We start from the raw sequence: 70,750 nt of genomic DNA, 5'->3' as shown, positions 1-70,750 counted from the left end.
AAAAGCGTATTTTTCCTCTCCTTCAGCCGAGAATACGTTTCCCTCTCTGGAAAACGTATTTTCAGAAAAGACGCGTTCTGTTTAAACTACCAGGGACCTGTTTGTAGAAGTATTTTTATAGACTAGTCCCTGAGCTTTAAACGTCCGTATCTTTTTACCCGTAACTGCGAATAAGGTGATTCCAATGCTCAATTTCTCTGTTTGTCGAGCCCTTTTCGATGGGAGAATTTTCTTCATGTTTGAACATTCTGAAAATGACCATTCTGCCCTTGCCCGTAAACAGCCCCCTCCGAGAGAGAACTGTTTCCGGGAACTCTTTCCGCGAGCGCTCCGCATTTTTTTCCGGAGTATTCCTCGACCCCCAGGCAAGCCAACCTCTTATCATGAGCCCCGAACTTGCGTGTTGACTTTGCTTGCACCTTGTGTGTGTGTAGTTGCAGTTGTTTCATATCGTTTTCGTCTGCAGCTATTCCATTATGCCTGTCATGCATGCTTGTGTTTTCACGATATCGTTTGCCATGCTAATTAGAATGTTGTTATTGATAATGGCATGTCACTACTCTACTTTATTTGCATGTCATCGTTATAAAATGTTATGAGGATTGTAATGCACCGTTGATATGCTATTACTTGGTATTGTCCTGTTCTTTATGCTATAGTTGTGCACTTGAGAAGTTCAATATTTTGTTCATGCATTTGTATGTTGCATGCTCATTGTTGCATTCATGTTCATGATGATGGAGAAGGAATTAAAATGACTTAATAATAACAAACCTCCTTCGTCATCGATGGGATCGAGTCATAGTGCCACCAAATCGAACTTTTTCAGTGCAGCCACATTTGCCTTTATGGGAAGGCCTTAATGCGATCTATTGTCGTGCCTCTCGCTGGTGCCTCCAACTAGGGAAGGTTATGGGCATGCTTACCCTGATCAGGTAGGCGGACATAACCTTGTGTGCCCGTTGTTAAAAATTTTGGTACCGGTCCCCGTGAGGGACATTTTGGCCACGACGGTGGTCGTTGTGTCTTTGGTAGACACGGGGCCACCCAGGACTAGCCCAGTTGGGAGTGGGTCGGAGTGGCCGGGAGAGTGTCATGGCAGTAGGTCGGTTTCATCGGAATGTTGTTGGTCCACCCGAATGGGATGACGAGGCCATGGGTTCTATGGTGTGGGTACAGTGTGCTACCTCTGCAGAGTGTATTCAATCTATCGATAGCCGCGTCCTCGGTCATGGGCATAAGTTCGTAGTAGGTCCCACTATCAGGTCTTGGTCGAAATGGAGGATAAACCTTAAATAACTAAGTTGATAATGAAATTGTGTAACAAATAATGTGAAGACTTGGACTATGAGATAGTCATGAGAAGTCACGACGATGTTTTGATATGATCACGAGACGAGGTCTCGGTGAGTGTTGGAGACCAAGTGTTGGTCATGGTTGTGATCGCCGGAAAGATCATCGTTCGGTTGCGAGGCAACCCGTTGGTAAGAGAGTCCGAGGGACTCGGTGCACAAGTTTGGTTGCATTGCATGAGTAATATGTTGCATTTAAAAACCAAGGCAGAACAGAAGATGGTTGCATAAAGTTAACATGCTATGTCTGCATTGGATATATATTCGGTAGTTTATTTTCAGTATAGTTTCATGATGCCATGCCATGCTTTGATTGACATGTTAAATTATGCCATGATTGAGATGATATGCTATGTTTTGCCATTGTCATGTTAGAGGCAAGTTTTGATATGCCATGATTACTGCGATGTTAGTAGATGCTATGATATTGTTCATGCTTAGTTGATCTTTATCATGCCATGTTTAGTAATTGATATGAGATAGGCTGTTGCATGCGCTCGGTTCTTGCTTTGTCTTCTGCTTGTTTGGATGCTATGCATTTGGTTGTCTTGCAAGTACATTCAATGTACTGACCTGGCGTGTCATGCAAGTTTTGTAGGTCGTACCCGAATTGTTCGTTTGATCCGTCGTGCTAGGCCGTAACCTTGCCAGTCATGTGAGTTGTGGAGCCCAGCCAGAGTTGTTATACTGCCAAACCAAGACTTCCACCGCCATTTAAATAGACTTCTGCTGCCATTTAAATAGCCTTAGGGCTATGCCAGATAATCGTATTCATCAATGATGTAATTTTATATACATGTATTTGATGAATATTCTTGTACCTGGAATGCTGTATTATGGACCTATCGTGCGTCAGGTGTTATCCTGGGCTGACGTGCGAAGGCCCCCTGCTCCATGCGGATCGGGGTGCCACAGGACATGTTATCAGAGCAGCCAGGCTGGCATAGGTTATCCTAGTATTAGATCACCGCTACCCTTAACCCGTAATGGCCCTAAGGGATTTGACCCATCCCTGGCATCCGGCATGGCCACTGTTAATCAACAGGTGGCGCAGTCGGGACCGACACGTCCTCACCCCGCTGTCCCCGCCTAGTTATCCATGGAACGAATAGCATCCATATCCTTTCTGGTCGGCCGCACCGCTTGCCCTTCACCATTAAGGGAAAGGGGCCACACCATGTGGGCATGTCCCGCATAGCTGCCTATAAAAGCCCCCTTTCCGCTTGCCGTATCGCTCACCCCCTCAGTCAGCCATGTCCCTGCATAGAAGCCTAGCTAGTAGCACTCCAGCCATGACTGGAACCTTCAAAGCTCCCAAGTTTTACACCCGCACCTGTGCCGTCAACCACACCGGCTTTCCAACCCTTTTTACTGAGATGCTCACCATAGCCTTTGGCTGTAAGGCTAGCCCCGATTACCTGGTGTTCCAATCGGCACCCGTCCCTCACCTTCATCGCTTTGATGCAAGAGTGCACATCAGCCTAGGTCCCGCAGCAGATGGCCAGCCATTGGTTTTTCAGGGGAGAGCTATGCCTACCTCTGATTTAGCCATTCAGGCTGCTGCTATGGAGGCTATGCTTCACCTCCGAACCAGGTACCCGCATATGGCAACGAGGCGGGATTTCTGCTTTTACCCCATTGTGACAAAAGTAGGAATGCAGCCTTCTCCCGCTATCCAGGGAGATGACCCCGCAATCACTCGCCTGGTGCAGTATATCACCGCCCAGGGGATGATGATTTCCAAGATACTTGCCGAGTTTAGAACCTTGGACAATGATGCGGTGAGAGTCGTCAAGGAAGCTTACCGTGAGGCTCGTAAATTCGCATCTCAAGTCATTTGCCCAACGCCATCCGAAGCAGTGCTACCCTCTCAGCCTGTGTTGTGGCCTAGACCCAACATCGTCACCCTCGACAAGGCTCTTTTACGGATCCACCAGAAGCATTTGCTTGGATCAATTTCAGCCACACCCCCAGCAGCCGAACCCCAACCCATAGTGCTGTCGGACGATGAAGATGGAGATTGGCTCAGTCTTCGTCCTCCCGGAGAGCCCCAGCAAGGCAAGTCCTCTGCATGACCTCAGTCACGCAATAAGATGATCAGTCTGTCGGTTCATCCTCGATATGAGGATAGAACTATGTATCCCAGAATAAGTTGTTTCGTTTAGCATGTAGCGCGTTCGTGCTTTGTTGTATGCTTGTACCGTTGTGATCCGTATGCTGTGTTCTATGTATGTTTTTGTGCTTTTGTTTCTGTGTTGTTTTTGCTTGTCTCTCTGTCAAGCAGAAATGTTTGACAGGGTTGACACTGTGTTGCTAACAAGATTTTAATTAGTAGATCACATACACTAAATAACATTGACTCTTCCTAAGTCTATAATAAAATGCGCGCTGGTGTAGGTATATATATGCCAGGATTATATATATACCCACTAGCATTAAAACACCTTAGAATGATTTGCCTGCTGTGTTTTTCATTGCATGCCTCTGTCTATTGGCTATTTTAGATTTTACTGCATGCTGCACGCATACCCGGTTCACCCACGAGTACATTCAGGCAGTACTCGGGGAAATGCAAAGTCACATGTCCCTATCTATCTGTGCATACACTGTGTGCCGGATTTCCAACTCTAGAAACCTCGCAGAGGCATTTCCGCTTGGAAATTCCTCGTCTCCAATTCTTTTTCCCGATTTCATTTCCGGAGGAACACTGCCAACTTTATTTCCTTGATCCAGTACATCTACCCCGATACAAGTTTCAACTCGATTCTACCTCGACACCTACATTTCGCGGAGCTATCCACGAAATTTTCCTCGTACTCCGTGTGATTTTTGAGCTGGCGCAGCCACCTCACCTGCATCCGGGCCCCATCACCACCATCACCTCTGCCTTGCGTGCCGCAGGTAGATCGCCACCACCGCTCCACCGCAGCACGCGATTACTCCGCCGGCGCAAAGCGACGGAGAATCAAGCGTGGCGGAGGACCACCCAGTGCGCCATCTTATCCCGCATCTCGAGCCACCACACCGAGCCGCGCGTTGTTCCGAGCTCGCTCATTCCTGATGAGTATCAGCAGGAGGAGTGACGAACCGATCAGTGTGCCCAGCACCGCTGCGAGGAACAACCGTAGCGCCACCAGGAACACCACCTCGCCGAAGGAGCTCGGCTCGATCTCGCCCAAACCAAAGAGGTAGTAGAGCGGCATTGTGTTTGTGCGTTGGAGGAGAGCCGTGCTGCCGGTTTTATAGCCCAATCCCGGTGTATGGTGAGCGAGGTCTAGGAGAACCGCTCGTCGCTCGATCACCGGTGTCCAGGAGGTGAATCCGCGAGCAGTGCCGACAAGGTGCTGGCCCGCAACGTGAGTGCTCGCTGCACCGGCGCCGTGCATGCCGCGCACTATGGCTCTAAGGTCCTCATCGCCCTAGGAGCTAGATGCACGCTGCGCCAAGCCGCACGCGAAGCAGCAGAAGCAGCAAGCCGGAGGTAGAAGAAGGAGGCTGCCAGTGGGCCTTGGACCCACGTGTCAGCAGGTGAAACCATTGTTCATTGGGTGCATCTAGCAATATTTTTCGGGAGTTTGATCTCGAGTGCCTCTAGCGGTGGATATAACCAGGTTTGCCTTATCTCTCTTTGGGTGTACCAATTATCGGTGCCCCCATCTCGGTTGGATTTAACCAAAGGGTTAAAAAACTTAACCCCGAGGTTTTTCCCCGGAGTGGTTATCGTTTCAGTTGTGCTGTAACCCTAGGAATCTCGAGGACGAGATTCTTTTTAAGGGGGGGAAGAGTTGTAACAGCCCCAAAATTGGGTTATCAATTTTTGTGTTGTTATTCTCTCCTGGCACTCATTTTCAAAATTTTCTCCTAAGCTTGCTGGATGACTCTAAGAAATTTTGTCATTTCCAACCTTTCAAAACCTTGCTCATGTCTTTGTCAGTGGGAAAGACCTCCTTTGCATCATCTCAAACCCAAATTCCAAATTTTTGGAGTTTGGATATGCCCTTTGTGCTTACAAAGGAGCCATCCTTTTTCCTTGATCTATTGATCTTCCCAATTGTTCCCAGAGATCATCCTATCTTTCTGAACCTTGGATATGCAAAAATATTGCTAAGTCCCATGCAATATTTTTGAATTGTGATTTATTCTTTTTCTTGCCTTTCTAAGGAATAAAATCCAAAGGCATAGCTAGCCATCTCCTAAATTCATGAGAATGGTGGAGTTGATACTTATGCCTAATCCAAGCTCTGGCAAGTATATTGGCCATAATTAAATAAGAAAAGTTGCCTTTTCCTATTTAATGCCAATATTGCATTTCTGCCATTTTCCAAAGGAACTACTATTTTTATAGCAGAGAAAATTCCCACATAGATTGTGGAGCTTGTCCTTGCTATATAATCACTAGTTCCATCCTAATCTCATGTTCCTCAGTTCAAAATTTGGCACATGATCCAATGCAAGTTTCTGCCTTCTCTGAAATTTTGTAAAGGAAGTGCTTTATTCCTAATTCCAATGGAGCTGCAATTTGGCAGGGTGATTAACATGGATAAATAACCCATGGATGTCAAATATGAGCTCAATCCATTCATCCTAGCTCCCTGTGCAATTTTTCAAAGTTTCTGACCAGAATACTTTTGTGAAGGAAGTACCTTCATAGGGTTTCCAAATGGGATGAAACGTTTCCATCCTATCAAGTATATCAAATCATTAGCCTCCACCCAAATTCAGTTCATTTCATTGAACTATGTGAGCACAGGAGCAATTCTTGTTTTCTGTCCAAATTTTCAATTTGTGAAGCAAGTGTATTTTATCTTGCTCCATTATGGCTGATAATTTTCCAAGGCCTTTTTATATTTATATGACCCATCTCCACAAGATTTTGGCCCATTTAATCTAGCCATTTGCCATGAGGATTTTTCTGAAGTTTCTGGGCAAAACTGATAGCTGTGAAGGAAGTACCATTTTGGCAAGACCATTTGGTATGATATTTTTGCAGCACCTACCTATGATCAAATCATCAAGCTTTGCCAAGTTTTAGCTCAATCCACCACTTCTAGTGAGTGCTCCTTCATGATTTAGTTTCTGGGTCAGATTTAGCAGTTGTACAGCAACTATGCTAAATACTTGACCAAATGACCTCATAATCTCCAGGACCGTAGTCCTTGCTACCCTAAGCCTCACAAACATCAATTTTACCTTTTACCCTCTCTGGTTTAATCTCTGGAGTGTGGCGAAGTTTGCAACAGCAAACTTGTGGAGCTTGGTTTACTCAGCTCAATTTGTCTCTGCCCGTTTATTTACCGTAGTAACACTCAAGTTACGAAGTACTACGCGGTAGACATGAGCTGGCATCAGTAAAATATCCAGAGCGCGACATGTCCGTGGTGATCACGAGTGTAACCAGCCCAAAATGGTGGTCTAGGCACTATTCGCGTCGGCATCGCTTCTCCGACCGTCTCTGGCCTCGCCATTAATGTCCTACAGCTCCCCCTCGAAGTCTTCTTCCCCCTGGACCCCTGGCCCCCTTTGTTTTCTTCTCTGGCGAGCCATGCCAACGACCGAAACAGTGCGCTCCTATGCGTCGTCTCCTTCCGCAAGTGTTGCTCGATTCCGTGAGCCTTTGGCGCTCGTCCTCACCCTCCTCGTCGCCTTCCCGTGCGCCCCCGTGACTGCTGCGGCCGGCAGAGCCGTGGCCGGACTCGCTCGGCGGTGACCGGCTCGGTGCTCCCCTCCTCGGCTATATATAGCCCGTCCGCGACCCTCCCCGAGCAAGCCAGCTCTCTCAAACCCCTCCCCCCTCCCTCCAGAGCACTCCAGTGCCCGAGCCCGACCAAATCCCTTGCCGGAGCGCTCAGATTTCCGGCGAGCCCGCCACTCTGCTCCGCCGCCCTATACCACACCCGAGCTTCCCCGAGCCCCGTGCGCATCATGGATGGATGCGCCTCATCCCGGCGACCCTCCCTAGCTCGCCGCCCTTCCGTTTCCCCCACCGGAGCCCCGTGTCCACCCGAGCCCGAAGCCCCTCTCCGCCGCGTGCCTCGCTGCTTCCGCTACAGCGCTCGTCGACGGCAGAGGCTACCACCCCAAGATGCGCCTCTTCATGCTGAGCATCTGGGTAGGTCGGCCGTCGCGAACGGTGGTCGGAATCGCCGGCGATCGCCGTCAGGGCGGATGCCTCCCTCGGCCTCGCTCGATCTCGAGCGGGAGGAGGAAGAAGCCAGGCCAGGCGGGCCCCTTCCTGCGTGACCCCACCTCTCGGCGAGAGAAGGGCGTGGCCCAGTCTGCCATGTCGGATAAGTGGACGCGCCCGACCCCGAAGTCGTTTTCCCCACGCAAAAGCGTATTTCGGGAAAGTGCGCTTTCAATCTCAGAAAGCGTATTTTTCCTCTCCTTCGGCCGAGAATACGTTTCCCTCTCTGGAAAACGTATTTTCAGAAAAGACGCGTTCTGTTTAAACTACCAGGGACCTGTTTGTAGAAGTATTTTTATAGACTAGTCCCTGAGCTTTAAACGTCCGTATCTTTTTACCCGTAACTGCGAATAAGGTGATTCCAACGCTCAATTTCTCTGTTCGTCGAGCCCTTTTCGATGGGAGAATTTTCTTGATGTTTGAACATTCTGAAAATGACCATTCTGCCCTTGCCCGTAAACAGCCCCCTCCGAGAGAGAACTGTTTCCGGCAACTCTTTCCACGAGCGCTCCACATTTTTTTCCGGAGTATTCCTCGACCCCCAGGCAAGCCAACCTCTTATCATGAGCCCCGAACTTGCCTGTTGACTTTGCTTTCACCTTGTGTGTGTGTAGTTGCAGTTGTTTCATATCATTTTCGTCTGTAGTTATTCCATTATGCCTGTCATGCATGCTTGTGTTTTCACGATATCGTTTGCCATGCTAATTAGAATGTTGTTATTGATAATGCCATGTCACTACTCTACTTTATTTGCATGTCATCGTTATAAAATGTTACGAGGATTGTAATGCACCGTTGATATGCTATTACTTGGTATTGTCCTGTTCTTTATGCTATAGTTGTGCACTTGAGAAGTTCAGTATTTTGTTCATGCATTTGTATGCTGCATGCTCATTGTTGCATTCATGTTCATGATGATGGAGAAGGAATTAAAATGACTTAATAATAACAAACCTCCTCCGTCATCGATGGGATCGAGTCATAGTGCCACCAAATCGAACTTTTTCAGTGCAGCCACATTTGCCTTTATGGGAAGGCCTTAATGCGATCTATTGTCGTGCCTCTCGCCGGTGCCTCCAACTAGGGAAGGTTATGGGCATGCTTACCTTGATCAGGTAGGCGGACATAACCTTGTGTGCCCGTTGTTAAAAAATTTGGTACCGGCCCCCGTGAGGGACGTTTTGGCCACGACGGTGGTCGTTGTGTCTTTGGTAGACACGGGGCCACCCAGGACTAGCCCAGTTGGGAGTGGTTCGGAGTGGCCGGGAGAGTGTCATGACAGTAGGTCGGTTTCGTCGGAATGCCGTTGGTCCACCCGAATGGGATGACGAGGCCATGGGTTCCGTGGTATGGGTACAGTGTGCTACCTCTGCAGAGTGTATTCAATCTATCGATAGCCGCGTCCTCGGTCATGGGCATAAGTTCGTAGTAGGTCCCACTATCAGGTCTTGGTCGAAATGGAGGATAAACCTTAAATAACTAAGTTGATAATGAAATTGTGTAACAAATAATGTGAAGACTTGGACTATGAGATAGTCGTGAGAAGTCACGACGATGTTTTGATATGATCACGAGACGAGGTCTCGGTGAGTGTTGGAGACCAAGTGTTGGTCATGGTTGTGATCGCCGGAAAGATCACCGTTCGGTTGCGAGGCAACCCGTTGGTAAGAGAGTCCGAGGGACTCGGTGCACAAGTTTGGTTGCATTGCATGAGTAATATGTTGCATTTAAAAACCAAGGCAGAACAGAAGATGGTTGTATAAAGTTAACATGCTATGTCTGCATTGGATATATATTCGGTAGTTTATTTTCAGCATAGTTTCATGATGCCATGCCATGCTTTGATTGACATGTTAAATTATGCCATGATTGAGATGATATGCTATGTTTTGCCATTGTCATGTTAGAGGCAGGTTTTGATATGCCATGATTACTGCCATGTTAGTAGATGCTATGATATTGTTCATGCTTGGTTGATCTTTATCATGCCATGTTTAGTAATTGATATGAGATAGGCTGTTGCATGCGCTCGGTTCTTGCTTTGTCTTTTGCTTGTTTGGATGCTATGTATTTGGTTGTCTTGCAAGTACATTCAATGTACTGACCTGGCGTGTCATGCCAGTTTTGTAGGTCGTACCCGAATTGTTCGTTTGATCCGTCGTGCTAGGCCGTAACCTTGCCAGTCCTGTGAGTTGTGGAGCCTAGCCAGAGTTGTTATGCTGCCAAACCAAGACTTCTGCCGCCATTTAAATAGACTTCCGCTGCCATTTAAATAGCCTTAGGGCTATGCCAGATAATTGTATTCATCAATGATGTAATTTTATATACATGTATTTGATGAATATTCTTGTACCTGGAATGCTGTATTATGGACCTCTCGTGCGTCAGGTGTTATCCTGGGCTGACGTGCGAAGGCCCCCTGCTACATGCGGATCGGGCTGCCACACCAAGTTGGTTCTTCGAGAAAGCAAGCACCGAGGATCGCGATACGCGAACCAAATCTTGAACCACCAAGGGAAGCTTAAGTGCAGCCTGGTGAATGGCCGTCGGATGAATTTACGGTTCATGCGGGTTTCAAGGATGAGTTCTACGCATACGTACAAAATGCCGGCCTTGAGGATTCTTGTCAGACAAGTGCCTACAATATTATTATCTCACCAATTCCTTTGTGCGGAGGTTTGAGTTTTCATCTAAGCATAATACTCATACTGTCTTGTTTGATCTTTATGATGAATCTTATACCATGGACCTAGAAGATTTCTGTGATGCATGCAAAATTCCACAAATCTGAATATAATGATTTCCTTGCTAGCATCACCATTGGAGAAACTAGAAATATCACACAAGCCACCATAGGGAGCATTCACTTTCCTGCTGTTCATTATTTTGCTCTCTTTATAGGAAGATGCATTAATGATAAACATGATCATAGCCACCTTTGCGTTCCAGATCTTAGTGTCCTCAAGTGTGCGGTGTTAGGTGATAAGCGATATAACTTGGGGGCTATTATTGTGAGAAGGTTACATTTTAATGCTAAAGATGGAGATTTATTTGGTGGGATTTATGCAACTCGTTTAGCTAATTATTTGGGTGTACACATAAGAGGGTATGATATTGAGTTGCCTCCTGCTTTTCTGGATTATGAGGCTATGGTACGCTACCAGTTTCTTAAGAGGAACGAATAGTTCCTCCAGTACCGACTAATCTTTGATAGACGGCGCACCATCCATGTTACTCTTCCTGCTCCCGCCTTCTTTAACTTTCAGGTAAATGGGAGATATTTTATAACTAGAGAGGAGGCAGACGAGTATGAGAGAACAGCGGAGGCTGCTCGCCTCCATGCTGTAGCCCTTCAGGCAGTAGCTGCTGCATCTCAGTACAACCCCGACTACAACTTTGGATATCCGCCAGGCCAGCCGTGGCCTTAGACCAACTTAGGCCAAAAGCCTAAGCTTGGGGAAGTACGTATTTCTCACCGACATTACATTCATGTTCACACATTCATTTTAGTTGTCGGTGTTTATACTTTTTCATTGTAATATCCATGTTAGTTTATTTCTTTTTCCTGCTTTCTTCTTGTGTGTTCAAAAAACCTTAAGAAAAAAAATTAGTTGTAGTTTATTTCCTTCCTATGCATGCTTAGGAGTAATATTAATAGAAAACCCAAAAAGATTTCTCGTTCTTCTTTTGCTTGTTGGGAGCTTTCCCGTGTAAATAGTTTTCCTCGTTCTTGTTTTTCTTTCTTCAAAAAACAAAAACTCCAAAAATATTTCAGTGTGTTTCTTTGAAATTCTTTTCTTTTCTTCGGGGGTCGAGAGGAGAAGACCACGATGAAAATGTTGAGTGGCTCTCATATGCATTATTGTTGATCTAACAAAGAGCGTATATTACCTTGTCTTCTCTTTTGATATAAATGTTTGCATATTCCAGCTTAGTCCAATGCACCTGCACTATTATTATTATCCACACCATTCGGTCGTGCAAGTGAAAGGCAATAATGACGATATCTGATGAAATGATTGAGATGAGGAAAAGCTGGTATGAACTCGACCTATCTTGTTTTTGTAAATATGATTAGTTCATCGTTCCTAATTCAACCTATTATGAATGAAACATGTTCACAATGACAATTAGAGATTATAGTTACTCATGCCATGCTTAATTAGTTAGGAGCTTATAATGGTTTACCTTGCGTGCCAACATGAAAATTAAAATGATTGTGATGTAGTATGATAGGATGGTATCCTCCTTTGAATGGTTCAAGTGGCTTGACTTGGCACATGTTCACGCATGTAGTTGAATCAAAATCAACATAGCCTCCACGATATTTATGTTCATGGTGATTTATATCCTACTCATGCTTGCATTCAATGTTGGCTAATCTCAGTGCATGTTTATGACTATTGTCGCTCTCTAGTTGGTCGCTTCCCAGTCTCTTTCTAGCCTTCACTTGTACTAAGCGGGAATACTGCTTGTGCATCCACTTCCATAAACCCCAAAGTTGTTCCATATGAGTCCATCATACCTTCCTATATGCGGTATTTACCTGCAGTTCCAAGTAAATTTGCAAGTGCCAAACTCTAAACCTTCAAATGATAATCTGTTTTGTATGCTCGAATCGCTCATGTACCAACTAGGGCTGTCCATATCTTCCATGCTAGGTGGGTTATTCTCACGATGAGTGGACTCCGCTCATCATTCACGAGAAAATGGCTGGTTACAGGGATGCCCAGTCCCATGCTCAAATCAAATCAAAATAATTGCAAACAAAACTCCTCCAGGACTGTTGTTAGTTGGACGGTACCCATTGTTTCGGACCAGCCGTGGAGTGTGCTTGTTGGTGGTGGGGGAGTATAAACTTTACCATTTTGTTTGGGAACCGCCTATAATGTATGTAGCATGGAAGATACCGAGATCTCTTGGTTGTTATGTTGACAATGAGAGCATGCCGCTCAAAATATTATTTATCTCTGTTTTAAAAAACTCGAGCTCTGGCACCTCTGCAAATCCCTGCTTCCCTCTGCGAAGGGCCTATCTATTTACTTTTATTGTTGAGTCATCATCCTCTTATAAAAAGCACCAGTTAGAGAGCACCACTGTCATTTGCATGCATTGTTATTAATTTATATTGAGTATGACTATAACTGGATCTCTTTTACCATGAATTACAATGTCTAGTCAGTCCTTGATCTTCACGGGTGCTCTGCATTTATGTTTTGAGGTCTCAGAAAGGGATAGCGAGATACCATCTTGCTATATCATATCATGATTTTTTTGAAAAAGTGTTGTCATCCGAGATTTATTATTATTGCTCGCTAGTTGATTATGCCATTGATATGAGTAAATGTGAGACCTAAAAGTTATTGTGGATATGGTTAGTTCATAATCTTTGCTGAAAACTTGAATGTTGGCTTTACATATTTGCAACAAGAAGATCAAACAGAGTTTGTAAAAGTTTTTCTTTATCACTTTCAGTTTGTCAACTGAATTGCTTGAGGACAAGCAATGGGTTAAGCTAGGGGGAGTTGATACATCTTCATCGTATCTACTTTTCCAAACTCTTTTGCCATTGTTTTGGACTCTAACTTGCATGATTTGAATGGAACTAACCCGGACTGACGCTGTTTTCAGCAGAATTGCCATGGTGTTATTTTTGTGCAGAAATAAAAGTTCTCGGAATGACCTGAAACTTCACGGAGATGATTTTTGGAATTAATAAAAAATATTGGCGAAAGAATCAAGTGAAGGGGGCCCACACCCTGGCCACAAGGGTTGGGGCGCGCCCTCCGTCCTTGTGGCCCCTGGACCTCCACTGGCCTCAACTCCAACTCCATATATTCACGTTCGGGGAGAAAAAACAGAGAGAAGGATTCATCGCGTTTTACGATACGGAGCCGCCGCCGAGCCCTGTTCTTCCTCGGGAGGGCAGATCTGGAGTCCATTCGGAGCTCCGGAGAGGGGAATCCATCGACATCGTCATCATCAACCATCCTCCATCACTAATTTCATGATGCTCACCACCATGCGTGAGTAATCCCATCATAGGCTTGCTGGACCGTGATGGGTTGGATGAGATTTGCCATGTAATCGAGTTAGTTTTGTTAGGGTTTGATCTCTAGTATCCACTATGTTCTAAGATTGATGTTGCTATGACTTTGCTATGCTTAATGCTTGCCACTAGGGCCCGAGTGCCATGATTTCGGATCTGAACCTATTATGTTTTCATGAATATATTTGTGTTCTTGATCCTACCTTGCAAGTTATAGTCACCTACTACGTGTTATGATCCGGCAACCCCGGAGTGACAATAGTCGGGACACTTTTCGGTGATGACCATAGTTTGAGGAGTTCATGTATTCACTAAGTGCTAATGCTTTGGTCCGGTACTCTATTAAATGGAAGCCTTAATATCCCTTAGTTTCCATTAGGACCCAGCTGCCACGGCAGGGTAGGACAAAAGATGTCATGCAAGTTCTTTTCCATAAGCACGTATGACTATATTCGGAATACATGCCTACATTATATTGATGAATTGGAGCTAGTTCTGTGTCACCCTATGTTATAACTGTTACATGATGAATGCCATCTGACATAATTATCCATCATTGATCCATTTCCTACGAGCTCATTTCATATTGATCATTGCTTCGTTACTTTTCCGTTGTCACTGTTAAGATTGCTACAAAACTGCTACTATTACTTTTGCCACCGTTACCGTTACTTCCATACTACTTTGCTACTAAATATTTTGTTGCAGGTATTAAGTCTTTCAGGTGTGGTTGAATTGACAAGTCAGCTGCTAATACTTGAGAATATTCTTTGGCTCCCTTTATGTCGAATCAATAAATTTGGGTTGAATACTCTACCCTCGAAACTGTTGCGATCCCCTATATTTGTGGGTTATCATGGATTAGCGCCTGCGGGAGGAGGAGGACGCTCACTGGCGTCATTGGTTTTCAGGAGCCAAATTGCGTGACAGTCACCCCAAGGTGGAGTGAAAGCAAAGTTCTTGGCGAATTGACGATGAACTTGTTGATATTTGAACCATTTAGTTACCCAGTAGCGGTGAATCTTTTGAAGACATCCGCGCTTATGTCCAGTAGACTCTCCGAGAACAGTTTTACATTGATCATTTGACATAAGTTCCATGGAATTTTCATACGGCTTGCGACCGCCTCTCTTCTTTTTCGGAGGATTTCCTTCAACATCTTTCTCGGATGGCTCTTTGGATCTCTTTCGCTTGGAAGTTGAGGGGCCTACTATTGGGCCATGCACATTTTGGTGCCTTAGACTCATCTGCCATGCCCATAGCTGTGCCTTCGCCTCTGTCATTCTGACCAACATGCTTAGTAGAACCTTCGACAGAATCCGTAGCCCTGTGAATATAGATAGACGCGAGGGAATAGGGATATGGTTACAAGTGTGCACAGACAAATGGTTTGAAGTAAAATCATTTTCCTGGGAGATTAAATTTAGGCTTTGAATTAAATTTTGGTCGAGGGAAATATCATAGATTTCATGCTATCGTATCCGAGAACAAATCCACTAATACGAAAACTATCTATTTCATCCTACAGAGACAAACCACAAACCCTAAATCTGAAATGAGATGCAAGGAAAAACTACAAACCACATCCAAATCTTCACCCTAAAGATTGTGGATATGTACAATACGGTAAAACCCGGAGAAATTACCGCGGACGACTTTGAACGAGGATAGATGGAGATCAAATCCGAGGTTGCATGTACCCTAACTCGGTGACGAGCAGCGACTACAATGACGCAGTGAAGGGGATTAACCGCGAAGGCTTCGATGACTCCGGCGACTCCTTTCCGTCAGTGAAACATCGAAGGTGGTCGGCGTTGTTGAGATCGAGGTGGACCTACAGTGGTGGGGGTTTAGGTGGAAGGAACTGGGAAGATTTGGGGATGACAGTGCATATATATGCAGGAGAAAGAACCGTTTCCATTTGGGTCAGATTTGTCGATTCTCAATCGTTGACTTTTAGGATTCAACGGTTTGGACAAGGTGGCAGTTGTATGAGAGCACGTGGCAACCACAAAGAGACGTGGTCCAAACTTGAGCGGGAAACCGAAATTTCGAACGACTTTCACCAAAAGTGATTAAGTTTCGAAGCGAGTTCTTTTTCGTAGCCAACAATGCCAGAAAATGGATCACTAGATTGGATAAGATGAGAGGTAGGGTTTGAAACATTTCACAAAATACCCGAAAAGAGAACTATGAGTGAAATGCGTGACAGAAACCAATCCGCGAAGAAATCAAAGGAAGAAACACACAACAAATAAATATCATACAAATTTAAAAATCAAATAAAATGGTGGTAGCATGACCCACTGTATAAAAACTATGTGACCCGGGGCATCGCGCAATTTGTGGTGCCACCCTCTAGTCAAGTTCTTCATTAATGTATTCACTCACAGAAAGAAATTTCCACTCAAAATTTCCAAACTCCAAACTCTTCAAGTGTTGTGCACAAATTCCTTCTAAGATGTGGAAGTGTTGGTACTGGTGTCGCGTTCTATCTACTGCACGTTTGCGAAATCCATGATATTTAGCTCACACCCTAACACACAAAATCTTTTCTCATCAAGAGGCTTGGTGAAGGTATCAGTGAGATTCTTCTCGGTCTTGACATGATTGGTAACAATATCCTCTCGAAGAACTTGGTCCTGAAGAAAATGATGCCTGATATTAGTATGCTTGGTGCAAGAGTACTACACTGGATTGTGTGCAATTTTAATGACACTCTCATTATCATATAGCAAATGAGTTTTCTTGACCTGAATGCCATAATCCTTTAGGGCCGGCTTCATCCACAATTACCGAGAACAACATGCACCAACAACAATATATTTAGCCCCAACCGCAAAGTGATACACAGTTCTGCTTTCTCAAAGACCAACAACCAAAAAAATCTACCGAGGAAACGAGGTGTCCCCAATGTAGATTTCCTGTCAACACGGTCACCCGCATAATCTGAGTCCGAATATCCAGCGAGATGAAACTGCACCCCCTTAGGATACCATAAACCTAAAGTGGGAGTGTGAACCAAATATCTTATAATACACACGAGAGGGTGCAATTCTTTCGATGCATCTCCAAAACGTGCACACATACAAACACTCAACATAATATCAGGTCTGGAGGCACATAGGTAAAGCAAAGAACCAATCATTGAACGATAAGTTTTTTGATCGATCTGTACCATACACATCTGCTCCAGATGTCCATCTGTACCATACAAAAATTATATGGTGTAAATCCTCTTTTGAATACAAATCCAATATTATACTTTTGTAGCATATAAATTATATGGTGTAAATAAAGTTTGACCCAAAATATTAGGGGACCTAATAAATTTGGACGGAGATAGTAGAAATTCGAGCATTTTGGTGCGAATTGTTTCGCTAAGTTTTTGAATTTACACTGTTCATGCGCGGGAGCAGATGCCCATTCCACATGGGTGCAGAAACACTGTCCTCACTTACTTTTTGCTACATTAACATTTTCTTATATATTATACTATGTAGTAGTTGCCAGACCTGCCACATGGGTACACTTCATTCTTCACGACTTCACCCACTTGCCAATACACACTGAATGCATTACCATAGAGATGTATCAGGTCGGCCAAAATAAAGAGAGAGAGAGAGAGAGAGAGATATGTGTATCCGGTCGGTTGACTTCCACCATCAAATTCCAAAGAGACCACTGTACTGCACTGTGATCTATCGATGCACTTGCTTGGACGTTGATGCGAAGAAAGTCAACCGGCAGCAACGGCTACCCATGCTCTCTGATTGAGCCCATTTTGTTTGACGAGTTCCCTCTACCGGTCGTCTTCACAAGAGTTAATTGCACAGAAGTACCACAATTCGGGCATCACATGCAGATTGGTACCACGATTGCTAATCTTTGCATGTCAGTACCATGATTGCTTCAGGTTTTTTCAAATAAGGCTAAAACGCGTATTTATACGTATTGACGCTCGATCCGACAGCTCGGGCCCACCCGTCAGGTGCCATGCTGGCCAATCGGCGCGTGCCCGCGCGCTGACTAGGACGAGCCGGTTCGAACCCGGTCCGGTCGCACCAGCTCGCCCCCGCCGCACCATTCCCCTCCCCTCCTCCTCTCCTCACTCGTTTCCTCCGTCGCCGCCGCCTGCGTCCCGACTGCCGGCCGCCGCACCGCCCCGCCGACGCCATGGTTTTGGAGGACGAAAGCAGCGACGACTAGTCTAGCCTCCCGTACATGCATTCTTCCTCCACAGACGGTCTCAACGAGGTCAGTACAGTGAGTTTAGGGTTAGGGTTACAGATTTGGGATTTCTTGATTTGGTTGATTTTGGTAGGTTTTGATTTGCCCATTGTCTTTGTGTGAGCTTCTGCAGGTCCCTTTCAGCCTTGAAGATCCAGATTACAAGGGGCTTGAGCTGGATGTGATGTCTCCATGTGAGAAGCACGGCATGGCATCTGAGAGGCTTGTTGCGTTTGAAGGAACAGACACAGGCAGGCGGTTTTTAGCATGTGCACAGCCGGTATGGATTGTAGGCATAGTGATTTTTTTCTTACTTTGTCAGTGCCATATTGAACTCTGTTTGCTGGAGTACTCTCCTTGCTGTCAACATTTTGGTTCATAGTGGCATTAGAGTAGCTTATTTAGGTCAAGCATGAGTATATTTTGCTGGAGTACAATGGCATAGTAATTTTGGTTAATAGTGGTACTAGAGTAGCTTAAAAATGATAACTAACCTAGGCATAGTGATTTTTTTTTCTGTTTGCTGGAGTACTCTGTTTGCTGGAGCCATATTGAACTCTGTTTGCTGGAGTACTCTCCTTGCTGTCAACATTTTGGTTCATAGTGGCATTAGAGTAGCTTATTTAGGTCAAGCATGAGCCATATTGAACTGTGTTGGTGTTGTTGTTGTTTTTGCAGGCAGGTAGCAATTGTGGCTTTGTTGAATGGGTTGATCACCAGTGGCCCCCAACAATGCAAACAATGCAGAATGCATTGTTGAATCTATGGGCAATGGTTGAAGATGCCAAAACTGCTAGGGTGAATGACAATCTTGAAAGTTCTTTCACTATCCACCATCTGACAGAAGAGAAGAACAAGCTGGATGCCAACTATGACAAGCTAGTCCAAGATGTGCATGAGCTGATGAACTTCCAGGAAGATAAGGTGGTGGATTTCAGACATCTGTAGTCTGCCATTACATATTAGCAGGAGGTAAGAAAAGAACTGATTGATGATGTGAAGGCACAGATGGCAAGTGAGATGGCAAAGAAAGATGAAGAGACCCAGAAACTTACTCTCAAGTATGAGCTGCTGCTCAACCTGACAAGAGCTCAAGCAACAGTCATTCAGAACTTGAAGCTGAACAAAATGAAAGAGAAGCAAGTGCTTACTGAAGCTAGTATGAATTTGGAGCTGAAGAATGCAGAGCTAACAAAGTGTCAAGAGAAGCTCACCCAAGAGAAGCTAGAGTTGAAGCTTCAGGTTGCTGATCTGCTTAAGGGAAATGAAAAGCATATTGAAGAGAAGTGGCAGTTAGAGTTTCAGAATGAAAAGTTGAAGGAGAAGTTCAGGGGGATTCAGGCCATCTTGGAGAAGTGAAGAAGATGAAAGTGAGATTAGTGCCATTGCTGACCTTTTGAGAATGATGGTTGTGTAATGACCTAGCATCTAGGAACTAAGGTTGTGTACTGTATGCTTGTACTAATGGTGAACTATGGTTGTGTATGTATGTAGTAGTTATGCTATTCATCCTTCTGTGAGAAAAGGATGAACTATGCATTTGAAGTTGAACTCCTCTATGTATTGTGAACAATGGTTATGTATGGCTATAATGAGTTGAACTCCAGAAACTAATGTGATCAGTTTCTTATTATGTATGGATATGCTGATTATGTAGAAGGATATGTTGATGATGATACATTATGACAATGTTGCAGCAAACCACTCATGTCATACAAAATAAAAGAGAACAAGACTGACTAAATCTCATTGCATCAGAAGATAACTTCACTGATCCATTACAACTTGGCTTAAACTAGAGCAACTAAACCAGACAGTACATTGCATTTAGATTGGCTGCAACTAAACCAACTAACTAACTTAATATCTTGCCTGCAAGTAACCCAAGCACAAATATAGTGAAAAGAAACAACACATTGTGAAATTTGGCCCTAATCCCTACAATCTCTGCATTCTTCTCTCTGAGTTGAGTTTGCAGAGACAGAAACATGGCCTCCCTTGTGCCATCATCTTCACTTGGAGTCAGCATTGGAAATTGATCTTCCTCTCTAGCAACAGTTGCACCTTTAAGCCTCCATACTTCATCACGTAGATCCCCAATGAGCTCACTCCAGAATGTGGGCAATGGATCATCATGCCATTGCACAAATCCACAGCCACCGTGCTATTAAGATGCAGAAACAAATTTCCAAAAATATATCATTTCACATACTATTGCACAGAAGAAAAAGGAAGGAAATTAGGCAAAAAAACAACACTCACCATAGCATCCACGCAGCTATAGTACCTCCTACCAGGGTTCTGCCTGCTCCAGGAGATCCATCTTGGCGCCTTCCTCGGAGGTGAGTAGTGGCACATCACTGGAGGCTCGTATGCCATTGGGAGCTCGCGGTAGCGCACCGACGAGCGTGCCTCCTCCCCCCTCCTTCCTGCAGCTCGACGAAATCCGGGAGCGGACCCGGCACTGGACGACCACGACATCTCTCTCTCCACCGCCGGCCCCAGTCAGCGCCTCCACGCTGAGATTTCTCCTTCTTCTCCTTTGCTGCGCTCCAAATGAACACTGCGTGGACGAACCCTAGTTTCGTTCCCAAATCTGAGATCTTGTGCTGTCACTTTAATAATAGGAGAGGTACCTGTCCCACATGTCAGAATCCCCAAATGTGGTACTGCATGTTATGTGATGCCCCAATATTGGTACTGACATGCAACAAATAGCAGCAGTATTGGTACTGATTTGAAACAAGTAACTGAAAATGTGTTACTGCTTTGCAAATACTGGTACTCCACCTGAAGTTCAACATTACAATAACCACCTCAAGTTCCACATTAAGATAACCACCTCAAGTTCAACATTACAATAACCACCTCAAGTTCCACATTCAGATAACCACCTCAAGTGGCAACAACACATCAACATGAGCATCAAGTTCAACCAAAATAACACCACATTATTTCAAATTACTTGGCTCCTCTTCCTCTGCTAGCAGTGAAGTAGGACATCCATCCAGTGTGTGTACCATCAGTAGGAATGTCAGCATATTGCCTGGGGGCACTGAATGGCCTTGGAGCACCTCTTCCAGCTCCTCTTCCTCTGCCAGCTCCTCTTCCAGATGGTGGTGGTGTAGTAGAAGTAGCAGCTCCTCTTCCTCTTCCTCTTCCAGATGATGGTGGTGTAGTAGAAGTAGCAGCTCCTCTTCCTCTGGCAGCTGCTCTTCCTGTGGCAGCTCCTCTGGCAGCAGCTCTTGGCTGTCTTGCTGTTGTTGTAGTAGAAGGACCAGCAGCTCTTGGCTGTGAGTTACTTGGACTAGCCTTACAAAGAAAAGGAAAACAGTTAATAATGCTAGAAAGAAATGTACAAGAAATAAAGGAAAGATTTGTATATTTCAAGGTGAAAAATTATTACCACATGCTTATTCTTCCTCAAAGCTAGCTCAGGCTTCAACTGTTTAAGACAGTTTGTGTACCTATGCCCTTGGAGACCACAATTGCCACATGTTATGGTCCCCATTCTTGAAGTGTCTTTTGGCTTTGGTACTTCAAATTTGCCCTTGATCCTCTTTTCTTTCTTTCTTCCTCTCTTGATTTTGAATGCAGGTGGTTCTATGTCTGGAAGGGGTCCTTATCCAATCATGCTCACCAGGCACAGGAAAGATCATTGGTTCATAAGCTGCAGCATAAAAATCTTTCTTGAAGAATTTGCTGACATAATCCTCTGGTTTCCTTTTAGCCTTGTTTATTGCAGAGATGGCATGGTTGCAAGGTATGCCACTAAGGTCCCACTTCCTGCATCCACAAGTCTCAAGTTCCAGGTTGACAGCATGTGTTTGCTGCCCACTTGTAACTTGCCATAAGTTGACCCCTACCTGTATTGGCTTGCAATATCTGGCCCTCTCCTTCTCAACCTCTAGCTTCTCACTGTAATAAGGTGTTATATCCCATCTTGCTGCCTTTACACTCTCTCTGTTCCTATGCCACCTCACCATTTGCTTATCTTTTATCCCATCACACATTGTCCTTATAGGTTTTCTCCTAACATCTAGAATGTACTTGTTGAACACCTCAGACAAGTTGTTCACTACCAAGTCAGTCTTGCAGTTTGTGTCAAATGCATGCATTGCCCATGTTTTTTTTGGTATTGCAGTAAGCCACTCCCAAGCTTCCTCACTTTCAGATCTAAGATCATTCATTGCAATATTAAATTTGTGTTCATTGTAGGCATAGCTAGCATTATCCATGCACTTCTTAAGATCTTCACCCCTAAACCCAGCATTTTGGAAATTTGCATATAAATGCCTAAGGCAGAATCTTTGGTTGCAATTTGGAAAGACAGCATTCACTGCATTCAATAACCCCTGATACAAACAATTTAACAAGTCTAAGCTACAAGGTAAATAAATATGCACCAATGAAACCCTTAGCTACTGTTAACACTTGTGCAAAACAAAATGAAATGTGCAAACACATACCTTTTGTCTATCTGACATTATAGTACAAGGTCCAAACTTGCCCACTTCTCCACCTAGGCAAATTTTCAGTTGGTGTAGAAACCAACACCAACTAGGTGTGTCCTCTTGTCCAACTATGCCAAATGCCAGTGGATATATGTTGTTGTTGCCATCTCTACCAGTGGCAGCAAGGAGTTGAGCTCCTGTAGTGAGCTTAATGAAGCATCCATCAACACCTGCATAATCAACATTTCCAAACATTAAATACATTCAAGTGATATACAATATGGAGTACTCTACAATATGTAAATGGTGCACAAGGTTCAGGAACTAACCAATGAATGGCCTACACCCATTGAGAAACCCCTCCCTTGCTCCATTCAGGCAAAAGAACATGGCATGGAATCTTGGGCCTGGGTGGGGTATTTTTGCATTTGGTACTGGAGTAACAGTAGTGACTATTACTCTACTCCCAGGGTTTGTATCCATGACAGTCTGAGCATAGTCTTTAAGCCTAGGATATTGCTTCTTGTGATCTCCTAAGACAGCTTCAATAGCTATGTTCTTTGCCCTATATGCCATGCACTTGGGCACATCTACACCATATTTTTCCATGCATGCATCAATTATTGTCTGAATACCAGTAGTTATATCAGATCTGAAGAGATGCTCATATTTCTGTGCTAGCCACTTAGCACTAACCCTGGTGGTCTCAGTGGTACTAGGGCAAGTGTGCTCTAGTCTCATCTTCTTAATTACAAAGGTTTTCTCCCCTTTTATAACTGCTGCCACCATAAAGAACTGGCATTGTTTATCTGGACACTGAACAATTATCCTCTGATCTGAATTCCTGTGATACTTAAAATTCCTGGCTTGAGTGATGTGCAAATTCAACAAAGCATCTCTGAATTGATGCTGATCCCTAAAACACAACTTCATACACAGTTGCTCGTGTGGTTACTCCATTTTCTCATTGTACCACTTCCTAGCAGGCCTTTTCTTTGCCCTACTCTTCCTTTTCTTTGGTAGGACAAAAGGGGCTGGCTCAAAACCATCATCATCACTCTCCCTCAACAACCCCTTCTCTTCTTCATCTGATGAGGATGGTCTGAAATCAGGTTCAACCTCTGGTAGCTTACTAGAATGTGACCTAGTTGTTGGTCCTCTTCTAACTGGTAGCTTATGCTTCTTCTTCACAGGTTCAACTATAGTTTCTTCTTCTTCTTCAAAAGTCCTATCTTCCTCTACCTCAAATGGTTCCTCAACTTCAGTGTCACCCTCATAATGCAGCATTTCTTCCTCTTCTGATTGCTCATCATCTGATTCTTCCTCTTGTACTTCTAGCTCTCTCTGTCTCTTTCCCTCTTCCACCTCTACATCTTCATCATCACCCATGTAATGATGGTCATTTCCAATTTGAGCATCCTCATCAGAGGCATTAGCATCACTGTCCTCATATGCCTCAAATCCTTGATATCCCTCTTCTTCTTCTTCCAAAACTGCTTTCAACTTGGCTGTTGCATTCTTGCTTTCTTGTGTGCAAACACCAGCAGGATGAGGTGTGCTAGAGTTGCTACATTGACTCTCAAAAACTACTCCTTGCTGATCAACAGCTAAGATAGGAGGCTCACTCAGATCGAAAACAACAGGCTCTTGGTACACCACAGTGGACAACTCTGGCATTTGACATTGCTGCAACTCAAAATCAGTAACAGGGGTGGACAAGCCCTGACTAGCAAATCAAGCACCAATTTGTCCTGGATCTTCCTCTTTATCTTCTGTAATTCTGCATGACTGTCTACCAAATCCAGCCCTTTCTCTCCTAAAGATGGATTTTCAATGTGAAACAAACAATCATATGCATTAAATCCTCAACTGTACAGTACAGAACAATTTAAAGTAACCTGTAAGTCTAATATTTACTATTAACTCTACTATTACAGATGCTATTTCAGCACAGAACAATGCTACTAAAGTAACCTGTAAGTCTAATATTTACAATACAGAACAATGTACTTTACTATTTCAGCACAATAGCAAAATCAAGGAAAAAGACAAGGTCATAATCCCAAATTGTTACTGTAATTGAACTAATTTGAGAGTGCAATACACTGAGTTACTAGTTACTGTAATTGTCCTATACTAGTCACTACAATTGGACAAACCCTAATCCCCAACTGGATAAACAAGAAGATGAACAAACCCTAAAAATCCCCAATTGGATAAACCAGAGCAGGAGAAGGACAAGGGTACTTACAGCACGCCGCCAAGTCCATGCGTCAACTCATGGCTGCTGCTAGGGTTCACCACCCACTGCTGCGCCAACCGCAACCGTTGCTCCATGCTGAGTAACATCGACTCCTCCTCGTCGTCGGTCGAGTACGCGGAGCTGGAGTCGTCGCCGCCATCGCCGTCGACGCCAGCCGTTCCGCTAGGAGGCCAGAACGGCATCTCACCGCCGCCGTGGACGCCCTCGCCGCCGCCTGCCGGAGTCGCCGACGCCATAGACTAGGGTTCGAGCGAGTGAGGAGAGGAGGTGCGGCGGGGGCGAGCTGGTGCGACCGGACCGGGTTCGAACCGGCTCGTCCTAGTCAGCGCGCGGGCACGCGCCGATTGGCCAGCGTGGCACCTGACGGGTGGGCCCGAGCTGTCGGATCGAGCGTCAATACGTATAAATACGCGTTTTAGCCTTATTTGAAAAAACCTGAAGCAATCATGGTATTGACATGCAAAGATTAGCAATCGTGGTACCAATCTGCATGTGATGCTTGAACTGTGGTACTTCTGTGCATTAACTCTCTTCTCAATCTAGCAGCAAACAAAACAAAACGCCGCGCCGCAACCGAACCCGGATTCCCGCGCCGCACCGAAAACAGACGCCGGCCGGCTTCACTTCTTCCTGCCCACACCGCCTCCCGCTCCACCCAGGTCAACGCCCCCGATCGCGTGCTCGCTCCCCCTCCTCCCGTGCCGCGCGTCCCCACCCGCCATGGCCGCGGATGCCGCCGCTCCCTCCCGCACTCTCCCCGCGTGCCTGCTCCTCCTCCTCCCCCTCCTCCTCTCACCGCGCGCGGCGGACGCGGGCCCCCTAGCGGCGGGGCTCGTGTACCCAGACTTCACCGCCTCTAACTACGAGTACATCGACACGCGCGGCGCGTTCCTCGAGTCCAACAACGGCGCGTTCAGGGCGGCCGTGCACAACCCGGGCAAGCAGCTGGCCAGCTTCTACCTCGCCGTGCTGCACGCGCCGACCGGCACGCCGGTCTGGTCCGCCAACCGCGACGCGCCGACGGGGTCGTCCGGCCGCGTCCAGCTCTCCGCGCGCGGGCTCTCCGTGACGGACGCGGATGGCGCGACGGTGCTCTGGTCGACGACGCCGCGGGCGCCCATCGCGGCGCTCTGCCTGCGGGACGACGGGAACCTGCAGCTGCTGGACGCGCGGAACGCGACGCTGTGGCAGTCGTTCGACGACGCCACCGACGCGCTGCTCCCGGGGCAGCAGCTGCGCCCCGGCGCGTACCTGACGTCGGGGAGGAGCCCCAGTGATTTTGCCCGGGGGGACTACCGGCTCGCCGTGTCCGCGTCGGACGTGGTGTTGACGTGGCAGGGGTCCACGTACTGGCGGCTGTCGAACGACCTCCGCTCCTTCAAGGACCGCAACGCCGCCGCGGCGTCGATGTCGTTCAACTCGTCGGGGCTGTTCGTGGTCGCCGCCGACGGCGGGCTGGTGTTCCGGGTGGACCTCGCGCCGGCTGATTTCCGCGTGCTTAAGCTGGGGCACGACGGGCGGCTGCGCGTCACGAGCTACGCGCTGGTGAACTCCTCCGCGCCCCTCGGCGGCGACTTCGTGGCGCCGGCAACCGACTGCGAGCTCCCGCTGCAGTGTCCGTCCCTCGGGCTCTGCGCTGCGGCGGGCAACAGCTCGACCTGCACGTGCCCTCCGCTCTTCGCCGCCTCCGTGAAGGTGTCCGGTGGGTGCACGCCGGGGGACGGCTCCGCGGTCGCGTCGCCGGACTCGTGCCGGACCAACAGCAGCGCATCTTCCGTTTCTTACCTCGCCCTCAAGCCGAAGATCGCCTACTCCGCCACCAGGTACGACGCCCCAACGACGACAGGCGTCAACCGCACCGCGTGCCGCGCCCTCTGCACCGCGAACTGCACATGCCTCGGCTACTTCCACGACAACTCCTCCACGACTTGCTACTTGATCGGAGGAAGGCAGCTCGGTTCGCTCCATTGGAGCACTCGTGCTGCACCGGCGTTGGGATACATTAAGACCATCAATTCGGCGACCAGAGCTGGAAATAACAAAGGCGGCTCTTCGTTGGCGAGCCGCTCTTTGCCGATCATACTGCCATGTGTTGCAGCGTTTCTTCTCATCATCGTCGTCGCATGGTACTCGTTGTGGTGGAGGAGGAAGAGGAAGAGTGGGAAGAAAAGCAAGGGCAAGAACTCCGCGTCGAAGAATGTGAATTTGGGCCTCCAAAATCCGCGGTCGAGGGGCACGAGCTACGACGAGGATCCCGACGACGACGACATCGTCATACCGGGCATGCCGGCGCGGTTTAGCTACGAGGAGATCGGGTCGATGACCGCAGGCTTCGAAACAAAGGTGGGCTCCGGCGGGTTCGGCTCCGTGTACAAAGGGGAGCTTCCAGCCGGCGAGGGGCTCGTCGCGGTGAAGAGACTGGAGGCCGTTGGCATTCAGGCCAAGCGGGAGTTCTGCACGGAGATCGCCGTCATCGGCAACATCCGGCACGTCAACCTCGTCCGCCTCCGCGGGTTCTGCGCGGAGGGCTCGCGCCGGCTGCTCGTGTACGAGTACATGAACCGCAGTTCGCTTGACCGATCGCTGTTCGGCGCCATGGGAGCGCCGGTGCTGGAGTGGGGGGAGCGCATGGAGGTGGCGCTCGGTGCGGCGCGCGGGCTCGCGTACTTGCACACCGGGTGCGACCAGAAGATCGTGCACTGCGACGTCAAGCCGGAGAACATCTTGCTGGCGGACGGCGGGCAGGTGAAGGTCTTGGACTTTGGCCTCGCGAAGCTGATGTCGCCGGAGCACTCGGCGATCTTCACCACCATGCGCGGCACACGCGGATACCTCGCGCCAGAGTGGCTCAGCAACGCGCCGATCTCGGACCGCGCAGACGTGTACAGCTTCGGCATGGTGCTGCTCGAGCTGGTGCACGGGAGGAAGAACCGGGGCGAGCAGGAGCAGGCCAACAACACCGGCGCCGCGGTCGGCGACCGCTCGGCCTTTCCGTCCCCGTCCGGCCATAGCAGCACGATGACGTCGTCGACGATGAGCGGCGGCACCAGCGGTGGCGACGACGATTACTTCCCGATGGTGGCGCTGGAGCTCCACGAGCAAGGGAGATACCTGGACCTCGTCGACCGGCGGTTGGAGGGGCGGGTGAGCGATGCCGAAGTCGCGCGCGCCGTGCGCCTCGCGCTGTGCTGCCTGCACGAGGACCCCGCGCAGCGGCCCAGCATGGCCGCGGTGGTGAGGATGCTGGAAGGCAGCGTGCCGCCGCCGGAGCCCCGGGGCGACGCGCTCGGCTTCCTGCGGCTCTACGGGAGGGGCTACGGCATGCCGGCCCCGGTCACGGGCATGGCTGCCACGTCGGGGTCAGCTGGCGGCGCGGCAACCCATGGATGGTCCACGTCGGCTACCGCCGGCTCGCAGCTGGACGTGTCATTGCAGGACACGTCGGCGCCAAGATAGCACCGTGACACGGCACGTCTCAGCTCCTATGGCGTGGCATCGACGCGAAGCTGCGTCATGGCGGCAACTTGTATCATTGCCATGTATTCCTTGGTCAAGGCGAGGATAACCAGCTATAATTAGGCAAGGGACACGGCAGGTAGTAGGTGGGTGTACTAGAAAATAGTAGAGTGGTCATCAACAGATGATAAACAAGTTGCATTTGGTTCGAATCAGGGTCAGCTGTGCAGTTCAAGTACTACTTGTATTGTCACACTAGTTACAAACAGACGGAAACAACAAAGCCAGTAACGTGAAGAGACAGAATTTTCAAAGCCAGTATAACAAGTTAACAACGGATAAAGGATCGGTTAAGAAACATGGCGAGGTAGGTCAGGGTCCATTGGTCTCTCACCACATTTTTGACGCTTTTGCATTCTCTAGGTTTGGCAGATGCACTCGCGAGCTAACGCTGGCTGTGACTTAATTAATTTGATTAGCAGCCCCACCAGGCAGTTTGTTTAAACATCTCGCACTAAACGCAATAATGTAGCACTAGCACTTCGAGTCAACGAGGATGTCCTGAATATCGCGTCGTCTACGTGTAAGTGTAAGTTGTCAACGAGGTTGTCCTGAATATTACGAGGAGCAAAGCTGGCTGCGAGACTCAAATCTCAGTACGTGCAAGTTGTAATGCGCTTTCTTTTGAAACCATAGTCAAAACTTTACTCATTGGAAATAACAGTCACGTCGTTTATGAGAAGGGGTATAATTTCATTCGAAGGCTCCTCAAACCAATCGTCTAAAAAGAAAATCTAGCCAACCAAGCCAGCTCATGGGCAATCTTATTCGCCTCTCTATTACATGCTCGAACCTAGCAATAGGAAAAATCATAAGCCAAATAAAAACAGTTGTAAAAAACAATTGTCAAGAACTGCCGACCGCGCTCCCGTAGACCGTCCTCCCTCCTTCATGGTGTAGATGATGCCTCACGCGTTGTTGCCGGAACTTTGTTAAAGAATGCATAAAGAGTTGCTCATAATAACTAAATATAATGAAAATAATATATAGTTTGAAAATCAATACAAAATGAAGTGTCTAAATATAGCCAAAAAACCCTCTGAATTACAGTTAAAAACATCATTTCAGGAAAAAAATATGAAGGATGACTAACGTGCATATATGATATGGCAGCGTAATATGCATAGACAACTAATGCAAAAATAATTGTAATTTATAAGCGTAATATATTATAAGTACGTGTAAGATATTAGTGCGACAGCTTTTGCGTGATTGCCTCACATCGGGGATGGACGTGATAAAGAAGAATGGGCTAGTGATGGATTGTGTCCTCTTTGTGGTGTCCCAGAGACTGGGACCCACATCTCCTTCACCCGCTCCACTGCTTGGTTTCTGTGGTGCTTTGTCTGTGAGGCTCTAGGACCTGATTGGGAGGCCCTGGATCCGGCAGGGTTTTTTGAAACTCAGACCAATTGGACCAGAAGGAAGAGACGCCTCTTCGGGTTAGTGTTCGGGGTGATGACCTAAACCCTGTGGACAATGTGTAACAAGATGGGTGGGTCTTTTTACGACGGGCCTACAACTCTACATTCGAATTCTTGGCCTTTTTGTAGCTCTGGCGGCCGCTCACTAGGCAGTGAGATCGGGACTGGATTGATAGTATGATAGACGCGATGACGGTGGCAGCAAGTCGCCTTGCCTCACCGTGGCCTTGCCTCTGATCTATCGGCCGCTTGGTGGCATTTTTTCTTCTTTTTATTCTTAGGGCAATGTTTGTATTGTTGCCCCCTTATTTTGTAATGACTTATCTTGAATTTGTAGTACAGATATAACGGGTGATTTATCTATAAAGCGAGGCGAAAGACTGTTTTGAGGAGGTACAAACTTTTAATGGTTCCGTCAAGTGTGACTGTGAACCATTCTTGTCGCTAAGTAACTATTGTTTGGGTGAGAAGAACTTTAATAACCAACCTAATGATAAATTTCATCAATCGGTAAATGGTGGCACAGTGCTGAGGAAAACTGTTACAATCATCAATCTATTACAGATCATGCGATGTCAACAATAAAAACATATTTTTTTTCTCTTGGAATTTCGGAAAGGCTTTCACTGCTTAGGCTTCTTCCCTTGGGGCAGCAGCAGGAGCCCCACCGGTTGTTGGCCTGCAAAATCACCCATTGTTTCAGCATTCTCCCAAAGAGATACGGCCAATGAAAATCACAGACCAGAAAGACGTAGGTAAAATACTCACAGTCCAGCCATGACTTTGAAGGAATCATAGATCACCCACTGGGTGCCGGTCAGTGTGCCGATCATGACGATGCGGAGCGGAAGGCCCCGCGTGAAGAGTCCCCAGAGGCCGAGGTTCTTGACAGCCTGAAGAAATCAGCAGAACAACAGTAGTAAGTACACACATTTTCGCAAAAGAGCAAACGGACTTCAGTTGTGCTCGGCAGATGCTGCAGGGCTCTACGTACGTCTCCGACGGTGGCGCCCTTGGCATTGTTGAGGAAGGAGACCAGGTTGTCGGCGGGGTGCGAGATGGCGGCGCAGAAGACTCCGGCGATGTAGCCGCTCCCGAAGCTCACCCCGAGCTGCAGAGGCTTGCTGCACTGCTCCTTGGGGGTGGGGATGAGGTGCCTGTACGCCATCTCCACGATGTTCTCGTAGGTTGCGAACTTCATCATGGTGTCTGCAACCAAGGTTCAGAAAATTCAGTCAACCTACATATTTTTTACAGTTCAAACAATTTGAACAGAAGAAAGCTTATAGTACTTACAAGGAATCTGTCGCCCCCAAAGAGGAACCATTCCTCTGAACAGCCTGCAGTTCAGAAGCAGAACACGAGTTTAGTTAACACCCCTGTTCGATCAATGGAAATCATATGCATTACGATGGAAGATAAGCTGAGTTGAGCTGACATACCCTGCATAGCCTTCGGCCCTGACGATCTTGGGGAATCCGTCGCGCAGGCCCCTGGCGTAGCCGGGCTGCGTCTGCACCCGCACCTTGACGGCCTCCATGGGGCAGAGCGCGACGTCGGCGACGACCTCGGCGGTGGCCGAGCCGGCGAGGTAGATGAGGGTCTTGTACTTGGCGGCGTACTCCGGGCCGGCCATGTCGGTGTACTCCTTCTTGAACACCTCGTACAGGCCGTACTTGAACGCGCCCTGCGCGCTGTACCCCAGGAACGTGGGCGCCCAGCCCCGGAAGAAGCCTCGGACGCCCTGCTCCTTGAGCACGATGCTGAACGACGAGGAGATGCTCTTGTACTTGGCCGGGTCGATCTGCGGTCATGTTTCCGCTGCTGTATTAGTATCAGGAATCGAAATAATGGCCGCTGCACAGAAATTTGGTCAGGCCTAGTCTGAACTGTCTGCTCGGCTAATTGATTTCATTTTCCTCTTGGTAGTTTGCACTCCCGTCAAATTTCATTCCAGCCACGTCACGGATGATGCGCTCAGTCCTCACAATCAGGCTCAGGTCCCAGCTTTCGTGGCAGCCGACTTCGACCGCGACGCCCCAATAATTTAGATCCAGCGGAAGAAAAGTCCTCCCGCGATCGACCCAAGAAGCAAATTACGGGGAGATTCTCAAACAGAACAGTGCGTTTTTTTGCGTACCTGGATGTTGCACTTGATGACATCGAGCGGCGTCACGGCGGCGTGCGTGAGCCCGCACGCGGCGGCGCCGCCGAAGCCGCAGGCCGCGTAGTACGCCGGCGAGAACATGTCGATCTTCCCGAACGGCGGCTCGCTCGGCGCCCTGGCGACGACGGGCGCGCCCCTCCCGTCCGGCATGGCGGCGCCGCTGGACGCCGCGTAGAGGAAGCTCGGGAGCAGCGACTGCCGCGACGCCATCGAACGATTCCCCCGCCGGCGGGTGGAAGTGTCACGATCAGCCTGCTTGCTTTTTCGCTGGCAAGTTGCTTCTAGCCCTCCGTGGTTTCCCGGCCGCTTGGAGCGAGGATGCAGCTGGGCTGGCCGTGGTCGGCCGCCGTTTTATACGGAGAAGCGCGCGCGCGAGTGGGTTGCCCGTCGTGCTCATGCATCTTTTGACCGTTCGGCGGCTTGGGAAGCAAGGTGGTGGAACCGGAACGGGAGAGGCGTGTGGTACTGCGTGCTTCGTCGTTGGGTTCTTTCGTCGAAGGGAGATCCATGCCAGATGCCATCCGCTGCAGGCTAGACATTGGTCGGTGTTTAATTTGACTCGCCGAGATGCCAAATCAAAGCTCTCTAGAGCTGTAGAATGGTACACCAGCGTGCGTGCTTTGACCATGCAGCTTCTTTCGTTTCGTTGTAAACTTTTCTCTGATGCCTGCACGCTGCAGAGCAATACTACACCTACGTTAAAAAAAATTGAAACAAGCTACACCTACGTAATTAACGTAATGGATTTGGCGGCAGTTTTTAATTGGACGGAATCAAGGAAGGGGGCCCACCTAGTTGAATTCAGGGGTTGAAAAGTTTAGTTAAGGGAAATAACGTAACAACCACGTAGATGTAGCATTTTTTGCATGCTGCAGGGAAGGTTCGGGTTTAAGACGCTGTCGCGAACTAACCTGTGGTTGGATGATTAGAAGGACAGTGGTATATCTAGCTCATCAGGGTTCAAGTCCTGGTGCTCGCATTATTTCTGGATTTATTTTAGGATTTCCGACGATGCGCTTTCAGTGGGAGGAGACTTTCCCGTCGACGATGAGGCGCCTACGGTAACTCCGTAAATTTCAAGATGACATGCCGGCTCGGTCTCTCGGAGGTGCTCATAGGGGTAGGGTGTGCGTGTGTGTTCATCGAGGTGAGTGTATGCGCGCATGTATGAGCGCTTGCGTCTGTATTGATGTTAAAAAAAAAGGTTTAAGACGCTGCCATCGACTCATCCAACACCTTTTTTTTTGTGTTCCCATCACGTGAAATGTATGCCGTCTGCCGTCATTTTGCGCCAAAAGTTATAGAAAATTCTATGGTATGAAGAAGTGTGACAGAGAATAGAATGTAGCTTTGTTGGTCAGCTGTGCGGGAGCACACACTGTCCACCTTGGTGAGTCTTGCAATAATCCTACATCTATGAAGGGTTACGAAGGGAGTTGCGTAACCTTCCTCTATAATCTCTCCACCCCCTGATTTCAAGTGGGTGGGGCCCCTTTCCTTGATTTAGCCGACCAAAAACTTCCACCTAAGCTCTTACGTAATTAACGTAGAATAAATTTCATAGGTGTAGCATTACTCCGAGTCTTGACTCCCCATGGTGCTCAGGTTGTTTCTTGTACTAGCATAATATCCATGTGTTGCTATGAAACCATAAAATATGAAGAGTTAGGTTACAGCCCGTGCATTGAAGAATCTTAAGAGATCGTAGTAGGTCATTTGCAAGACACAACATCGGATGTTTAAACATATGAGAATATGTATTAGAAAGTTGATTGCACAAGGTCATGAATCGGTTAGGAGGACAAGGTCTATCGTCACTTCGGATTTACAAATCCTTCACTCTCTTTGTTCTATGATATAGAAACGAAGGAACTTGGTTGTGGAGAGAAACTAAAAATAAAAGCATGTATTTGGGTTGGATCCACGTTTCATGTTTTGTTACTTGTGTCTTCTATAAATGTTGGTCTCATATGAAAAATATGAAAGTAGTAATGTACTTGTTTATTTATGTCAGGTCCCACATATGAGTAAAAATATATTTGTTTACATATGTCTCTTAGGTTGCTAATCTCATATGTGGGTAGGAGTGCATTTGTTTATTTCTGAAGATTGTTGGTCTCACTTGCGCACTCACCACCAACTCCAATTTTCATACTATATATACAATATACGATACGAAGATTTAAAAATTCCACGAGGAGCTGGTTGGTATCTTTTCTTTATAGAAGTGTACCCAAGGATAAATGTTAATAGCGATAATAAAGTGGACCACGTATTTCCCGCTATGGCCCTGACTGTGACGCAGCCCTGGGCGGGCTCGGCTAGATCTGGCCCTCCGACAATTGCTAAAGGCGAGGTAGGAGGTGGCTCCTATGTAGTGTTGCGTAGTTGTCGCACTAAAGGTGCACGGGTCTGAGGGTTTACACGTCAGCGGCGATGTAGTGGCTGAAGTGCTCATCAGGGGCGGGCCCACATTGGACTGAGTGGGGCCTAGGCCCCCACTCGCTTGGGCTCTCACTTAATTTTTGGGTTGGGTATGGCCCTTATGCTCGTATTCAGTTGCAATTTGAGGCTAGTGGCTCTTCCCTTAAGTCGGTTGTGTGGGATGTCAGGGTGGTGGGTGGTGATGCTCCGGGCAAAGGTCTTGTTTGGCTCCTGTCGGCTGGTTGTGGTTCTTCGATCTTCAACATTGACTCGTGTTACAAATGCTAAGTAGGGTCGGATGGCGGCAATGTTTCCAATGTCTGTTCCTCCTTTGGAGTGCCATCTTGAAGATCTTTAATCCATTTCGTGCTTTTCCTAGAGTTGCACGACATCCAGGTTGGTGGGTGCCCAACGGCCGGTGCAGAATGTCCGTCGTTGTGGTTGTTGTGGCAATGTTGTCGGACTCGAGTGGTATTTGGGTCGTGTCGAGATTTTGGTACTTGACTTCTCGACGTGTTTGTCGGGTGTTCGTGATTGTTTTATTGCAATGGAGCCAAAGCTGTTGTGGGGTCCTGATGGTGAAGATGACAAGTGATAGATGGTCTAGCCTCTGTCATGCGAGACTTTTGCATAGCATGGATCACAGTTGGAGTTGCATAGTCGTGAACGCGGGTGGTAGTTGTTTGGCATAAACTAACGTGCATTTTAAACCGTTGTTGCAGAGATTGCTACTTTGGTGGTTGGTTCTGATGACGATGAAACTTTTACTAGAACAATTTTGCTAAATCTCAGTCGACCGAGACTTCGTTATATCTCAATCAATGCTATATTTCTTTGATCTTGCGTGGAGATTCGTACAATTTTTTTTTCAATTTTTCCTTTTTCTTCTTATATAATATGTCACTTGACTGATACTTGGTTAAGTCTCAGTCATACTTGGTTAAGTCTCAGTCGAGACCTAGCTAGCCTGGAAACCTCACAACTAGTCTTGTTTTTTTTTGACAATAGCACAACTAGTCTTGTTGATGGTGTGCGTGGAGTGTGTGTTGATAGGCAGGTTGACCGTGTCTATACTCTATAGTAATGATGATTTGGGTTGATTGTAATGATTTTCGTATTTTTTTCTTTAATTAATTAGATAAAAAATCTTAGTTTTCAGCCCTTTAAAACTTCTTTGGGAATTTTGTTGACCTTGTCAAAAAAAAAAACAGTATGAGGAGTGTGCATGGCGTGGTTCGACCGCGCATGCAGGCGGTCATCTTTCATGTGGTAGACTCGCCACAACATATCATCGGCACCTACATCACACTACATTCTACGTACGCCCCAATGACATCATTTCACCCCTCAAAAAAACAATGACATCATTTCATACTTAGCGGTTGTCTGCTGGATGTTTACATCGTCTGATGTGCATACAGGTCGCAGGAACATCATGCTAAAGCCTAAAGATACGTGAGGTCCGCTAGTTACCCGCGTCCTACTTTGAAGGCCTCCCTCTCGCGCGGGCTCAGCTGTTGCTGCTTTCTCTAATTCTCTCTCGATCATATTCCGATGGATGGGTTCAAGCTCGCGGTCGATTGTCTGCCATTGACCGAACAATGGAGACGGCTCGCCGGAGACGTGCTGGAGCCGCCGGCCCTGCCTTCGCTTCGGCCATCCTTGTGATCTTCGCCTTCTCATGTGTGGAATCTAAACCGGCGCGGGCGCGAACGCCAGAGCATGCGCCTGGACCGGCGTCGGCACCTGCCCATGCGCCTGGGTCGGCGCCGGAGCCTGCCCATGGGCCTCATCCGGCGGTAGCCTCTCGTAAGTGCATGCACCGGTAAAGTTTAAAATTGACCAATCAACGGAGACGGCTCGCCGGAGACACGCTCCAGCCGCGGTCCTGCTTTCACTTGGACCATCCTCGTGATCTTTGCTTTTCTTGTGCGGAATCAACAATGGTGCCAGCGCCTGGACCGACCCACTGTAGCTTCTAGTATTAAGTGCATGCCAACATGCTTATGGATGTGTGTATTGGTGTTGATTGTGTGCATAACTATGCAGAGGCCGCATGTGTGTTCATTGTGTTTGTATCCTTTCGTGTTTGATTTTGAGTAAATAAAATCCATCTAAGTGCATGCATTGCAAACTACTCCCTTCGTTCCTAAATAAATGTTTTAGCAGTTCATGAGCGGAGGTCGTGGTAGTGTAACATGTGCACACGGGTTACTGTCTCGGTTACTGTTCCCAATATGAAATTCTACGTGTTCTTCCGGTCTCTTAATTGTTCGTGCAAAAATCAATGTTAGATCTGATGTTTTTTCCAAAGCCCATTTTAAATTTTAAGCATGTTGTCGTTTGTTTTACTCACTTGCCATTTGCCTGTGACTTCTTCTCTGGTAGAGTGGTTCGAAATCAGTAATGGTCATGTTTAATTCGGTTGGCACAGATGCTCTGTTCAACTACAAGGACAAAGACCCAACTGGTCCCGACAAATGGGCCAAGCTGAATAAGGGCTGGGCTGCCTGTGGCGACGGCAAGAAGCAGTGCCCGATCGACATCTGCAAAGTGGAGATCAACAAGGACATGGGCCCTCTAGACCAGGCCTACAAGTCAAGCGCATGCACACTGGAAAACCGCGGGCACGACTTCATCGTAATTCCTTCTCCAAGAACCATACATTTCTTACCAGCATACATATGCTTGTTGTCGGAGATAGATTTTTACTTGTGTAATGAAAAAAATGAATGATGTGGTCGTCGTCTTGTAGCTGCAATGGAAAGGTGGGAATGGCAAGTTGACGATCGAGAAGAAGGATTACGTGCTCCAGCAGGTACACTGGCACGTACCCTCGGAGCACACCGTCAATGGCACCAGGTGAGCATCCATGCCACAACGAGCACACCATCGATCGTTTGTCTCAGAGCATCTACACGTGGACCTCTCATTTCCCCCTACACGTTCGAAGCGTCGGTCCAGTTAATGCCCGTTCAAAAAAAAGTGACCCAACCGAACTTTTTACTTACTCCCTAAACGTCCGGACTGACCGGCGTACCTCAAATGCATCTCAAATATGGGGCAATATGAGGCTGCCCAGTCACATCCGAACTAAACCCGGGCAGTGTTCCACGTCAGCTGCGAGCCCATCTGCAGGCGCCTCGCTGCGGGGAGGTAGGCTGCCGCCTGCCGGGACTCGTCCGCATCAGGGAGGGAGGCCACCGGAGCTCGCCCGCGCCGCGTCGGAGCTTGCACCGCGCTAGAGACGGAGCTCGCGCACACCGGGGATGGAGCTCTCGCGTGCCCAGGCCGGAGCTCGTGCGCGCCGGGGACAGAGCTCGTGCGCGCCGCGGCCGAGGGAGCTCTCGCACGCCAAGGCGGAGCTCGCACTCGCCGAGGGCGGAGCTCTCGCGCGCCTAGGCCGGAGTTCGTGCGCGCCCGGGAATGAGCTCGCGCGTGCCCAGGTTAGAGCACGACATGTCCGTTGTGCTAGCAACTGCCACTGCGGTCGCGTGCTCACCCAGCTATGCGTGCTGGCGTGCTTGAGCTGGCCGCCGTGCTAGCGTGCTGGCTAGCTAGCTGCTAGCCATCGCAGCCGCTGGCCACAGCCACTCGCTGGCGCAGCCGCTGGCCTCCTACGTGCTCTGTGAGCTCGCACGCAATGTGCTCGGCGGAATCAAAACGGACGCACCCGGTCACTGTCCGGACGTGTCTGCGGGCATTTGAAGGTTCAAATTAGTAATGTCCGGCTGTAGATGCTCTTACTAGCTAGCGGTGTCAGGACAGGTTCGACATGGAGTTGCACATGGTTCACGAGGACTCCAGCAAGGCGCGCGCCGTCATCTCCGTGCTCTACTCCACCAAAGAGGCCGGCGACCCCGACAAGACGCTGACTGATGTAAGTACGTGCCTCCTCATGCAAAAATTCCTGGTGTGAGCTTTAGTTTGCTGACATAATACTACATGTGTATATGTTCATGAAGCTGGCGCCGTATTTCAAGAGGCTCGCCGGCAAGTACAACGAGGACGAGGATGTGAAGGAGCCCGTTGATCCGTCCGTCTGGGTCGACAAGGCCTCGAGCTACTACAGATACGACGGCTCCCTCACCACTCCGCCTTGCACCGAAGGGGTTCTTTGGAACATCCTCAGCAAGGTACGTACGTGCACCAAATAATTACTCTGTGTCTTCTGTTTAGCATGAGAGTGTATTACCGGCCGTTGAATTATCTGCCAGGTGAAACACGTGTCAAAAAAGCATATCAAGATGATGGAGTCGGTGAGCGAGGTATGTTAATTTGATTGCGAAGCTAGCGAGCATGCGCGAGTGAACAGAAACCATGGTTCATCTGACTTCACTCTTGGAATGATCATTTGCATTGGTGAATCCATGATCATTTCCCTTTTTGACGCAGAAACCTCAGCCAAATGCCCGGCCGGCTCAGAAAATGAATGATCGAGTTGTTCGCTACTTCGAAGGCAAAGAAGCAAAAGATTGACCAGCAAAGGGTGCTAAGAAAGAGAAGAAAGCTTAAGTAGGGGTAATGCTCTCCAGGGCTGTGGAGCTGTGGCTCCATTTGCCCTCCGATTCAGCTCCGAGGTTTGAGCCGAGCTTAACTATAAGCACATACACCCTCTATAACTAAATATAAGGCGTGTTTGCAGTTCAAAAACGTCTTATATTTAGTTGCGGAGGTAGGGCGAAATACTCACAAAAGGAAGAATTTCAAAATATTTTCCTTTTACGGTAGAAATTCAGGATAACTGGTGCAAAGTAATACACCTACGAGCCAATGAGTCAGTTCTTTCATCTGCCGATATATATTTTTTGGCGGTCATATTTCCATTATAGTTAAAGCTGCAGCTGTGGACGGCGAAACAGCGGACCCAATGGTGGATATCATGGATTTTCTTCATCTCTTTGCTGCTATGTTGCAAAGGAGATGGGGGAATTGAGATGCAAAAGTTTGTTAACATGGGCCATATTGATACGGAGAGAAAAACTTTCAATATTGCACCTTGTATTCTTTTTGTGGAGGTGTAAACCAATTATTGCTAGTAGAATTTTTTTTCATGAGAATGTATCATCATTTATGTGAGCATTTCTCTGTTGGACTGAGTGAAGGGCTCACCTGGTCAGTAGGGGACGTTTTTATGAAGATTCGATATGTTGAACAAAGATATCCAAAATATAGTTGGAATCTAAGGGATTCAACATTCAATGTGTGACCCCCCCGCAAAAAAAAAGGTTCAACGTGTGACTGGTTTAATCCAGTTACGAAACTAAAAGTAAAATTTAAATTGACAACTTTTTGGCGGCACTCCAGTAGTTACCGCCAACCCCACTAAACGAGCAGTTAGCACAAAAAATAAACACAAAAAAGGATCATAACAAAGCTACTTTGTTTCCTAAACTGGAGTATAATTGGAACCCAAAGATTGAACATTCGACATTTGACTAGTTTAATTTAGTTACCTAATTCAAGACCGAAACTGAATTCACATCTTTTTGGTGGTATCTGGGCGGTTACCTCCAATAATTGACAAATAAAATACAAAACCAAACAGACAGACATTCTGTTTCCTAAAGTGGACTATAGTTGGAATACATGAGATTCAACATTCAGTATGTGACTACTTTAATTTGGCTACATAATTCAAGACCAAAACTAAATTCACATCTTTTTAACGGTATTCGAACGGTTACCGCAAATAATTGACAAGATATAACAAAAACAAGTATATAGCTATTTTGTTTCCTAAATTAGAGTACGGTTATAGTTTGGGGGATTAACATTCAATATGTGAATTTTAATCCATTTGTGGAATTTAAAATCAAAACTAAATCTACATATGTTTGGTGGTGACCACCAATTACCACCTACAATAGATAGTTTTATTTATTTATTTTGCAAAACCAAGTACAAAACTATTCATATTCTAAATTGGAGTGCAATTGTAATCCAGAAGATTTGATGTTTTAATAATGTTGCATAATTCAAAATCAAAACTGAATTAACATCTTTTTGGTGGTATCCAATTGATTACTACCAATAATTGACAGAAAAACAAAACCAAGCACACGGCTATTGTTACTTAATTGAAGTGATGCCTGGGTAGAATATGCTGAAATTTGAGATGGGCTCTAGGCCCATATAGCAATTTCTGAAAAATCTCTAAGGCCCCATGTGGGTTATATGGCACTAGGTGTAGTGGGAAGTTTAGTCCCACCCCGGAAGTGAAAGAGGAGTTGGACCTCCTTATAAGGGTTTCTCTTCTACATGCTATTGGAGCTTGAGAAAAGAAGAGGCCCTCGTGCACTCCTCCTCCGCCGCCCGCCTTGTCACGACGCGCCGCGCCGCGCCGCGGGTTGCGGGATTGAGCCGAGCTCACACCTACGCGCTTATTTTTTGCCAGTCACTAACGGAGAGTTCTCTGACAGCTGGGCCACGATCTGAGACGTCGGATCGTGGGCTGTCACGGACTCGGACATGGGTCGAGCCTGCATCTCTGACAGCTGGGCCACGATCTGAGACGTCGGATCATGGGCTGTCACGTACTCGGACGTGGGTTGAGCCCACGCGGCTGCGCCTTTATAAGTGTGTGGTGTCTCCTAACCCTAGCCGCCACGAACAGATCACATCTGCTCCACGCGCATGCCCACCGTCGTTCCCTTGCTGCTGCTGCCGCCGGTGACTCCATCCCGTCCGCCGCGTACACGGTTGACGGGAGAGCAGGTCTCCGAAACCACGCCCTTCTGGTTCCTGTACGGGGTGAGGGGCGAATAGGTTTTTGGGCAACGATTACGTGACTGCTCACTTCTGATCGTCTACTTCCTCTACGTCTGCGTCGCCTTCATCATCACATGTCCACCGACGCCGAACGTGCCGCCGCCGAGAAAGCTGAAGCTGACAAGAAGGCTGCCGAGGACGCCCTTGCTGCCACCAAAGCCGCGGCCTCTGCATGGCCTACTGGAGGGTATAACTCGTTTATCCCGCTCCTACTGTTTTCTGTTTTAACCATGCTAGCGTTATATGTAGATCTTTCTGCAATTAGCGTAGTATGTGCTAGTTTGACTGAATATCAGTATGCGTTTATATGTGTCAATGCCATGTTAGTGATTTACTCGTGGATTAATTTAATCGAGAAATTGCCTATTTACTCAACAATCTAAAAACCTATTATGTGTAGGAATTTTTCGGCAAGTGGCTTTGCCGCTGCACTGAAACCGGATAAGTTTACCGGTACATACTTTAAGCGTCGGCAGACTAAGACCACGTGATGGCTCACGGCTAAGAACGTGTTCTGGGTCACCGGTGTCTCCACGGGAACAATTGCTCCTGAACAGGAGAAGGCGTTCAAGGAGGCTACCGTTGTGTTTCTCGGAGCAGTTCTTAGCGTGATCGGAGATAAACTGGTCGACGCATATTTACATGTGCATGTCGCCAAGGACTTGTGGGAGGCGCTCAAATCTAAGTTCGGGGCAGCCGATGCCGGAAGCGAGATGTATATTATAGAGCAGTTCCACGATTACAAGATGGTTGAAAACCGTCCTGTATTGGAGCAGGCTCATGAGATAATATGCATTGTTAAGGAGCTTGAACTTCTTAAGTGCGAGTTACCGGGCAAGTTTGTCGCGGGCTGCATAATCGCTAAGCTCCCTAATTCCTGGAGGAACTTTGCCACCACTCTGAAACATCAGAGGCGTGAATTCTCTATGGAGGATGTCATTGGCCATCTGAGTGTTGAGCAGAATTCAAGGGCAAAGGACTTGCACGGAAAAGGGGCCGAAGGGACTTCTGTCGCCAACATGGTGAACCAGAAGAACTTCAACTCCAACAAGCCCAAGGGAAGGAACGGTGTCCAACACAATACCGACTTTAAGAAGAAAGGTAAGAAGACCTTCAAGAAGAACAAGAAGGACGAGGGCTGCTTTACTTGTGGTTCGGTTGAACATTGGGCCAACAAGTGCCCAAACAAGTACAAGAAGTCGGGATAGGACTCCAAGTCCGTCAACATGATTGTGGACAACAATGAGAATGGTGCACCTGGGTACGGTAATTTATTTACTGTTTTTCAGTGTTTCAGCCCATCGATTGGTGGGTGGACACACGTGCAGGTGTACATGTGTGTGCTGACATGTCATTGTTCACTTCTTACCAGGTCACAGGCCACGGGTCCGTATTGATGGGGAATGGCGCAAGTGCTTCTGTTCATGGTGTTGGCACGGTCGATCTGAAGTTTACTTCGGGAAGGATCGTGCAGCTGAAGAACATGCAGCATGTCCCCGCCATCAAGAAGAACCTCGTTAGTGGCTCCCTTCTATGTAGAGAAGGGTTTAAGTTGGTTTTCGAGTTTAATAAATTAGTTGTTACGAAATATGGACTCTTTGTTGGAAAAGGTTATGAGAGCGGAGGGATGTTCCACCTTTCCCTCGCAGATTTTTGTAATAAAGTCGTGAACCATGTTCATTCGAATGTTAATGAATCTGAAGTTTGGCATTCACGTCTTTGTCACATTAGTTTCGGTGTTATGACGCGGCTAGCCAAGTTGGATTTAATCCCGAGTTTTACTTTAGCCAAAGGTTCTAAGTGCCTTTCATGTGTGCAAGCTAAGCAACCTCGCAAGCCTCACAAGGCCGCGGAGGAGAGACACTTGGCACCATTAGAACTCATACATTCTGATCTTTGTGAGATGAATGGTGTGTTGACTAAAGGTGGAAAGAAATAATTCATGACATTGATAGATGATTCCACTAGATATTGCTATGTGTATCTGTTAAATACTAAAGATGAGGCTCTACACTACTTTAAAATCTATAAGGCAGAAGTTGAGAATCAACTTGAAAAGAAAATTAAACGAGTCCAGTCAGATCGTGGTGGAGAGTACTTCTCGAGTGAGTTTGATTCCTTCTGTGCGGAACACGACATTATTCATGAGAGGACGCCTCCCTATTCACCCCAGTCAAACGGGGTTGCCGAGCGGAAAAACCGTACTCTAACTGATTTGGTTAACGCCATGTTAGATACATCGGGTTTATCCAAGGCATGGTGGGGGGAGGCTATATTGACGGCATGTCATGTCCTGAATAAAGTTCCGACAAAGGATAATGAGATCACTCCCTATGAGAAATGGGCAAAGAGAAGGACAACACTCTCATACTTGCGCACTTGGGGTTGTCTGGCCAAAGTCAATGTGTCGATCCCTAAAAAGCGTAAGCTTGGACCCAAGACTGTGGACTGCGTTAATTTGGGCTACGCTAAGAACAGCGTTGGCTATAGATTTCTAGTAGTGAAATCTGAGGTACCTGACTAGAAGGTCGGTACAATTATGGAGTCTAATGATGCTACATTCTTCGAGGATATTTTTCCTATGAGAGATATGCAAAGCACTTCTAGACAGGAATCTGAGGAGACTCCTGAACCTGCCATCCCTATGGAATATTATGAACAAACACATGATGAAAATCCTGAGGAGGATGACGAGGAAACCCTTGGTAGGGGCAAGAGACAAAGGACTGCAAAGACCTTTGGTGATGATTTCTTCGTGTACCTCGTGGATGATACTCCCACTTCTATTTCAGAAGCGTATGCCTCTCCAGAAGCTGACTACTGGAAGGATGCGGTCCGTAACGAGATGGATTCCATCATGGCTAACGGGACATGGGAGATCACTGAACGTCCCTATGGTTGCAAACCATTAGGATGTAAGTGGGTGTTCAAGAAGAAGCTTAGGCCCGATGGTACGATTGAAAAGTACAAGGCTAGGCTTGTGGCCAAGGGCTATGACCAGAAAGAAGAGGAAGATTTCTTCGACACTTATTCACCTGTGGCTAGACTGACCACCATTCGAGTATTACTCTCGTTGGCAGCCTCGCATGGTCTTCTCGTCCACCAGATGGATGTTAAGACGGCTTTTCTGAACGGAGAGCTAAACGAGGAAATCTACATGCAACAGCCAGATGGCTTCGTGATAGATGGTCAGGAAAGAAAGGTGTGTAGGTTGCTGAAATCTTTATATGGCCTGAAGCAAGCACCTAAGCAATGGCATGATAAGTTTAATACAACTCTGACATCTGTTGGTTTCGTTGTTAATGAGGCTGACAAATGTGTATACTATCGCCATGATGGGGGCGAAGGAGTTATACTGTGCTTGTATGTTGATGACATACTGATATTCGGAACCAACCTCAAAGTCATTGAGGAGGCCAAGTCGTTTATGTCTCAGAACTTTGAGATGAAAGACCTTGGTGTGGTTGATGTTATCTTGAACATCAAGCTACTAAGAGATAATGAGGGTGGGATTACACTTCTGCAATCCCACTATGTTGAGAAGGTGTTGAGTCGTTTTGGATATTCGGATTGCACACCATCTCAAACACCATATGATCCTAGCGTGTTGATTCGAAAGTCCAAAGGCACGGCTATAGATCAGTTGAGATACTGTCAAATCATTGGTTCACTGATGTACCTAGCGAGCGCAACGAGGCCCGACATCGCGTTTGTTGTGAGCAAACTGAGCCGGTTTGTTTCCAAACCGGGTGATGTACATTGGCATGTTGTTGAACGAGTTATGCGCTATCTGAAAGGTACTATGAACTATGGACTTCACTATACCGGAGACCCGTCGGTACTTGAAGGGTATAGTGATGTAAATTGGATCTCTGATGCTGATGAGATGAAGGCCACAACTGGGTATATGTTTACTCTTGGAGGTGGCGCTGTTTCCTGGAAGTCTTGCAAGCAAACGATCTTAACGAGATCGACAATGGAAGCAGAATTAACGGCATTAGACACATCTGGTGTTGAAGCGAGATGGCTTCGAGATCTTTTGATGGACTTGCCATTGGTTGATAAACCGGTTCCGGCTATCCTTATGAACTGTGACAATCAGACTGTCATCACCAAGGTGAAGAGTTCAAAGGACAACATGAAGTCCACCAAACACATAAGAATGAGATTAAAAGCTGTCAGAAAATTAAGAAACTCCGGAGTAATAGCGTTGGACTATGTCCATACGGCTAAGAATCTGGCAGATCCCTTTACGAAAGGGCTATCACGTGTTGTGATAGATAATGCATCGAGGGAGATGGGTATGAGACCCACATGAGTTGCCATGGTAGTAACCCAACCTATGTGATCGGAGATCCCGTGAATTAGGACCTGGGAAAACAAGCCAGTGGTGAACTGAGGAGAGTAACTATACTAACCCACTCCGTTGGAGATGCAATACTCTCGATACTGTATGGTAGGATGACTACTGTCTTAATGTGTTCTGAAGCTTATATAAGCAAGATGCTATCCTACAGAGCGATCTTTGGAGGAACACACCTATATGAGCCCGACTGCTGGTCACAGTCTATGAGATTGGGGTGATCTCTAGTAAGCTCATGAATAGGCCAGGAGTGTGACTTATATGCTCCACTCGAGGGGTCAGCCTTTGGCAGCCCAGTACTAGTGAGACATGTGGTGAAATTTCTTTACGCCAAACTGACAATTCAAGGCATAGTCCATTGTTCAATTGTGAAGGAGTGTAGCTACTTGCTCTAGGTGAAGCTCAACCTTAACAGGTCTTCACTGAAACACTGGTATATCGAAACAGTAATTGGAACAGAGGACACAATGGGCCCTCGAGATCTGGTGGGGGATTGCTGAAATTTGAGATGGGCTCTAGGCCCATATAGCAATTTCTGAAAAATCTCTAAGGGCCCATGTGGGTTATATGGCACTAGGTGTAGTGGGAAGTTTAGTCCCACCCCGGAAGTAGAAGAGGAGTTGGACCTCCTTATAAGGGTTTCTCTTCTACATGCTATTGGAGCTTGAGAAGAGAAGAGGCCCTCGCGCACTCCTCCTCCGCCGCCCGCCTTGCCACGCCTCGTCACGACGCGCCGCGGGTTGCGGGATTGAGCCGAGTTGAGCTCACACCTACGCGCTTATTTTTGCCAGTCACTAACGGAGAGTTCTCTCACAGCTGGGCCACGATCTGAGACGTCGGATCGTGGGCTGTCACGGACTCGGACGTGGGTCGAGCCCACGTCTCTCCACGCGGCTGCGCCTATATAAGTGTGCGGTGTCTCCTAACCCTAGCCGCCACGAACAGATCACATCTGCTCCACGCGCACGCCCACCGTCGTTCCCTTGCTGCTGCTGCCGCCGGTGACTCCATCCCGTCCGCCGCGTACACGGTCGACGGGAGAGCAGGTCTCTGAAACCACGCCCTTCTGGTTCCTGTACGGGGTGAGGGGCGAATAGGTTTTTGGGCAGCGATTACGCGACTGCTCACTTCCGATCGTCTACTTCCTCTATGTCCGCGTCGCCTTCATCATCACCATGTCCACCGACGCCGAACGTGCCGCCGCCGAGAAAGCTGAAGCTGACAAGAAGGTTGCCGAGGACGCCCCTGCTGCCACCAAAGCCGCGGCCTCTGCATGGCCTACTGGAGGGTATAACTCGTTTATCCCGCTCCTACTGTTTTCTGTTTTAGCCATGCTAGCGTTATATGTAGATCTTTCTGCAATTAGCGTAGTATGTGCTAGTTTGATTGAATATCAGTATGTGTTTATATGTGTCAATGCCATGTTAGTGATTTACTCGTGGATTAATTTAATCGAGAAATTGCCTATTTACTCAACAGAATATACTCCCCCGTCTCAAAATATTTGAAGTTCTAGGTTTGTCCCAAGTCAAGCAACTTTAAGTTTGACCAAGTCTATAGAAAAATATATCAACATCTACAATAATAACCACATATAGTACGAAAACATATTTACGATGAAACTATCAAGACTAATTTGATGTTATACATGTTAGAATATTTTTCTATATACTTGGTCGAACTTAAAATTGTTTGAGTTAGGAACAAACCTACAACTTCAAGTATTTTGTAACAAAGGGAGTACACATTACTCTTTTGGTATTTTCCGTTGAGATTTCCCTAGTGGTAAGCATATACTCATTGCAGACCACGGAGAAACTATTCTAACAGAAATGTACTAAATTCACAAGTATCTAATTCCAAAATAAACAGCCATGGAACGTAAAAAGTCATCTCAACGGATCTAAATCAGTAAATCAATAAATAGTGAAAAATAAAAAGAATCAAGTGAATACATGCATTGATGTTCATGTATAAGAGTTTCCATGCACAAAATTGTTCAATAAGGATAGAAATGTTTAAGGAGCTTCCAAGTACATGGGCCAAATCAAAATAGTCTTATCAGGAGGGTGTAGCCATCACGCTATCAACCAGATGAACATGATGTAAACAACATAACTTTAGTAATTACTCACAAGTGCTAAAAGGCATCCTCCATCAACAATGTGTATAATTCAAAGCGGGGTATATGACGAGGAAAAATGAAGTCCTCAATTATTTAATCAAAATTGTTTCAACAAGTTCTAGTCACCAAACCATCGACTAGATGAACATCAATCAACTAAACAACACAACTCCAAAGTTATTCAAGAGGGCTAAACATGCATCCTCTGGTAATGACAACAACCAAAATCAGGGAATACGGTAAAAAAATTAAGTCCTCAATCAAATTGACTGAAGAATAAATCACACAGGGTCTCCTTTTATTCAATCCGCACTTTCCTGTAGTTGATGTACTTGAACTTACATATCTCCTCAAAGAAATCGTCAGCAGCATCATGGCAATTCTTCATCTGTGAGATCCGGATGACCATTGACTGGAGCTTGATACTGTACTTCACAAGCGATTCAAGAGTGCTCAGCTTCTGTTCAGCATTGAGAGGCGAGCGCACGGTGATCAAAAGCTCTTCCAAGCAAGGGATGCAGAATCTTGAATCCAACTGCATTGACAAATCACAGGAATTAACCATGGTCACAAGTCATGCTAATATTAGTATATGATGTTACAATAGAGCAATAAAGGCGGCGTGCCACTCACGTTTTTCAGGCTGTTTTTCTGGCACAGAGCAGCAAACATCGCACCATGGATCTCAAACTTGGCGAGCTTGGGGTGGCCGTTGAAGAAATCGACCAAATCGATCTCTGGGAACGGCTGGAGCACATCAAAATCGCCACAGAATTCAATCTTCATCACAAGGTGCTTCACCTCGCTCGCACACTGCAACACCGAGCTGACGGCGGCCCAGCTCCACTGGACACCGCGCAGCGAGAGATATTCCAGATCTGGGAGCCTCCCGGTGTCCACCTTATACACCCTCCCTGCGTCATTTTCATCACAATTCACGACACAAATTATTGCATCCGACAACACAATCTTGCAAAGTTATGACGATGCGGCACATGATTCGAAATCGAAATCGATTTGGAGGTATGCTGCGCACCTGTGCTCTTGGCGATCGATAGGCGGCGGAGGTTGTGGCCGCCCCGCAGACTGATCCAGGTGAAGCCCTGGGCCTCGAGTGACTCGAGGCGGGGCGCGGAGAGCAAGAGCGAGCAGTTGCCGCCGCCGAGGAAGTCGAGGCGGCACCGCTGGAGCATAGAGAGCTGGATGGATACATCGCCAGAGCAGTCGCAGCCAAGCAGCGACAGGTCTGTGAGGTTGGGGCACGCGGCGACGGTCTCCGTGATCGCCGTATCCCGCAGCGGCGCGCCCACGATCTCCAGCACGCGGAGGTGCTGCAGCCGGCCCCACGCCGGCGCGTTGGTCATCAGCACCCCCCAGAGCCTCAGCTCCTCCAAGCCCGTCGCCAGGGCGACGCAATCCAGGTGACCGCCGCCCGCCGCCTCCTTGTCGGCGGCCGCGTCCATCCGCAGCTCGAGCACCCGGAGCGAGGCGCTCCGCATGGCGAGCCAGGCGGGGAGGCGGGCCATGGAGAAGGGGCAGTAGATGACCAGCTCCCTGAGCCGCGAGACGGCGGCCACCATCCGGCCGATGGCCTCGTCCGCGGCGCCCCCGCCCACGGCGGCGGCGTCGAAAGCGTTCCGCGGGAAGAAGAGCGCCGGGAGGTAGGGGACGCAGTCGCGCCAGCGGCGGCAGACGCAGGCGCACGCCGCCACGTCGCGGACGTTGCTGAGCATCGACAGGATGTGCTGCACGACGCCGTCCGGGACGGCGTTCATGTCGCCGCCGCCGACGCCCCAGTCGTCGCACTCCATCGCCATGGACGGCGGCGGATCGGACAGACGGTCAGATCAGCAGGCGAGTGGGGGGGGGGGGGGGGGGGGGGGGCGGTCTGCTTGTGGGGAATGAGGGGGGTTTGAAATTTAAACCGGGTGGAAAGTGGGAGGCTGCGTCGGAGCCCGCCCGTTGTGAGGCGAAAAATTTCAAGTTTGGTGCTCGGATTTGGTAGGTTTCGCGAGTTTGAAATGGGGCAAGGGTTTCCTTCGCAGTTTCTGGGGTAGCGGCGCGGCTCGGCGGCGGCGGCGTGCAGAAATTTTAGGTCATTCTTGAGGCTGGGCCATGGGCCTGAACCGGCTGCATTCTTCTGTGGAAAACTAGCTACCGAATGCCTAATGCTCGGAAGAAAAAAAAACTACCGAATGCCTTCTCTTTTTCTCTCTGATGATGATGAATGCCTTCTCAAATGTGGCTCATTCTAAAGAAAACGTGGAGTGCTCTCTCTCCAAAAAAAAAAAAAATCTGAATATCCCCTCAAAAGGAATTCTTGGGAGCCGAGAGGATGAAGAAGGGGTTGATGACCGGCTAACCTCAACGGCGACCTGATAGGCAGATGTTCAACGTTGGCGTGTCTTGGACTCAAACAAAATGCCCAATCAAATAGTCCCGACTTGATGCCACCTGTGGAGGCAGATCTGTGACGCGTGGAAGTGGGGGGGGGGGGGGGGGGGACAAGAGAGACGGCTACCATGCCAGAAAAACGAAAAGGGAAAGTGACAAAGGAGATCGCACGACAGAGCGGATATGAACAAGGATGGATGAGAAAAGAACACAAGTGTATGTGTTGTTTTAGTATATCTTCTATGTGTTTTTTATGATGTTTTGGCATGTGTTGGTTTTGTGAATTTATGATTCTCATAAGAAAACGGTGTCTTGTCGGTGGATCATGCATTGGATGTTAGGATGTCGAATCAATGTGTTGTATTAAGAATCTGTGTAACTAGTTGTGCCTCCTCGACGGTTGTGTGCGCATTATCTCGTGGACAAAAAGTTTAATAGTTATTCGTGCATGTGGAGCACTAGAAAGAAAGAAAAATGGACAGAAACACATATTTGGTTAGGGTGGGACAGAATAGGGTTTTACGAAACCTTACAAGTATGTTGTGACTATATACTCAAAAGAACTATAATCTTTAATGTCAAACTTCTATCTTTAATGTCATACCATTTTCTGTTGGGGAACGTAGCAGAAATTCAAAATTTTCTGCGCATCACCAAGATCAATCTATGGAGTAATCTAGCAACGAGGGGAAGGGGAGTGCATCTACATACCATTGTAGATCGCGATGCGGAAGCGTTGCAAGAACGCGGATGAAGAAGTCGTACTCGTAGCGATTCAGATCGCGGTTGGTTCCGATCTAAGCACCGAAGAACGGTGCCTCCGCGTTCAACACACGTGCAGCCCGGTGACGTCTCCCACGCCTTGATCCAGCAAGGAGAGAGGGAGAGGTTGGGGAAGACTCCGTCCAGCAGCAGCACAACGGCATGGTGGTGATGGAGGAGCGTGGCAATCCCGCAGGGCTTCGCCAAGCACCGCGGGAGAGGAGGAGGAAGAGGGATAGGGCTGCGCCAAGAGGAAGATGAACTTCTCGTGTTGGGCTGCCCCTTTGCCTCCACTATATATAGGGGGAGAGGGAGGGCTGCGCCCCCACCTAGGGTTCCCTCCCCAGGGGTGGCGGCAGCCCCCAAACCCATCTAGGGTGCGGCCAAGGGGAGGAGAGGGGGGGCGCCACTTAAGGCCCATCTGGACCTAGGGTTTGCCCCCTCCCACTCTCCCATGCGCCTTGGGCCTTGGTGGGGGGCGCACCAGCCCACCTGGGGCTGGTCCCCTCCCACACTTGGCCCACGCAGCCTTCTGGGGCTGGTGGCCCCACTTGGTGGACCCCCGGGACCCTCCCGGTGGTCCCGGTACATTACCGATATCACCCGAAACTTTTCCGGTGTCCAAAACAGGACTTCCCATATATAAATCTTTACCTCCGGACCATTCCGGAACTCCTCGTGACGTCCGGGATCTCATCCGGGACTCCGAACAACATTCGGTAACCACGTATATCTATTCCCTATAACCCTAGCGTCATCGAACCTTAAGCGTGTAGACCCTATGGGTTCGGGAACCATGCAGACATGACCGAGACGTTCTCCGGTCAATAACCAACAGCGGGATCTGGATACCCATGTTGGCTCCCACATGTTCCACGAGAATCTCATCGGATGAACCACGATGTCGGGGATTCAATCAATCCCGTATACAATTCCCTTTGTCTATCGGTATGTTACTTGCCCGAGATTCGATCGTCGGTATCCCTATACCTTGTTCAATCTCGTTACCGGCAAGTCTCTTTACTCGTTCCGTAACTCACATCATCCCGTGATCAACTCCTTGGTCACATTGTGCACATTATGATGATGTCCTACCGAGTGGGCCCAGAGATACCTCTCCGTTTACACGGAGTGACAAATCCCAGTCTCGATTCGTGCCAACCCAACAGACACTTTCGGAGATACCTGTAGTGCACCTTTATAGCCACCCAGTTACGTTGTGACGTTTGGTATACCCAAAGCATTCCTACGGTATCCGGGAGTTGCACAATCTCATGGTCTAAGGAAGTGATACTTGACATTAGAAAAGCTCTGAGCAAACGAACTACACGATCTTGTGCTAGGCTTAGGATTGGGTCTTGTCCATCACATATTCTCCTAATGATGTGATCCCGTTATCAACGACATCCAATGTCCATGGTCAGGAAACCGTAACCATCTATTGATCAACGAGCTAGTCTCCTAGAGGCTTACTAGGGACATGGTGTTGTCTATGTATCCACACATGCATCTGAGTTTCCTATCAATACAATTCTAGCATGGATAATAAACGATTATCATGAACAAGGAAATATAATAATAACCTATTTATTATTGCCTCTAGGGCATATTTCCAATAGTCTCCCACTTGCACTAGAGTCAATAATCTAGTTCACATCACCATGTGATTAACACTGACAGGTCACATCACCATGTGACCAACATCCAAAGAGTTTACTAGAGTCAACAATCTAGTTCACATCACTATGTGATTAACACTCAATGAGTTCTGGTTTGATCATGTTATGCTTGTGAGAGAGGTTATTAATCAGCGGGTCTAAACCTTTCAGATCCGTGTGTGCTTTACGAATATCTATGTCATCTTGTGGATGCTACCACGCGCTATTTGGAGCCATTTCAAATAATTGCTCTACTATACGAATCCAGTTTACTACTCAGAGTCATCCGGATTAGTGTCAAAGTTCGCATCGACGTAACCCTTTACGACGAACTCCTTTTCACCTCCATAATCGAGAAAATTCCTTAGTCCACTAGATACTAAGGATAAGTTCGACCGCTGTCATGTGATCCATTCCCGGATCACTATTGTACCCCTTGACCAACTCATGGCAAGGCACACTTCATGTGCGGTACACAGCATAGCATACTGTAGAGCCTACGTCTGAAGCATAGGGGACGACTTTTGTCCTTTCTCTCTCTTCTGCTGTGGTCAGGTCTTGAGTCTTACTCAATACTCACACCTTGTAACACAGCCAAGAACTCCTTCTTTGCTGATCTATTTTGAACTCTTTCAAAATCATGTCAAGGTGTGCGTTCTTTGAAAGTATCATCGGGCGTCTTGATCTATCTCTATAGATCTTGATGCCCAATATGTAAGCAGCTTTTATCCAGGTCTTCCTTTGAAAAACTCCTTTCAAACAACCCTTTATTCTTTCCAGAAATTTTTACATCATTTCGGATCAACAATATGTCATTCACATATACTTATCAGAAATGTTGTAGCGCTCCCACTCACTTTATTGTAAATACAAGTTTCTAACAAACTTTGTATAAACCCAAAAACTTTGATCACTCCATCAAAGCGTATATTCTGACTCCGAGATACTTGCTCTAGTCCATGGAAGGATCGCTGGAGCTAGCATACCTTTTAGCATCCTTAGGATCGACAAAACCTTTTTGATTGTATCACATACAACCTTTCCTTACGAAAACTGGTAAGGAAACTTGTTTTGACATCCATCTGCCAGATTTCATAAATGCAGCTAATGCTAACATGATTCCGACGGACTTAAGCATCGCTACGGATGAGAAAATCTCATCGTAGTCAACTCCTTGAACTTGTGGAAATACTCTTAGCCACAAGTCGAGCTTCATAGACGGTAACATTACCGTCCACGTCCGTCTTCTTCTTAAAGATCCATCTCGGATTTCATGGCTTCTAACCATTTGTCGGAATATGGGCCCACCATCGCTTCTCGATAGCTCATAGGTTCATCGTTGTCCAACAACATGACTTCCAAGACAGGATCACGTACTACTCTGAAGTATTACGCATCCTCGTCGTCCTACGAGGTTTGGTAGTGACTTGATCCGAAGTTTCATGATCACTATCATAAGCTTAAACTTCAATTGGTGTAGGTGCCACAGGAACAACTTCCTGTGCCCTGCTACACACTAGTTGAAGTGACGGTTCAATAACCTTATCAAGTCTCCACCATCCTCCCACTCAATTCTTTCGAGAGAAACTTTTCCTCGAGAAAGGACCCGTTTCTAGAAGCAATTACTTTTGCTTCCAGATCTGAAATAGGAGGTACACCCAACTGTTTTGGGTATTCTATGAAGATGCATTTATCCGCTTTGGGTTCGAGCTTATCAGCTTGAAACTTTTTTTCACATAAGCATCGCAGCCCCAAACTTTTAAGAAACGACAACTTAGGTTTCTCTAAACGGCGTCGTCTCAACGGAATTGCGTGGTGCCCCTATTTAAAGTGAATGCGGTTGTCTCTAATGCCTAACCCATAAACGATAGTGGTATTTGATAAGAAACATCATGGTATGCACCATATCTAATAGGGTGCAGCTATGATGTCCGGACACACCATCACACTATGGTGTTCCAGGCGGTATTAATTGTGAAACACTTTCCACAATATCTTAATTGTGTGCCAAACTCGTAACTCAGATACTCATCTCTATGATCATATCACAGACATTTTATCCTCTTGTCACGACGATCTTCAACTTCACTCTGAAATTACTTGAACCTTTCAATAATTCAGACTTGTGTTTCATCAAGTAAATACACTCAGCATCTACTCAAATCATCTGTGAAGTAAGAACATAACGATATCCACTGCATGCCTCAGCACTCATTGGACTGCATACATCAAAATGTATTACTTCCAATAAGTTGCTCTCTTGTTCCATCTTACTGAAACGAGGCCTTTCAGTCATCTTGCCCATGTGGTATGATTTGCATGTCTCAAGTGATTCAAAATCAACTGAGTCCAAACGATCCATCTGCATGGAGTTTCTTCATGCATATATACCAGTAGACATGGTTCGCATGTCTCAATCTTTTCAAAAACGAGTGAGTCAAAGATCCATCTACATGGAGCTTCTTCATGCGTTCTATACCAATATGACTCAAATGGCAGTGCCACAATAATGTGGTACTATCATTACTATTTTATATCTTTTGGCACGAACATGTGTATCACTGCGATCGAGATTCATTTTAGGTGCAAGACCATTGAAGGTATTATTCAAATAAACAGAGTAACCATTATTCTCCCTAAATGAATAACCGTATTGCGATAAACATAATCCAATCATGTTTACGCTCAACGCAAACACCAATCTCGATGGTAGGGGGAGCATGCGATGCTTGATCACATCAACCTTGGAAACACTTCCAACACACATCGTCATCTCATCTTTAGCTAGTCTCCGTTTATTCCGCAGCTTTTATTTCGTGTTACTAACACTTAGCAACCTAACCGGTATCTAATACCCTGGTGCTGCTAGGAGTACTAGTAAAGTACACATTCATATAATGTATATCCAATATACTTCTGTCGACCTTGCCTGCCTTCTCATCTACCAAGTATCTAGGGTAGATCCGCTTCAGTCACCGTTCCCCTCATTACAGAAGCACTTATTCTCGGGTTTGGGTTCAACCTTGGGTTTCTTCACTAGAGCAGCAACTGATTTGCCGTTTCATGAAGTATCCCTTCTTGCCCTTGCCCTTCTAGAAACTAGCGGTTTTACTAACCATCAACAATGAATGCTCCTTCTTGATTTCTACTTTCGCGGTGTCAAACATCGCGAATAGCTCAAGGATCATCATAACTATCCCTGATATGTTATAGTTCATCACGAAGCTCTACTAGCTTGGTGGCAGTGACTATGGAGAACCATCACTATCTCATCTGGGAGATTAACTCCCACTCGATTCAAGCGATTGTGGTACTCAGACAATCTGAGCACATGCTCAACGATTGAGCTTTTCTCCCTTAGTTTGCAGGCTTAAGAAACTTGTCAGAGGTCTCATACCTCTTGACGTGGGCACTAGTCTGAAATCCCAATTTCAGTCTTCGGAACATCTCATATGTTCTGCGACGTTTCAAAAACTGTCTTTGGTGCCACAATTCTAAACCGTTAGCATTACGCACTGAACTATCACGTAGTTATCAAAACGTGTATGTTAGATGTTTCGCAACATCTACAGACGACGCTGAGGTTCAGCACACCGAGCGGTGCATTAAGGACATAAGCCTTCTGTGCAGCAATGAGGACAATCCTCAGTTTACGGACCCAGTCCGCATAATTGCTACTATCAACTTTCAACTAAATTTTCTCTAGGAACATATCTTAAACAGTAGAACTAAAGCGCATAATTTGCAAAGACCTTTTGACTATGTTCATGATAATGAAGTTCATCTGATTATTGAACTCCCACTCAGATAGACATCCCTCTAGTCATCTAAGTGATTCATGATCCGAGTCAAACTAGGTCGTGTCCGATCATCACGTGAGACGGACTAGTCATCATCGGTGAACATCTCCATGTTGATCGCATCTACTATACGACTCATGTTCGACCTTTCGGTCTCTTGTGTTCCGAGGCCATGTCTGTACATGCTAGGCTCGTCAAGTCAACCTAAGTGTTTCGCATGTGTTCCGAGGCCATGTCTGTACATGCTAGGCTCGTCAACACCCGTTGTATTCGAACGTTAGAATCTATCACACCCGATCATCACGTGGTGCTTCGAAACAACGAACCTTCACAACGGTGCACAGTTAGGGGGAACACGTCTCTTGAAATTTTAGTGAGGGATCATCTTACTTACTACTGTCGTTCTAAGCAAATAAGATGCAAAACATGATAAACATCACATGCAATCAAATAGTGACATGATATGGCCAATATCATTTTGCTCCTTTGATCTCCATCTTCGGGGCACCATGATCATCTTCGTCACCGGCATGACACCATGATCTCCATCATCATGATCTCCATCATTGTGTCTTTATGAAGTTGTCACGCCAACGATTACTTCTACTTCTATGGATAACGCGCTTAGCAATAAAGTAAAGTAATTTACATGGCGTTATTCAATGACATGCAGGTCATACAAAAAAATAAAGACAACTCCTATGGCTCCTGCCGGTTGTCATACTCATCGACATGCAAGTCGTGATCCCTATTACAAGAATATGATCAATCTCATACATCACATATATCATTCATCATATCTTCTGGCCATATCACATCACATAGCACATGCTGCAAAAACAAGTTAGACGTCCTCTAATTGTTGTTGCAAGTTTTTTACGTGGCTTGTATAGGTTTCTAGCAAGAACGTTTCTTACCTACGTAAAACCACAACGTGATATGCCAATTTCTATTTACCCTTAATAAGGACCCTTTTCATCGAATCCGTTCCGACTAAAGTGGGAGAGACAGACACCCGCTAGCCACCTTATGCAACTAGTGCATGTCAGTCGGTGGAACCTGTCTCACGTAAGCGTACGTGTAAGGTCGGTCCGGGCCGCTTCATCCCACAATGCCGCCGAAACAAGATAAGACTAGTAGCGGCAAGAAGAATTGGCAACATCTACGCCCACAAATACTTTGTGTTTTACTCGTGCATAGAAACTACGCATAGACCTAGCTCATGATGCCACTGTTGGGGAACGTAGCAGAAATTCAAAATTTTCTACGCATCACCAAGATCAATCTATGGAGTAATCTAGCAACGAGGGGAAGGGGAGTGCATCTACATACCATTGTAGATCGCGATGCGGAAGCGTTGCAAGAACGCGGATGAAGGAGTCATACTCGTAGCGATTCAGATCGCGGTTGGTTCCGATCTAAGCACCGAAGAACGGTGCCTCCGCGTTCAACACACGTGCAGCCCGGTGACGTCTCCCACGCCTTGATCCAGCAAGGAGAGAGGGAGAGGTTGGGGAAGACTCCGTCCAGCAGCAGCACAACGGCATGGTAGTGATGGAGGAGCGTGGCAATCTCGCAGGGCTTCGCCAAGCACCGCGGGAGAGGAGGAGGAAGAGGGATAGGGCTGCGCCAAGAGGAAGATGAACTTCTCGTGTTGGGCTGCCCCTTTGCCTCCACTATATATAGGGGGAGAGGGAGGGCTGCGCCCCCACCTAGGGTTCCCTCCCCAGGGGTGGCGGCAGCCCCCAAACCCATCTAGGGTGCGGCCAAGGGGAGGAGAGGGGGGGCGCCACTTAAGGCCCATCTGGACCTAGGGTTTGCCCCCTCCCACTCTCCCATGCGCCTTGGGCCTTGGTGGGGGGCGCACCAGCCCACCTGGGGCTGGTCCCCTCCCACACTTGGCCCACGCAGCCTTCTGGGGCTGGTGGCCCCACTTGGTGGACCCCCGGGACCCTCCCGGTGGTCCCGGTACATTACCGATATCACCCGAAACTTTTCCGGTGTCCAAAACAGGACTTCCCATATATAAATCTTTACCTCCGGACCATTCCGGAACTCCTCGTGACGTCCGGGATCTCATACAGTACTCCGAACAACATTCGGTAACCACGTATATCTATTCCCTATAACCCTAGTGTCATCGAACCTTAAGCGTGTAGACCCTACGGGTTCGGGAACCATGCAGGCATGACCGAGACGTTCTCCGGTCAATAACCAACAGCGGGATCTGGATACCCATGTTGGCTCCCACATGTTCCAAGAGAATCTCATCGGATGAACCACGATGTCGGGGATTCAATCAATCCCGTATACAATTCCCTTTGTCTATCGGTATGTTACTTGCCCGAGATTCGATCGTCGGTATCCCTATACCTTGTTCAATCTCGTTATCGGCAAGTCTCTTTACTCGTTCCGTAACTCACATCATCCCGTGATCAACTCCTTGGTCACATTGTGCACATTATGATGATGTCCTACCGAGTGGGCCCAGAGATACCTCTCCGTTTACACGGAGTGACAAATCCCAGTCTTGATTCGTGCCAACCCAACAGACACTTTCAGAGATACCTGTAGTGCACCTTTCTAGCCACCCAGTTACGTTGTGACGTTTGGTACACCCAAAGCATTCCTACGGTATCCGGGAGTTGCACAATCTCATGGTCTAAGGAAGTGATACTTGACATTAGAAAAGCTCTGAGCAAACGAACTACACGATCTTGTGCTAGGCTTAGGATTGGGTCTTGTCCATCACATCATTCTCCTAATGATGTGATCCCGTTATCAACGACATCCAATGTCCATGGTCAGGAAACCGTAACCATCTATTGATCAACGAGCTAGTCTCCTAGAGGCTTACTAGGGACATGGTGTTGTCTATGTATCCACACATGCATCTGAGTTTCCTATCAATACAATTCTAGCATGGATAATAAACGATTATCATGAACAAGGAAACCTATTTATTATTGCCTCTAGGGCATATTTCCAACATTTTCGTTATTATTGTATTTTTTCAAATGCAATGACATTCACTACCATCGCAAGCCTTTTGCGTTGTCACTTTGTGTTGTGGTATAAACGCGGTGGTATTCATGATGGGGCGTTGCACGTAGTTGGATGCCGAAATGAGATTCACACGAGAAAAGCTTTTACCAAAGTTCGGCCCTCACGATCGCGGTAATACCTACGCCTGCTTTGATGTATAATGGGGATATAGCCTCGTATGAGAATTAGGGTTTGGTGTGCAATGGTGACAGGATCAGGTAGCTATGGAAAAGGTCAAAGAGAGCCGCCCGGATGCCTCTTTTCTTGCCTTATGTAGGGGGGTTGAGGCTATGGTTTACAGGTATCCGGGCAGGTTATGATCTAGCTTAATCCTACAGGATTGCACCGGGTCTTCTAGATGTCTTTTCTTGTATCATCAAGCTCCAGTGTGTGTCCTGGGCCTGGGCCACCCGTGGCCAATGGGCTGATTCCTACTCCATCGCCATGGACGGCGGCGGATCGGACAGATGGTCAGATCAGCAGGCGAGTGTGTGGGGGGCGTCTGCTTGTGGGGAACGAGGGGGGTTTGGAATTTAAACCGGGTGGAAAGTGGGAGGCTGTGTTGGGAGCCCGCCCGTTGTGAGGCGAAAATTTTCAAGTTTGGTGCTCGTATTCGGGAGGTTTCGCGAGTTTGAAATGGGGCAAGGGTTTCCTTCACTGTTTCTGGGGTAGCAGTGCGGCGGCGACGTGTAGAAATTTTAGGTTTTTATTTCGAGCGCTGGAACTTGTAGGCACGACGCCGTGCATTCTCGAGGCTGGGCCATGGGCCTAAACTGGCTGCATTCTTATTTTCTGTGAAAAACTAGCTAACGGATGCCTAATGCTCAGAAGAAGAAAAAAACTGTCGAATGCCTTCTCTTTCTTTCTCTGCTGAATGCCTTCTCAAATGTGGCTCATTCTTTTCTAAAAAAATGTGGCTCATTCTAAAGAAAACGTGGAATGCTCTCTCTCTCACAGAAAAAATCTGAATATCCCCTCAAATGGAATTCTTGGGAGCCGAGAGGATGAAGAAGGAGTTGATGACCGGCTAACCTCAACGGCGACCTGATAGCCAGATGTTGAACACCGGCGTGTCTTGGACTCAAACAAAGTGCCTGATCAAATAGTCCCGACTTGATGCCACCAGTGGCAGCAGATCCGTGATGCGTGGAAGTGTGTGTGGGGGGGGGGGGGGGGGGGAGAAGAGAGAGGGCAACCATGGCATAAAGACAAAAAGGGAAAGTGACAAAGGAGATCGCACGACAAAGCTTATATGAACAAGATGGATGAGAAAAGAACACATGTGTATGTGTTGTTTTAGTATATCTTCTATGTGTTTTTTTGATGTTTTGTCATGTGTTGGTATTGTGAATTTATCATTCTCATAAGAAAACGGTGTCATGTCGGTGGATCATGCATTGGATGTCACGATGTCGAATCAATGCATTGTATTAAGAATCTGTGCAACTAGTTGTGCCTCCTCGACAACTGTGTGAGCATTATCTCGTAGACAAAATGTTCTATGTATAAAAATACATGTGTGCATGCACTTTCAAAAGCTATGCAATAATAGTTATTCATGCATGTGAAGCACTAGAAAGAAAGAAAAATTGACAGAAACATATATTCAGTTAGGACGGGACCAAATAGGGATTTATGAAACCTTACAACCATGTTGTGACTATATACTCAAAAGAACTATAATATTTTTTTATGCACTATGACTACAAAACCCATTATTTACCAGACTTCTATCTTTAGTGTCATGCCATTTCTGTTATTTTTCCTTTCAAATGCAATGACATTCACTACCACCGCAAGACTTTTGCATTGTCACTTTGTGTTGTGGTATAAAACCAATAGTATTCATGATGGGGCATTGCACAAAACTTTCGCCAAAGTTCGGGCCCTGACTAGCGCGGTAATACCTACTCCTACTTTGATGTATAATATGGATATATCTAAAGGAAATATGCCCTAGAGGCAATAATGAAGTTGTTATTTTATATTTCCTTATTCATGATAAAGGTTTATTATTCATGCTAGATTTGTATTGATCGGAAACCTAAATACATGTGTGAATACATAAACAAACACCGTGTCCCTAGTGAGCCTCTACTTGACTAGCTCGTTTATTATTCATGCTAGATGGTTAAGGTTTCCTAACCATGGACATGAGTTGTCATTTGATAACGGGATCACATCATTAGGAGAATGATGTGATGGACAAGACCCATCCGTTATCTTAGCATAATGATCGTTTAGTTTTGTTGCTATTGCTTTCTTCATGTCAAATACATATTCCTTCAACTATGAGATTATGCAACTCCCGGATATCGGAGGAATGCCTTGTGTGCTATCAAACGTCACAACATAACTGGGTGATTATAAAGATGCTCTACAGGTATCTCCGAAGGTGTTTGTTGGGTTGGCATAGATCAAGATTAGGATTTGTCACTCCGAGTGTCGGAGAGGTATCTCTGGGCCCTCTCGGTAATACACATCATAAGCTTGCAAGCAAACGACTAAGGAGTTAGTCACGAGGTGATGTATTACGGAACGAGTAAAGAGACTTGCCGGTAACGAGATTGAACTAGGTATGAAGATATCGACGATCGAATCTCGGGCAAGTAACATACCGATAGACAAAGGGGATTACGTATGTTGTCATAAGGTTCGACCGATAAAGATCTTCGTAGGATATGTAGGAGCCAATATGGGCATCCAGGTTCCGCTATTGGTTATTGACCAGAGAGGTGTCTCGGTCATGTCTACATAGTTCTCGAACCCGTAGGGTCCGCATGCTTAACGTTCGTTGACGATATAGTACTATATGAGTTATGTATGTTGGTGAACGAATGTTGTTCGGAGTCTCGGGTTAGATCACGGACATGACGAGGAGCTCCAGAATGGTCCGGAGGTAAAGATTGATATATAGGATGATATGGTTCGGCCAAGGGGTAAAGCCCACGGGGCTTTAGGTCGGTGCAAAAGGAGTTTTGCGGAGGCCAGGGGGCAAACGCCGGAGACCCTGGCGTCTGGCCCTGGGCCAGACGCCGAGGCCCATAGCGTCTGGGCCAGATGCCAAGGACTATGGCGTCTGGTCCTGGAAGTCCGAGAATGACTCTTACTTGCAGGCAAAACCGACTTTGAGGAGGCTTTTACTCCAAATTTCGACCCCAAGGCTCAACATATAAATAGAGGGGTAGGGCTAGCACCCAAGACACATCAAGATTGACCAAGCCGTGTGCCGGCAACCCCGTCCCCTCTAGTTTATTCTCCGTCATAGTTTTCGTTGTGCTTGGCGAAGCCCTGCGGAGATTGTTCTTCACCAACACCGTTACTACGTCATCGTGCTGCCAGAACTCATCTACTACTTCGCCCTTCTTGCTGAATCAAGAAGGCTAGGACGTCATCGAGCTGAACATGTGCTGAACGCGGAGGTGTTGTACGTTCGGTACTTGATCGGGACGGATCGTGAAGGTGTACGACTATGACGCCCGGATAATTAAGCTACAGTAACCTCTACTAATGATGCCACGTCAGAACGGTTACTGTTGATAAACTCGCGTTGATTCAAACCCCGTTCAAAATTCAAAATTTTAAATTAAAGTCAAAGTATTTTTTTCTTCAAACTACAAAACAAAAGTGTTCATAATTTGGCAAATGTTCTCTAAGAATTTTTCATGATGAAACCAACCTCTTTTGTATTTCCAAAATGCCCCTGGGATTTAACTTATTGATCCAGCAACAATTAAAATTGGCCTTTCCAAATTTCTAAAAATTGGTTAGACAACTCCTTTTGGCCCCAAACTTTTTGTGTCATCTAATATTGTTGTGCCTGATTTATGTGCAAAGTTTCATAAGTAACAAAACTCATTTGCTAGCTAGAATAAATAGAAAACAGTAGCGAGAGTGTAAAACAGTAAAAGAATAAAAATGAATAAAGCCTATTGTGCCACTAGGCCATAAGTGGCCTCAGCACACAAGGCCCAGCCCACCAAGAGCCATCCTCCTCCCTGTTCACAACAAGAGGTCGTGGCACGCATCCGACCACCATGGCCGCGGCTGTGGATGCGTGTTGGACATCCCGCGGCTTACCCCGGCGCCTACTTGACGCCCTGAGCCCCCCTCTCCCTCCCTGGTAACCCTAGTCCACAAATCCCCCTCTCCCTCGCTCATATCCGATGAACTGGAAGAGGCTGAGCTCGCGGTCGTCGTCATCATCGTCGATCCAGCGGCCACTGGCCTCCATTCGTCGCGCCAAGACGTCGAGGAACTCCGCCATCGTCGTCTCCGTCGGCCTCGCCTATCGGTTAGAGCTCGGACGGCCTACTACCTCGCCATCACGCGGTCTTCTCTGCCACGGCAGCCGCATCTCGTCGATGAGCGCGATGCGTCCGGCCACCTCGAGTCGTCCTCGGGCCGTCCCTGCAATGGCAGTGAGCTCCTGTTCGATTCCCCTCCTCCCCCTCTCGAATCCATTCTGTAGGCCGTCGTAAGCCACTGCCGTCGATCTCGCGCTCACCAACCGTCATCCGTCATGGCTACGAGCTCGTCGTGGCCGTGCCTTCCCCCGCGTCCCTGTCCGCCCCAGTCTGCGCCCTCGCGCGTGCGCATCTGCACGGGGTCGCGCCCCCTGCTCTGCGTGCTTGCCCTACTGCTGCTCCTCGGCATCGGCTGCGCCGTAGCCTCGCGCTCGGCCATGCCTGTGTCGCCCAAGCTCCGGCCATTGGCCGCGGTCCGCCCCCGCGCCTCGTGCCACGACGCCCGGTACGCGCTCCCTGGCCACGAGAGGCCGCGCACCGGCCGTCCCCTGGCCGCACCCCGCCGCTCCCGTCGTCGTGCGTTGCGCCCGCAACTGCTACTTTTCGCTGCTGCCTGCTGCGCTTAACTGCTTGCGCCGTTGCTCTCTGCTGCTGTTTATTACTGCTGTATCTGCTAGTTGCTGTTACTGCTGCTTCATGCTTAGGCCGCTGCTACGCTGCTCTGTTGCTGGTACTGCTGCTGCCCACTACCACCGGCTGCTGCTGCTACCGGCCATGGCCAAGTGTGTTGTGTGTGCAGCGTATGTGTGGCTGGCTTTTGCCACAACCGTGTGTGGCCGGCCCTTTGCTAGCTTACGGGCTAATCCCTAGTTAAACAAGCCCCTTTGTTAGACTAATTTATATTAGACTTAGTTTTAGTTGTACCCTATGACATGTGGGACAGCCCCTGTAAAACAGAAAAAAGAACGAAAAGAAAATAATAATAATAATAATATATTAAAAATAATTAATTAATTAAAGAATTAATTAACCTAATTAATTTTTGATTAATTAAACTAATCTAATAACTAAACTAATTAAACTGTTAGTTAATTAATTAATCAGTCAATGACAGGTGGGTCCCGCACGTCAGTTTGACCCAGTCAACGCCCTGTTGACTGCTGACGTCATGATGACGTCAGCAAGCACTATTCTGGATAATGTTGAATTAAATAAATTTTAAAATGATTTAAAACTTTAGAAAATCATATAAAATAAACCGTAGCTCAGATGAAAATACTTTCTACATGAAAGTTGCTCAGAACGACGAGACGAATCCGGATACGCAGCCCATTCGTCCGCCACACATCCGTAGCATAGCAAACATGTAACATTTCACCTTCGGTTCATCTGTCCGAAAACGCGAAACACCGGGGATACTTTCCCGGATGTTTCCCCTTCCGCCGGTATCACCTATCCCTACGTTAGGTCACCCCTAGCACAACGTATCGCCGTGTCTTGCTTTGTGTTACTTTTGATTGCTCTGTTATTTATGGTGTTCCCCCTCCTTTACTTCTTTCCGGTAGACCCTGAGACTGCCGGCGACCCCCAGTTCGACTACGGTGTTGACGACCCCTCCTACTTGCCAGAGCAACCAGGCAAGCCCCCCCTTTATCACCAGATATCGCCTATTCTTCTCTATACTGCTTGCATTAGAGTAGTGTAGCATGTTACTGCTTTCGGTTAATCCTATTCTGATGCATAGCCTATCATTGTTGCTACAGTTGTTACCCTTACCTGCTATCCTACTACTTAGTATAGGATGCTAGTGTTCCATCAGTGGCCCTACACTCTTGTCCATCTGCCATGCTATAGTACTGGGTCGTGATCACTTCGGGAGGTGATCACGGGTATATACTATATACATTATATACATGACACATGTGGTGACTAAAGTCGGGTCGGCTCGAGGAGTACCCGCAAGTGATCCTGATGAGGGGGCTGAAAGGACAGGTGGCTCCACCCCGGTAGAGGTGGGCCTGGGTTCCTGACGGCCCCCGACTGTTACTTTATGGCGAAGCGACAGGGCAGGTTGAGACCACCTAGGAGAGAGGTGGGCCTGGCCCTGGTCGGCGTTCGCAGATACTTAACACGCTTAACGAGATCTTGGTATTTGATCTGAGTCTGGCCATTTGGTCTATACGCACTAACCATCTACGCGGGAGTAGTTATGGGTATCCCGACGTCGTGGTATCAGCCGAAGCTCTTTTGACGTCAGCGACTGAGTGGCGCGCGCCGCATTGGACCGTAAGCTTGCGCTTGTATTAAGGGGGCTAGGTCTGCTTCCGGCCGCGTACGCAACGTGCAAGTGTGCATAGGGCGATGGGCCCAGACCCCTGCGCGCATAGGTTTAGACCGGCGTGCTGACCTCTCTGTTGAGCCTAGGTGGGGCTGCGACGTGTTGATCTTACGAGGCCGGACATGACCCAGAAAAGTGTGTCCGGCCAAATGGGATCGAGCGTGTTGGGTTATGTGGTGCACCCCTGCAGGGAAGTTTATCTATTCGAATAGCCGTGTCCCTCGATAAAAGGACGACCCGGAGTTGTACCTTGACCTTATGACAACTAGAACCGGATACTGAATAAAATACACCCTTCCAAGTGCCAGATATAACCCGGTGATCGCTCTCTAACAGGGCGACGAGGAGGGGATCGCCGGGTAGGATTATGCTATACGATGCTACTTGGAGGACTTCAATCTACTCTCTTCTACATGCTGCAAGATGGAGGCTGCCAGAAGCGTAGTCTTCGACAGGACTAGCTATACCCCTCTTATTCTAGCATTCTGCAGTTCAGACCACTGATATGGTCCTTTACACATATACCCATGCATATGTAGTGTAGCTCCTTGCTTGCGAGTACTTTGGATGAGTACTCACGGTTGCTTTTCTCCCTCTTTTCCCCTTTCTATACCGGATTGTCGCAACCAGATGCTGGAGTCCAGGAGCTAGAGATCCCGAGGATGATTCTACATGGAGTTCGGCTTCGAGGAGTAGTTAGGAGGTCCCAGGCAGGAGGCCTTGCCTTTTCGATCGTTGCTACTTTTGTGCTAGCCTTCTTAAGGCAAACTTGTTTAACTTATGTCTGTACTCAGATATTGTTGCTTCCGCTGACTCGTCTATGATCGAGCAATTGTATTCGAGCCCTCGAGGCCCCTGGCTTGTATTATGATGCTTGTATGACTTATTTATGTTGTAGAGTTGTGTTGTGATATCTTCCCGTGAGTCCCTGATCTTGATCGTACACATTTGCGTGCATGATTAGTGTACGGTCAAATCGAGGGCGTCACAAGTTGGTATCAGAGCCGACTGCCTGTAGGAGTCCCCTTTCCAACTCCTTGGCCGAAGTCGAGTCTAGTCATTGAAAAACTTTTACTAACATGGCTGTGTGGCTTACGGGCCCACGTCGCCATTGGGTGGTATTAGGATCTTTTACTCCTTGTCTATACTCTGGGACTCTGATCTCTCTTCTATCCGGGTTAATTGAATTTTGCTAAATCTGACATTAGGATCTCGTTGTCACTTTCACCGGGAGAGCCCCTTATTACTGATGATCGTCTGCTGCACGTGAAGACCCTGAAGATACTCTCCGCTGATAACCCGAGAACTTGTGTTCATCGCTTTTGCAATTCCCTTTCATCGATAAACTCCTATGGATAACCACGTATACTCGCCATTCATACATTGTTTCCCAGTTGGTCTTGTTATTACAAGATACCCCGAAATTCTCTCTGTTGTTCCGAGAATCCTTTGAGCTTACTACCTTGCTGTTCTTTGTCACCTGAATACCCCTACGGATAATCCTCGCACTTACCGAGTATCCGCTCATCCCCAGTTGATTCAAGTATATCACAAAAGTGTTCAGAATAACATTCGATCTTCCGAAAATCCTCAGGAGCCTATTGCTCTTGAAATTCTTGCTTACTAGCATTATGATTAATCCCATAAGTCTCGAAATCTTATTGGCACCCCTTGTCATTATCTTTTTGAGTCCATTGATTCAATATGTTGCGAATGCTCGCAATCCTCAATCAGATCCTAGAATTCATCCTTCCGGCTCAGATCTCATTTTTAACATGAGCTGGATCTCGACCTATCAAATTGCCATCGATTGTACCCCTAAGCCTACTCAACTTATCCATCCTTGATCAGAGCGTTGCTTCTGACCCCCTGATTTGGAAATCATAATTCTTTTGTATTTGAACTTTGAGTTAGTCAGTTGTTTCTATAATCAGATCTCCTTGCATTCTTCTTCCTCTGGTTGAGTACCGATGCTCACATCAGATCCCTTGTGGACCATCGGTTCCTTTGTTGGATTTTATCCGACAGTGTCCTTCCTATTGAATAACCTTGTGAGCCTTTCCATGGGTATATAATGCCTTTGGTAAATTGTATCCTCTATTTTCTCAACCATGCTCTGTTTTCGAGCTGGTGGTATTTACTATTGAAGCTGGTGGTATATGTTTCCACGATACCCTGACGGGTTGAACCTATGCCTTCCTTAATATGTGTGAACTCAGAAGTTTTCACGAGTCATACTCATCTGGTATTTCACTAGGTAAAACTTTCAACACTAATGCCTTTACCAAAGCGAGGAGTGAATGGAAGGTTATACATTGAAGAAGTGGGAGTCGACCTTGAACCTTGCGTTCATGCCCATGGACACGATGTATAACTTATCATGGAAGCTGCTTGTAAAACTAATTACCCCCCTTGTTATAAGTTCATCTTGTATCCGTGGTTCGATCATTTATGATCGTGGTCTCTGACCATGTTCTCCTTTAAATACCATTTCTCGTGCAAGTTTAAGCACTTGTCTTCTGCAGAGTAATACCCCAGTCCAACCTCTACTTTGATTTGTCGTCGAGTATTACCCCCCTGGTATCTCAAGATTATCACGGAACTGCATAACTTCTTATGAGTTCTTCATCAAGTGCTACATTCTCCTGATTCCAATTTTTTCACGGGCTTCGAGTTTTAAAACACTCAAAACCACCGATAACTGAATCAAGTCCGCACTGCGATTAAACAACTCTTAGTAATCTTCTTTACTTATGAGTTTGTACCCGATCACGTCATTCCTAGCCTGATTGGCTACATCATTATCGTGCCGATTTTAACTGTGCTACCTGGTCTTTATTCCCGGAGCACCACTTTCGACGATGAGCTAAGCTTACGTCGATTTTCCTCGTCATATCATTTCGCCTTGAACAGCAAGCTTGATTTTGAGTTTGTGTCGTACCCCTGGTTCCAATAACTTTTCGCTTCATCGTACCTTTGACTTGATGTCATCGCCGATCGATTACCTCTTCATAAATTCTCGCTACAAATGTGTCGTGAACATCATCAACATTCTGAGCTCTTCCAAGATATCTATCGAATTCTGGATGAGAAATACCATCCTTGCCCTCGATGATTTGTTTTATCATCGACCATTTTATTGCCTTCCATTCAACACAAACTTGTTCGTGTTTTGTGTTGTACCTTGATTTCCTTGCTATCTAGCTTATGATATGTTCTACCTTGGAGTATTACCATCTTTTATGTCAAGAATGTCGTAAGAATTTCACCACCTCGTATGACATCTTGGTACAGTGATACTTCTCCCCATCACCATTCTTTCTTGGTCCCCGTGTAGTTTCTAAACGAAATACCGACAAATGGTTTGTGATGTGTAGATTCTAAACTTCTAGCAACCCTATTGCTTTGAAGTTATTGGTCTATAGTTTCATTCTACGTCTATGGCTTAATGAATCATCATTCGAACATTGATCGTGCTACCTAGCCCATATTTTGAGTGCACATTTCAACCAATGTTTAACTATGTATGTTTTCCTCGAGCATACATCATTAAGGTGATCTAGCTAATGTTATCTCCTTGTTCACATAGTTGTGGAAATCCATCTTTTGGAAGTCTCAATGGATTGTCGCTGAGTCAATCAGTCACCTCCTCACCTCTCCTTGGGTTAATGATGAACTCTTGTTTCAGAACTTGCTTTCATAGTTCATTTCCCGAGAATCTTACAATGTCATCCCATCAATTTGTGTTGCACCTTTCTTCTCAGGCATCCTAAGTCTGAGTTATCCTAACACCAATCAGATCTGAATCTCGGTCAGATATGATGGTTAGAACATATTTCCAAGAGTTATTACATTTGTCTTTATATGGCCCGGTAAGGTGATGTCATGCCTAGCACACCTGGCCGGAGGACCTATTGTTATAGTTTCCTTTTTGGCAAGGTTAGTCATTCTTCCGTGAGGAAATTGTAAGACTTATTCTATAAGTTGTTCCTGATGGATCCTTTTTGTTTCCAAAGTCTGATCTCCACCTGTTGACCATGTCAATGCTATCTCGAAGCATGTCTATGGTACTCCGATTTTCAACAGGAACATTTGAAGCCCAATGCTAAATGTTTCCTGCTCAATTATCCAAACACCGCTGTATGGGTAATGTCATGAAAATTCTCTCCCGTACCTAAAGAGTTTTCTACATTATATCCTGTCATGGATATCATGCTCTGCTTGTCCTTGGGAAGGATATACCCTTGAAATATGTGTTTAAACACATTTTCCTTTCCATTGTTCTATTTAATCTGATAATCATATTTTCCTTTCCATTGTTTGGTTTAACCTTTCTGGTGATCTATATGATCTAAGCAGTAATATTCTCCTGCTTATGTAAACACCTCGGTGTACAATTTTGTCAGTAAGACCCTGTTACTATTGTCGATGATATTCCGGTAACCACCGATGGACGAGAACTTTGCCTATTGGTCCGCCTCGTTTCGACGAGCAGGAAAATGGTTCTCTTCGTCCCTCGCCCTTGGTACCGATGTTTTTGCCGACATAAAAGACAAGCTATCCTCTGACATGCCTTGCTTACATGATCACGCAAGACGTCTCCGCCCTTCCTACTTTTAACCCACATGGTGGGCCCATAACCCACAGTTCCACTGGATCGAAACCTGATTCTCCTATACTCCCTGTTTCCAAACTTATTCCTCGCGCTTGGCTTCGTATTTAATTCACGGGCCACCTTCCTAGTGCTCTATTCTGGTATCAGATGCAATGCTTACTCTCGCTACTCTGAACCCCTTTCTCATTCTGGTTCAGACTTCGAGCAACTATCTATCCGCTTGGAACCTCTTATTGTACCTTCGTACCTTACTCTCGATGTATTTCATATGTTCAACTCGAGAGATAATCTTATGCTCATTCATGGGTTAACCCCAGATTGTTTTCCCTCATAAGCATTCTGTCGTAGCCGAGCTGCCCATTACCTATTCGTAAGTACGTTGGAGATCCCGAAGAAAGGATGACGACTTGATCATGGTGACTTGAAGCAGAGAAATGAAGACATCCACGAAAGGGATCAACCTCTTCGGAAGAGCAACCAAGACCGAGAAGATTTGTTAGAATTCCGTAACCAGAACTTTCCCCCGTACTCCCCTCTTAAATCTCGGGACGAGATTTCTTGTAGTGGAG

At 47.0% G+C, this 70,750-nt stretch overlaps 5 protein-coding genes across 5 annotated transcripts; 3 read left to right on the top strand and 2 right to left on the bottom strand.

Moving 5' to 3' along the window:
* Positions 1-17,809: 17,809 nt before the first annotated feature.
* On the top strand, positions 17,810-19,174 carry LOC120964796 (uncharacterized). The gene is made up of 4 exons (XM_040389756.2): positions 17,810-17,842; positions 17,949-18,095; positions 18,494-18,739; positions 18,785-19,174. The coding sequence occupies exons 1-4, from the start codon at positions 17,810-17,812 to the stop codon at positions 19,172-19,174; spliced, it is 816 nt and encodes a 271-aa protein (XP_040245690.2).
* Positions 19,175-24,666: 5,492 nt separating this feature from the next.
* Positions 24,667-28,200, top strand: LOC109774974 (G-type lectin S-receptor-like serine/threonine-protein kinase At5g35370). Its single transcript, XM_020333734.3, has one exon. The coding sequence runs from the start codon at positions 25,253-25,255 to the stop codon at positions 27,986-27,988; it is 2,736 nt and encodes a 911-aa protein (XP_020189323.1). The 5' UTR covers positions 24,667-25,252; the 3' UTR covers positions 27,989-28,200.
* Positions 28,201-29,946: 1,746 nt separating this feature from the next.
* LOC109774975 (mitochondrial phosphate carrier protein 3, mitochondrial) lies at positions 29,947-32,127 on the bottom strand. The gene is made up of 6 exons (XM_020333735.4): positions 31,613-32,127; positions 30,915-31,276; positions 30,769-30,812; positions 30,467-30,681; positions 30,241-30,365; positions 29,947-30,151 (listed from the first exon to the last, which is right to left on the bottom strand). The coding sequence occupies exons 1-6, from the start codon at positions 31,847-31,849 to the stop codon at positions 30,103-30,105; spliced, it is 1,032 nt and encodes a 343-aa protein (XP_020189324.1). The 5' UTR covers positions 31,850-32,127; the 3' UTR covers positions 29,947-30,102.
* A 3,537-nt stretch (positions 32,128-35,664) lies between these two features.
* Positions 35,665-39,253, top strand: LOC109774979 (alpha carbonic anhydrase 7-like). The gene is made up of 7 exons (XM_020333738.2): positions 35,665-35,872; positions 36,498-36,703; positions 36,819-36,925; positions 37,832-37,943; positions 38,029-38,199; positions 38,281-38,331; positions 38,459-39,253. Exons 1-7 carry the CDS (start codon positions 35,665-35,667, stop codon positions 38,540-38,542), a joined length of 939 nt encoding a protein of 312 aa, XP_020189327.1. The 3' UTR covers positions 38,543-39,253.
* An 8,133-nt stretch (positions 39,254-47,386) lies between these two features.
* Positions 47,387-49,203, bottom strand: LOC109774980 (F-box protein At1g10780). Its single transcript, XM_020333739.4, has 3 exons — positions 48,359-49,203; positions 47,956-48,236; positions 47,387-47,857 (listed from the first exon to the last, which is right to left on the bottom strand). Exons 1-3 carry the CDS (start codon positions 49,137-49,139, stop codon positions 47,621-47,623), a joined length of 1,299 nt encoding a protein of 432 aa, XP_020189328.1. The 5' UTR covers positions 49,140-49,203; the 3' UTR covers positions 47,387-47,620.
* Positions 49,204-70,750: the final 21,547 nt, after the last annotated feature.

This window comes from Aegilops tauschii, chromosome 5 (assembly GCF_002575655.3).
Source record: "Aegilops tauschii subsp. strangulata cultivar AL8/78 chromosome 5, Aet v6.0, whole genome shotgun sequence".
NCBI classification, from domain to species: Eukaryota; Viridiplantae; Streptophyta; class Magnoliopsida; order Poales; family Poaceae; genus Aegilops; species Aegilops tauschii.
This window is presented reverse-complemented; position numbering and strand designations above follow the sequence as displayed.

Excerpts from the sequence above, each read along its gene's own strand:
- LOC120964796 (XM_040389756.2), top strand. The coding sequence starts at position 17,810 with ATGCATTCTTCCTCCACAGACGGTCTCAACGAG. Across the intron at positions 18,096-18,493 it reads TTTTAGCATGTGCACAGCCG|GCAGGTAGCAATTGTGGCTT; the intron begins GTATGGATTGTA and ends TTGTTTTTGCAG. Across the intron at positions 18,740-18,784 it reads TGAACTTCCAGGAAGATAAG|GAGGTAAGAAAAGAACTGAT; the intron begins GTGGTGGATTTC and ends ACATATTAGCAG.
- LOC109774974 (XM_020333734.3), top strand. The coding sequence starts at position 25,253 with ATGGCCGCGGATGCCGCCGCTCCCTCCCGCACTCTCCCCGCGTGCCTG.
- LOC109774975 (XM_020333735.4), bottom strand. The coding sequence starts at position 31,849 with ATGGCGTCGCGGCAGTCGCTGCTCCCGAGCTTCCTCTACGCGGCGTCC. Across the intron at positions 31,277-31,612 it reads TCATCAAGTGCAACATCCAG|ATCGACCCGGCCAAGTACAA; the intron begins GTACGCAAAAAA and ends ACATGACCGCAG. Across the intron at positions 30,152-30,240 it reads TTCAAAGTCATGGCTGGACT|GCCAACAACCGGTGGGGCTC; the intron begins GTGAGTATTTTA and ends GTGATTTTGCAG.
- LOC109774979 (XM_020333738.2), top strand. The coding sequence starts at position 35,665 with ATGGAGACGGCTCGCCGGAGACGTGCTGGAGCCGCCGGCCCTGCCTTC. Across the intron at positions 35,873-36,497 it reads TCATCCGGCGGTAGCCTCTC|ATGCTCTGTTCAACTACAAG; the intron begins GTAAGTGCATGC and ends CGGTTGGCACAG. Across the intron at positions 38,200-38,280 it reads TTTGGAACATCCTCAGCAAG|GTGAAACACGTGTCAAAAAA; the intron begins GTACGTACGTGC and ends ATTATCTGCCAG.
- LOC109774980 (XM_020333739.4), bottom strand. The coding sequence starts at position 49,139 with ATGGCGATGGAGTGCGACGACTGGGGCGTCGGCGGCGGCGACATGAAC. Across the intron at positions 48,237-48,358 it reads ATCGATCGCCAAGAGCACAG|GGAGGGTGTATAAGGTGGAC; the intron begins GTGCGCAGCATA and ends AAAATGACGCAG. Across the intron at positions 47,858-47,955 it reads AGAAAAACAGCCTGAAAAAC|TTGGATTCAAGATTCTGCAT; the intron begins GTGAGTGGCACG and ends TTGTCAATGCAG.